Raw genomic sequence first — 72,089 nt, forward strand, 5'->3', positions numbered from 1 at the left:
TAGTATTGGTCTCAAGATTTTTCAAAAGTTTAGAAAGTTTTATTTTGCAGTTCTCATATTGTTTTTATTGTTTCATACTGTAGAAGAATGCCCTTTCTTGAAATAGCATTACTATCAAGGTATGTGTTAGTCACATTAAATTGTAAGTGATTTCTTTTGTTTTATGATTTTAACTGCTTTTAGTAGTTCATAGGTTCATACTAGGCTATCTGCCCTAGGGCATTTATAAGCCTAGCCAGAATGTGTTTGGCTTTCGCCACCCATTTTAAATTTATTTTGCTATGCCCTTTTTTGAGGTTAGTATACTGTGCCTCTGTCTAACAGTGACACAGAAGTGATACTCGGGGTAAACCTACGATCTCCCATCCACTCATCAAGATTCCTCTTGAAGAGAGTCAATGAGGGGACTCTGCCTAACCTGGACTGAGATTTTATTCCAGAGTGAAGGGAGCCTCTGGGTTATGAATCTGTCCCTCCAGCATGTCCTATTTATTTCAGTGCTGAGGTTCAAGTCTCTCGAGGGCGTAGCTTGATGAGATTTGGATTTTCTGAGGTGTAGCATGTCCATCAATTCCGGGTTGGACATGGCTTTATAAGTCAGGCACAGATCGCCTCTGAACAGGCGGTATGCCACTGAGTAGAGCTGGAGTTTCTTTAACCGGGCAGCATATGGCATCTGTTTGAGCCCTTTGATCCTCTTGGTGATGTACTTTTGGGGTCTTTGCAGTTGCTGTAGGTGTCTGGTAAGGTACATCCCAAAAGGGGCATTGTACTCAATTATGGGCCTGAAGAGGGATGAGTAAAGAGGCACGATGACCTCCCCTGATCTAGATGTGAATCCCTTCATGATTAGGTGGGCTATATAAAATGTTTTTCTAACCACTTTGGCCACATGGTTGTCAAATGAGAGACTGCTGTCAACTTGGGTCCTCAGGTCCCTAATTACTTCTTCTGTACTTAATGGATTACCACCTATGTGGTAATTTGTGGGCACTTTGTTTTTGCCAAAGGGGATGACTATACACTTTTTGGCATTTAGCTTGAGGCCATGGTTCTGGCACCAGTTGTCTGTTTCTATGAGGCCCTTTTGGAGGATGCTTGTGTCGGCTGGAGAGTCGATTATGGCGCCCAGTTTGCAGTCATCTGCGAACTTGGTCAGCCACAGTCCTTCCGTGTTGGCCTGTACCTCCGAGAAACATATACTGAACAAGAGAGGTCCCAGGACTGAGCCTTGTGGGACACCACTTGTAACTGGTTTGGAATCTGACATGGCTCCAGCAATTCTAACTATGTGGGTTCTGTCCTTGAGCCAGTTTGCAATCCATCTAGTGACATAGGGGTTTATATTTAAGCTGGTGAGCTTATCTATAATGCCCAAGTGGGGTATTGTATCGAAGGCTTTTGCGAGGTCCAGGTAGGCTGTGTGGACCACCTTCCCCTCGTCAATGGCCTTGGTGACTGTTTCAAAGAAATCAACCAGGTTTAAGAGGCAGGATCTGCCCTTAAAGCTGAACTGGGTAGGATCCAGTGTCTGTAGGTCTCCAATATCTTTATTTATGAGGTCCATGATGATCCTTTCCATAGCTTTGCAAACCAAGCTAGTCAGGCTTATGGGGCGATAGTTTCCAGGATCCGTTGAGGCACCACCTTTATGGAGAGGGACCACTGTTGCTGTACGCCACTCTTTGGGCACATATCCTGTAGTAAGGCTGAAATTGAACAGTAGTTTTATGTTTGAGTTTAGCTCTTCTTGGAGTTCATGTAGGACACAGCCTGAGACACCGTCTGGTCCCATTGATGCTGTGTTTTTTGCTTTGGAGAGGGCGGCTCTTACCTGAGCATCTGAGATGTCAGGGGGGCAGCACTCTGCTGGGATAGATATTTGCCCTTTTGGTGGGGGGGGAGTTTGTGCTGAACCTGTCAGCTAGGATGTTGGCAATGTGTGTGGGTTCAGTGTATTTTTTGCCATTTTGGACTAATTCTGTTATCGAATGTCTAATAGCACAGTTCTGGATATTTAATAGTATAATGTCTGTAGAATTTAACTGATCAGAGAATGATTAAATGATTAAGTTTATACTTGTAGTACTTAAGTGCCCAATAAAATGTAGCTGTTTTATCTAATAACTGCTTTTATATTTCCATTTAAGGATGCATGCAGGTCTATGTCTACAGCTGGGTATCCCGCTGAAATAAAAAGTCCTTTTAATTTCATGAAATACAAAAGTCCTGAGCAGCTTAATTAATGCTACTAAGATTTATTAACTTCTGCAGGATCACTCAGGTGCTGGAATAATTGGACTCTCATGACATGCAGTTGGGAGATGAGAAGTCATACACATTCACTGCCAATCTGTCTTATTTCCAGAAAATGCTGAACTTTGGCACCAAACAGGTACATGGGTTTAAGTAGTAGTAATAGTTGCAAATAACTTTAGGATCTTCATGATGCAGTTTGTGTGTCATCTGTCTTAGCTTCTGATATGGTGGGCAGCTCATCGATCTTTGCAGTCATCATTTGGCAGGTCCTTCATCAAGGTGTTGGCTGTATTCATATGAGCACAGGTTAATTGCTAGTTATTAAGATATGTGGTCCAGGAGATCATTGAGGAGCCTAGCCCAGTTTCCCAATTGCCTCAAAGCACTGTCTTGTTAAGTGACTTATTCAAGATCACAGCAGGCAAGGGAAGACTGAGGTAATCAACCCTGACCACAGGAAGCAGCTCATAACCTTCAGTGCTAACTGGCAGGCCAGTATAGTGCTTCAAGTTCATAACAACAGGAACTGGCTCAAAATTGCTTTGTTTGTGAAATCTTTGCAAATTAGATGCAAGTCTCAAGCAAAAGTGATGTATCACTAATCAAAGTGAATTTCACCTCTGAGGTGGGTTGATTTTTCTGATACTAAATCTTTGAACTCAGCTTTTCGATAGAATTTTAAAAGTCCCAAAGGCTAGATGTCCCTCTTCCTTCTTGTTCTTAATGTCTTGTTTAGAAACAAAAAATTGGGAATAATGATTGCAGTGGAATTGCAGTTTTTCAAAATGTTATACTTTACAAATGTTTTCTTATTGGCTGTAGAAGTGAGTACCCTGTTTTTTTTATTTTTTAACCTAGGCAAAGTTACTGACTCTTCTTTTTTTTAGCTGCTCCAGTTAGGAGTCACCACAGTGGATCATCGATCCACAGAACGAGTGGCAGTAGAGTTTTATGCTTTTGAGTTGCTAGCCCAGCACCCAACTTTCCTCAGAACACACACACACACACACACACACACACACACACACACACACACACACACACACACACACACACACACACACACACACACCTAGAGCCAATTTAGAATGTCCAATCCACCTGCAGCCTGTCTTGGGAATGTAGGGAGAAAAAAAGAGTAACTGGAAGATACCCACACCAACACAGGGAGAACATGCAGACTCTGCACAGAAGGTACCCCAGCCAAGCCGAGAATCAAACTGGCAAACCTCTTGCTGTGAGAGACAACATTAACCACTGCACCACTGTGCACTCTACATTTGGTTAAAAAATCTGTAGTATAAGTTGTATTATTCATTTGTCAGTTGCAGTTACATAAACTACATTATAATTTTAGAGAAGATACTCTGTACATTTCAGAAAGAGCAAAATATTTTTATCTCATTGAAGCTCACTTTAAGGAATTCTTTCTTGAATGTTTCTTTTGCATGTCCTGAAATAAATGTGAGGCATTTTAAGGCCGAGGTGCTGTGCTCTGACAGATTACTGTACACAGTAAACATCATTTTGTGGAAGAAGTATGATTTTATGGAGAGCTGGAAGATTCAACATTGTTCATAGGTAAGTACTAGGCTAGCTGATGTTGTGGACCATTACAAGCCCAGCCAATTGTCTCTGGTGAGATTTAAACACTGTAACTCTTACTTGTGAGGGAAACACCTTACCCATTATGACATAACCCCAGCTAATTGCTATGGAGATGCTGGGGACTGAACCTAGGACCTCGCTGAGCTACATCCGCTTCATACCTCTCAACTTCTTAGAGTTAGAAATCTAGACAGAAACACAAATAATGAGGGGCGGAGGGCAAAGGACCAAAAATAGGGACACTTTCTAAATATTGCTCTTACAACTTAAAAAGTTGATAAAAGTAAAGGTTTTGCATTGGCATGAATTTTTTAAAGTATATGAAGTCTGAAACTCACATGACTACCATTATTTTTTTACTTCAATCCTCAATGATTTGCCAGAAAACCACAGTTTTATGAAAAACCGACAAACTAGGAGGCAAAATTCTGGACATTATGCAAAAATCTGTATTGTTGAGAGGTATCCCCTTCCCTATGCATAAAGTACACAGGGAGTTGTGTCCACAGTTAAATGTATTCTTCTTAGTGGAAGTCAGCACAGCACATTTGACAATGAGGCATTACTTACTTGTCACTAGAACCCCCCCCCCCCACCAAGTTCCCCACAGTAAGAATTGAATCTCAGACCTCTCTAATTACACAATCTACAGAATACTGACTTTGTCACAAGTGCAACAGGAGAAGTCTAAAACTCAAACCCTGTACTCATGTGTATGAGGTAAACACTTTAACCATTATGCCAAACTCCAGTCCCAAAACTGTACTTTAGCAATACAGATCTACCACCCTTTTTTATGAAAAAGATTCCACACAACTGTTTTAGGCATTGAAATTATCTGTTTAATTCAAGTCAGCTTATTATTTTGAGTTGCCAAATAAACACATTGAGCATTTTTCCTCCTAATACATTAACCTTCGAATAAGATGTCACTTTAATCCAAGTACTTGTGTTCTGCCATATCTATATTGATCAAGCAAGAAATTAGTTATTGCACAAACATAAAAAAATATTTTCATAGTTGTGAGGAAAGAGATAAACTCATAAATAACCATGCAGCTGAAACATTAGCTAGTCTCTGAACTATGAATCTGGCAGATAGCCAACTCATTACATGCACTGAACAACCTATATTTTAAATTTTCTCTAGGGGAAAAAGGGAAACACACACAAAAATACTAATGTCTTCCTTATCTTTGGTCTTGATATACAGGGTACTAAACATCATAAAAATTTATTTTAGTCAGCTAAGCTAATAGTCACAGTCTTAGCACATCTGTTGTCTGTTAATTATTGTAAAACTCACCAGTCTAAAACTTCACATAGAATACAGACAACTGCAATAAAGCAAGAAACATAGTATATCTTTTTAAGTATTACTGTGTTGGAACTGGAATTTCACTTAAACAAAAAATATGAAGTTTAATTTTTGTGTTCAGAACTCATTAAAATCATTAACTGCACACCTGAAATAACTTTTATGACTCAGCAACGTTTATTGTAAAAAAGCTTTGTTTTTTTTTTTTTTCAAAAAAAACATACAGGTACATTTTATTGACAATATAACAACAATACAGAAAAAATATTTTCACATTCGTTGTGCAAATGTCTCTATTCATTATTTACGAAAGATAAAGAGCTAGTCTGTTCTTGGCTTTTGAAAATCTTTAATTGTAAAACTCAAGTCACAGGATTTAGCATTGCGAACAAAATAAATACAGTAATATACCTCTGCTGATATTAGATGCAGCTAGGCAGTTCTAGTTGTTATTGATAGCCAATATTCTTACTAAGAACTAAGACGTAAAACTATAAACTTGCCAGAACAGACAGGGCGAAAAGGAAAGAAATGAAAAATTACATACTTAGATTTTGGATGTGGTGCATTCATTTTCTTTTTACACAACATATACTCTTGCCAAAAATAGAGGGCACTTCAGTCTATGACACGATTTCAGTTAATCTGTATCAGTCAGCATAAAGCACTTCAGAGTCTTTAACAATCTGAATGCTGCTGGCAAAGTATTTTTATAATTTCTTGTTGTTGTTGTGTCTTTCGGCTTTTCCCGGTTAGGGGTCACCACAGCGACTGGTAGCTGATTTTTACATGCCGAGTTACCAGCCCTGACGCGCAACCTTCAACGAAGGTACGCCCATTCACGCATGTCTCCATGCAGAAGACGCTCTAGCTAAGAATCGAACCGGACAGAGTCTTACTGTGAGGCGACAACGCTACCGCAGCACCACCACCGCTTTATAATTTCTTGTAACTTTAACAAATAATATAGCCTGAGGTTTTTGGTGGTTACTTTCTTCTTTTTCAACCATAATCCATCCGAGTCACTACGCCATTTTCTTGAGTAATACATTAATTTATCAATACCTTACCTAATAAATCAGAGCAAGATATTTTTTAGACTTTACAGCAGAAATGTATTCCACCATATACATGTATGGGGAGGCAGGATTTTAGGTCTAAGACCACTTGGAAAGGAATGCAGCACATTTTACTACTTTCTGTTATCTTAACCAATAATCCATAATATATATGCACTCAAAAAGTCGAAGATCACATTTTCCTTCACATGAATGTCTCATTAAACTTCACATTTTAACATATACTCAGTCCTTTGTAAATATGGATTTGCCCATTTTTGCATATGTTTCTGAATCTTACTATAGCAGTCTGTTTAGTATGTCTTTATTCTACCTTCTGTGCCAGCAACAAAATATATAACATCAATGCATCTATTTTAGTGGAAAAGTAAAGGAAAACATTTAAATGCATACAGTATTTGTACCTTAAAATGTACTTTTCATTCAGTTTAGTCAAAACAATTTGCCTAATAGAAACACTTTCAATTCTTTATGTATTATGAAATTTAAAGCAATTATAAAAATAAGATAATTGTATCACATGACTCATTTTACCACTACAGCTTCTATCTATAACACTATTTTGTGCATTTTTTTTCATGTTTACAATCTTATGTTGAAAACTTATTTCTGAACACTTTTATCTGGAAAAATGCTCATTCTGTCCAGTCTGTCCTCATATTTTTAAACTACTGTCTTTATTAGTATTGTTAATCCTGCAACATATTTACATTAACACTCAAAAAATTGCCTTCCATTGCTTGCCATCTTTGTTACGTTTTAGTTTTATATGATGATATATTTATCTTATGATCAATTGTACTTAATATCAGCTTTATCAAACCTCGCCAGAGCACAATTCTAAATAAGACATGAACACTCATTTCAGCTAACAATTATTACACTAACCTTTAAATAAATAATTTTGTAATCCACTTTACATTGTTATTATATTTGGGATGTAATCTGATACATCCAATTTCTCTGCTCCTCTTTATTACGTCTGCCATTTATTGCATGCATGTTTTATTATACCAACTATATACATGTGTGTGTGTGTGTGTGTGTGTGTGTGTGTGTGTGTGTGTGTGTGTGTGTGTGTGTGTGTGTGTGTGTGTGTGTGTATGTACTTTTCACACAGCATATCATTGTTACTTTTCCTGATATTGTAACAATACTCTTTATTTTACCCGAGTACCCAAAGTACTATCTGCACCTCACTTCTGAAAGCCCTTTTGCAGCAAACAGACAATCTTGCCGGTTTCATTTCTATATGGCAATATATGCTGTACAACCACCCTAATCATCCCATTACAACCTAATCTCAGTCCACTTTATGTCTCATCCAAAAACACTTCTTGCGGGTTTTGGACTAATGTCAATATGCCCTTCCAGTTTTCAGTTACATTCTGCTGTTACCTTACAATTAAAGACAAACGAAGGTTGGTATCTATTCCATTCATCTCATCATTACTTAAGCAGATACTTATAATATTCATTTTCTACCAGCCATCATCATGCATCTGCTTCAGTTGTGTTATCACCTCTACCAGCCATTAGCAGCAGCACCGATGGGGGTCAAGGTGATTCAGCATTCCTTTTATCTGCCACCATTAAGACATTAGCATCATAAACGTATCACTCTGTCTATAAAGAAGTGTTAAGCATAACTGATAAGTACTTCTGAACCACTGATCCAAATCATCCCAGATACAAAAATTCCTCATATGTCTTTCCAACCTAGCAAGACTAAACAGAAGTACCTAAAGATCTAATGCTACCAAGATGCAGTATTCTTAACATTGGCCAAATCATATAAACTTCAATAAATAGAACACTTTCTAAATAAAATGAGAGTTATGTTCTCACCATAACTATGTATCTGTGTTGTCCATTTTCATTCTTCCTCAGTGAATGGGTCTCATAGCCAACCCCTGGTTCTGACTCGGCCACTTTATCTAGATTATAGTATCTGACTCTTAACCTCCTCCCTTTGCCCTTAATGCCCCTGACCACTGCATTACCTCAGATCTAGTTTGCTGCTACTATACAACCCTCCAAATATAAAACATAACCATAATACTGCAGAAAGAAATGAATAGTAACACAACAGGGGCTCAAACAGGAACTGTGGTTCCTTACAATAAAACTTCATCAGGTCACTCCCAAAAACATGGATGGAGGAAAGTGGGGGGAAGTTGAAAAAGAATGAAAATAGACAACACAGATGCATAGTTATGGTGAGTACATAACTTTATCATTTTCATTCTTTCCTCAGTGAATGGGACACACTCCCCAGCTATGGTAAAATTGGATGGCCCTCATGGAAGGATGTTCCCGAGAACTGCAAACTGAATGCAACCCTGTTTCTGGAGATGATATCCAGCTTGTAATGAGCAATTAAGGTATAAGCATTAGACCAAGTTAGACCAAGTGGCAGCTGCACAAATATTATTAATAGAAGCTCTGGCCCAAAAAGCATTTGATGTAGCCATAGACTTAGATGAGTGTGCTTTTAGTTGCCTTGACAAGGTTAATTCTCTTGAAGAATAAATATAAGAAATACAATCTGTTATCCATTTGGCTAGTGTAGTTTTTGAGACTGGTCTTTCAGTTTGTTACTGGAAAAGGAAACAAACAATTAGTCAGTTTCTCTAAATCTGTTAGTCCTAATAAGATAAAAATTAAGTTGCATGTGTACATCTAACAGGTGAAGTATGTGTTCTCCTTTATTGTTTAATTTAGGAAAGAAAACTGGCAAGTTGATCACTTGATTGATGTTTTTTTCAGAGGCGACTTTGGGTAAAAAGGAAGGATGGTACATATGGTAATCCTATCTTGATGGAAAATCAAATAAGGCAATTTTGAAGAAAGTGCTTGGAGGAAGCATTATTTACAATGTGGTAGTTAGAGGTGGCCACCAGCTGAACTTTGATGGTGGAGAAACTTGCACCACTTTGAAAAATAGAGGCAAGAAAATCTAAAACAGCAGGGGTTGGAGCAGTGAAAGGATCAAGCTCTCTCTGCTTAGCCCCAAAAGAAAACCTTTTTCCTTTACTTTTATAAATCTTCCTTGTAGAAGGCTTCTGTGAAGAAAAGAAAATTTGGTGAACAGGAGAGGAAAGCCTGGAATGTCTAGCCATCATTGGAACTGGAGAAACCATGTGGTCAATTTGAGGCCTGCAAGGACTGGATAAATCATCCTTGATGGATGTGATAGGAGGCCTGGACTGGGGGCCAGTGTCCAAGGGGGATATAGTAGGTGAGACCATAGGAAGGGGAAACACAGTCAGAGGCCATAAGGGGGCAATGAGGATTACTTTGCTCTTCAACCAGAGTGCTTTCTGAAGGAATTTAGGAATTAGAGGTCAGGGAGGATAAGCGTATAGAAGATGAGAGAGCCAAACATGGACTAGAGCATCTCTCGGTGATTGTTACCGAGTGGAAATTAAGGCAAAAGACCTGCTGCATTTGTTGAGGGGAGAGATGAACAGAATGCAGCAATGTTGACCCCATTCATGGAAGATCATGTTTGCCACTGACTGATTGAGAGACCACTCATGAGGCTTCAGGATAGTTCTGCTGAGTTTGTCTCTGCTCGAACATTGGGTTCCCCAGTATGTGCATCACTTCAAGAAAGCATTTGGAGGAGATTGTCACTGCCAGACTCTCATTCCTTTTCGGCAAAGGCGGTAAGATCTGATTCTCCCTTGTTTGTTGATATACCAAACTACTGACATTTCATTCATTTGGAAAGCATTTCCCCTAGAGGACTGAAGTATTGCATTGTTAAAAGGACTGCTCTCATCTTTAAGACATTTATGTGCAGTTTGGTCTCTTCTGGGGACCACGTGCTTTGAACAGTCCATCCTAAGAAAAGTCCCCACCCTACAGTTGGGAGGCATCCCTGGTCAATATGGTGGCTGGGGGAGGAAAGACAAATGGACGTCCCTGACTAATTTTGTCAGATTGAATTCACCAGAGTAGGTAGTCTTTGCAGACTTGAGACAGTTTTACCTGATGTTGTAAAGATTGTCAAAGAATGGACCACCATACTGCTAGAGTCTACTGGAGGATTTGCATGTAAAAATGAGTGGTAGGTATCAAAGTAATTGTGGCAGCCATCGAGCCTAGAGCTTCAAGAACCATTTTTACTGAGGGGAGAGGACTGAGAAAGAATCTGTCTGACATACAATTTCAAGGTAAGAACTCTGTTTTGTGGCATAAGAGTGAGATGCCACTCAATGCTAGAAGTCTAAACCTCAAAATGCACTCTCTCGAGGCACTCCTAAAAATGGAGAACATCGATATCTGTGCAGTAACTGAGACCTAGCTCAAGGCTCCAGGGAGCACCCCTGCAATACCAAGCTATAACTCTTACCACACTTTTCAGCCACCAAACCAGGACGGAAACACTAAAGGTGGAGGAGTGTCAATATTCACCAAGGATATTCACACCATCAGGCTAGTTGCCCAACACAATGCATCTGAAATTCTCCAGGTGCAACTAACACTAGGTAAGACTGCAATCCAAATTGTAGCTTGCTACAGATCCCCGACCATACCCCAAGATTCTCACTACACCCCTCTAAACATACTGAAAAATATTAAGATAGAACCAAACACCCTAATACTGGGTGAGTTTAACTACCCTGCCATTAACTGGGAAAACTAGTCATGTACCAACACCTTTGCCCAACGATTCTTGGAATTCATAAATTCCAACGCCCTGGATCAACTAATCCATAGTCCCACCAGGGGCTCCAATATCCTAGACCTGGTCATTACCAACATGGGAAATCGATGCTCCACACCTATGGTCAACCCCCTCGTTAGTCAGGTCTGACCATAAGCTAATCATCCTTAACATCCATATCCCATCCCCACCCCCCAGTAAGGAAACCTCCATAAAAAACTTCTCCAAAGCCAACTTCATGCTACTCAAGTCAGAAGTGACAAACTTCATGACACCCATGCAGACGGGAACTGAAAGTTCAACTGCTGAATCCCACACTAAGGCACTGTACGAGCACATCCACTCATGCATGAATCGTGCCATCCCAAATAGAACCAAGATGCTTTCATCCAAAAAAAAAAGGAAGCCAATCTGGTGGTTCCCTGCCATAAACAAACTTTACAACAAAAGGAAAAAAAATGTTGCAGAAATTAGGAAAATCCCAGGATGCAAAAAACTCCCTTACCAGCCTCAGTAAGAAACTGAGATCCTTCATAAAATCCTCCAAAGCTAGTTATGAAAATAAAATTTCCAAAGATTCCAAAAACAACCACAAGCATTCTATAACTATGTTAAGAATCTAAATGGCAATGCTCAGATCTGCTCTGAGCTAAAACAGAATGGCATTAAATATACTGATCCCAAGGATATTCCCAATATCCTGGCAGATCGATTTAGTGCCAACTTCACCACCCTCTCACCCCCTACATGGCTCATCTCAATACCGGAAGATTGCCAAATTCCGGTAATAACGGCCACACAGGTAAAAAACGCACTCTCAGAGCTAAGAATACAGCATCCATGGGACCAGATGACATCCTGGGCTGTGTACTATATGAAATACAATATGAACTGGCACCTCACCTAAGTGTCATGTTTAATCATAGCCTCACCTCAGGTTTCGTGCCCACTGAGTGGCACAGAGCTACAGTTATCCCACTCCACAAGGGGGGATCCACCTTGGATCACGGAAACTACCATCCCATCAGTCTGATGAGCCTTATCTGCAAGGCCATAGAGCGTATTATCATGGAACTTATAAACAAAGACATTGGCAACCTTCAAACACTGGACCCCACTCAGTTTGGGTTCGTGAAGGGCCGATCTTGTCTCCTGTACCTGACTGACTTCTTCAAATCAGTCTCCAGAGCCATGGACAAGGGTAAGGTGGTCCACACAGCCTATCTCGATCTTGCCAAGGCCTTTGACACCATCCCCCACTCTGGCATCATAGTTAAACTTACTAAGCTGGGCATTAATCCCTACGTCACCCAATGGGATGCTAACTGGCTTACTGATAGAACCCACACTGTAAAAGTAGCCAACTCCAAATCCAGCTCCAGACAAGTGACAAGTGGAGTACCTCAGGGTTCAGTTCTGGGACCGCTCTTGTTTGTCATCTACTTCTCTGAAGTACAGGCCAACACTAAGGGACTCTGGCTAACAAAGTTCACAGATGACTGCAAACTGGGAGCCATTACTGAATCCCCAAATGATGTGGATACTCTACAAAAGGGCCTTACAGAAACAGATGTTTGGTGCCAGAGCCATGGGCTCAAGCTCAATGCTAAGAAATGTATAGTTATCCCCTTTGGGAAAAAAAATGTACCCGTGAATTACCATATAGGTGGCAGTACACTAAACACTGAAAGCGTGATAAGAGACTTAGGGACACAGGTGGACAGTGGTCTCACCTTCGATAACCATATTGCCACAACAGTCAGAAAATCCTTCTATGTAGCACACCTCATCACTAAGGGCTTTTCATCCAGGAAAAAAGGAGATCATTGTCCCACTGTACTCATCCCTCAGTAGAGCCATTATAGAATACAATGCCCCGTTTGGTATGTACCTCTCAAGACATCTGCAACAACTGGAAAGGCCGCAGAAATACCTCACTAAAAGAATCACAGGCCTAAAGCAGATGCCCTATGCTGACCACCTTAAAAAACTCCATCTATACTCTGTCGCATATAGTCTACTCAGAGGCGATCTCTGCTTAACATACAAGGCCATGTCAAACCCAGAGCTGTTGGACATGTTACACTTAAAGAAATCCCAATCCCTCAGAGCCACACGCTCCAGGGATCTAAACCTTGTCATCACAATAAACAAAACATGCTGGAGGGATAGGTTCCTGAACCAGAGACTCCCCAGACTCTGGAACAGATTGCCCATACATGTCAAGCTGAGTGCCTCTTTGGCCCTCTTCAAAAGGAACCTTGACAATTGGATGGGAGAAAGGAAATTCATCCCAGGGATTACGTCAGTCACCCTGCTAGACAGGGGTCCAGGGAAGTAAATAGTGTGGGAAGAAATAGCCAGGGAATTGTTATGGCTAGGCTTGTATAGGCCCTAGGGCTGATAGCCTTGTACCAACCTATGAACCTATGGCTGACTGTATATAGATGAGCCCCTATAAACTCCAAGACTCTCACTGGTTGAAGATGAGATATTAAATGATTGATCATGATCCCTAGGACTTGAGGTAATTACAGTAAGCAATCTCTGGGTTTTACTAGGAGATGCCAAGTTGGTGCAGTGATGAGCCAGGTATCCAGATAAGCAAATACTCTGAATCCGTGCAGCCTGAGATGAGCTGCAACCACTGCCATACATTTGGTGAACACCCCAGGGGCTGTGGTGAAACTGAAGGGCAGGGCTCTGAACTGATAGTGACTGACTCCCAGCCGAAAGCATAAGTATCTTCGAGAGCACCTATTCATTTTGATGTGATAGTACATGTCCTGAAGATCTATAGAGCACATATAGTCATCGTTCTGTAACAGCGGCAGAATGCACTTAATGAATCTTCACTAAAGTACGGATCCTCTTTGGTCTGGTAGGAGCTCTTGGATGACCTTTTTGTCTGACAGCTTTTGAATTTTTAGAGCTGCTAACTCCCACTGATTGGGTGGAACATCAGGGAGATGTTTTCTTTTCATTGAGGGAAGTTGCAAAAAGGGAAAGAAATATCCTCTGGATACGATCTCTTGCACCCATGTATCTTTTGTGATGGCTGTCCAGGCTTTTGGGTGCAAGGATAAGTGCCCCCGACTGTCTCCAGAGAAGAACAGCAGGGCAATCCTTCAGGAGCACTGAAAGGGTCTATCTGAGAATGAATCTTGGAACCCTTAGTTTTACAGACCCCCTCTGTTATGTGGAAAGTGTCTTCCGTTATTATTCCCCCTCTGCCTCTGGGAGAAAAATCTCTGAATGAGTCCTGAAAAGGTCCTTGAGATTTCTGGAACCACATTTTCTTACCACCACGTTGATTCCCAGAAAAAGGTCTCTGCAGGGTAGAAAAATGGATTCCCACAGCAAACAAGTTCTTTCCATCTTGCTCACTGTGGGAAAGTGTCTCTAACAATGGACCCAACAAAGAAGATCCATCAAAGGAAGCATTGATGAATGACTCTTTAAAAGGCTACACAAAATCATACAATCACATCCAGGCACGTCTCCTGATGGCTATGCCTGAACCTGCTGCCCCTGAGGAACCTTCACCAGAATGAGAGATTAACCTCATGGATGCATTACATACAGATTGTAGGGTGGTCAGTTGGGAAGAATAAGTCTTCTCTTCCTCCATCGACATGGATCCAGGGGTAGAGTTAGAGAGTTCCTTAAGTCCCTCTGTAATCTAGTGGTGTGCCCAATAGTTTAGTGACCATAAGGCCAAGGTCTCTGAGGCATAAACTCGCTTCCTGTATCTGTCCATTGCCTAGATTCTCTATTGGAGGATGGACAGAAGAGCTCTGCTTGGCCAGCTCATTTTTGGTGGCTGACACAAAAAACATGGCATCTACAGGGATTCCTTTACACCAGTACTGTCTGTCTTTTGGTCCTCCAAGAATCTTATCCAGAAGTCTTGCAATTGGTTCTACAGTGTCCAGTTCCTTCCATGCCTAGCGAGAGACACTCTATAAGCTCATCCACTGAAGGGGTAACCCAAGACATAGATGGGCCGGACGCGAAGGCTTCTATGAACACCAAGTCCTCCTGGGAAGGGGTTTCAGAAGACCAACCACATTTTTGGCATAGGATTTCTACAATGTCTCTGAAGGAGATGCCTTCTGGTGTAAATCTAGCGGACCTTTCACCTTCATCGAAATCAGTGTCTTCTGTCAAAGATTCCTGAAGGGAAACTCAGTGCCTCCTTTTACACAACCTCTTTCAATCTTATGCTGGATCCATGTGATTTTTAGAAACCACTGAGATCTTTATCATATATAACCTGGCTAGGGGAATCATGAGACTAATGGACCCCTAGGATCCTGTGAAATTTTCTTGTAAAAGTCTGAGATTGATTGGAGAAGCTCAGGAATAAGTCCAGATAAACAATTAACATCTCTGTATCACAAAGGCCTTTTTAAGAGAAGCATTTACAAGACAGCCCAGAAGCAAAATCATATGAGGCAGAGTCAAGGAGGATTTTGCAATATTTATCTGCAAGCCCAGGCTGGTTCAAAGAGACATAACCCAAATGAATGACTGCTGACATATGGATAAAGATACTGCAAAGATAAGAAAATCATCTAAATAAGGAAATGTAAATGTCATTTAGTCTGCAATGAACTCTGACTCGAGAAAGGCATTTTGTGAACACCCTTGCAGTTATAGATAAACCAAAGGGTAATGCACAGTACTGAAAAGGTGACTTAGAAACAGAGAACCTTAGAAATTCCCTGAAGCCTGTAGCTATGTGAATGTGTAGCATTTAAATCTATTGTTACCAAGTAACTTATTTGAGGAATATGGGGTAACAGGTTCTGTAAGGTCAATATTTTGAATTTTGGTACTTTCACATACAGATTTAGAAATTTAAGATCTAGAACTGGTTTCCAAGAAGTCTCTTTTTTTCTTACCAGAAACATTATAGAATAGATGACTTTGTCCACTTACAGGCACCAGTTCTATAACTCCTTGGGTTAGCATTTGCTGGAGAATCTGTGGAAAATACTCTGTTTGGTTTGGAGGGTGGGAAAGAATATCCATGAACGGTTATTTTTTTATCCAGCACCATCAATAACCCTCCTGCACCACTTTCAGCACCCAAGAATCTGAAACCATCTTATGCCAATGGGGAGTGTTGAGTGCCAGTTTGTGGGACAGATTTGTAGAGATATTGGCTAGAGGAAAAGGAAGGGGGAAGAATGTTGGCATGGTCATTCTGTACTGCTGGTGTGTCCTATCTTCCTAAATGACTCCTGTTAATATTTTTATTTCCCTCCAAACATCTATTTTTAGCACTTTAATTGCTAGAAAAGGACTGGTTTTGCTTATTTGTGTTTGTTTTTGTGTGTATGTATGAAAGAGGGAGACCTATAAGATCTGGATTGGGATACATAAAAAGATATTAGAAACTCGCCAAAGCAATTTCCCCCTTTCATGATATTGTCTGAGAAGCTGGATAGTATAAGAGACAAACAATACCTCCTTAGCTAAATCAAAATATAAAGTTTCAGAACTTACCTAATCACCAAACCTTTGGTTACATATTCAAGCATATATGGTCAACATTGTAGCAGTGGACCTAGACACAGTACCTGCACAATCATACACACTCTTCAAAGCATGTAGGGATGCCAGGGTCATGGTAGAAACAGTCTGGTTCAAAAAAGAGCTTTCTTCTGTAGGAAGAATGGTAATCAATTCCCTCAGATTGTCCACATTACAAAGCATAAACTTCCACATATATACCTAGTAATTCAGAATTCTGAAGGCTAAAGTTGAAGCAGAAAATATTTAGTTATGTACTCATCATAACGACAGATGTATGTGGTCCATCTCACCTACATTCATTACTGACGGGCTCGGAGCCGAGAATCAGCTCCAACTTGGCCGCTATAACTAGCACGAAGTCTCTAATTGGCTGGGCTAAGCCTATATCCCAGGATGCATCACTCCCAAACCCCCAGATCTTGTTTGCCACAAAAACATCATTACACATGCATAACCCCACCGAACAACATGGCAAGAGGAGAGAAAAAATAATATCCTCAGAAGGGTCTAAGAATATAATTTCCTCCAAGTCCACCAGAAAGGGGGAAGGTGGGTGGGTATGTAAGAATGTAGGCAAGATGGACCACATACATCTATCGTTATGGTGAGTACATAACTAAATTATGTAATGTGATCCTATCTCGCCTACATTCATTACTGACGGGACAGCGTCCCTAGCACCTAAATCCTGGGAGGCTCATGAGAAAACACTCCTGAGCACCATGGAACCAAAGGAAGCCCGGCCTCTAGAAGCCACGTCCAACTTATAATGAGAAATAAAGGTATGTGGAGAAGTCCAGGTGGCTGCCGCATAGATTTCATCCAAAGAGAACCTAGCATGAAAAGCCACTGAGGTAGCCATAGCCCTGGTAGAATGCGCCTTAACTGGGAAAGGTAGATCTTTACCTGCCGATGTGTAAATAAATGAGATACAGTCCTTAATCCACCTTGCAATAGTGCCTTTGGTCATAGGGCTACCATTCTTATTGTCTGAAAAGGACACAAACAACTGATCTGATTTCCTCTCTTGTGTTGTCCTGTGCAAGTAAAACCTCAGTTGTCTATGTACATCCAACTGGTGAAATTTGAATTCTGCCCTGTTTGAAAAGCTTGGGAAAAACACTGGTAACTCAATGGATTGGTGAATACAGAAGGCAGAAGAAACCTTAGGAAGAAAGGAAGGGTTGAGTCTCAAGGATACTCTATCCTTATGAAAAATCAAATATGGAGGTTTGACAGAAAGGGCTTGAAGCTCTGATACTCTTTTGACTGAAGTAATGGCCACCAGAAAGGCTGTCTTCCAAGACAAATATTTTAATTCACAAGTGGCTGCAGGCTCAAAGGGAGAAGAAGGTATGGCTCTAAGCACTAAGTTTAAATCCCATGGCAAGACTGGCTGAGAAACTGGGGGACGAAGTAACCAGGCTCCTTTTAGGAAGGCTTTACACAGTTTATGGGCCATGAGGGAAGGCTCACCTGAAACGTGAAAATTAGAAATAGCCACCAGCTGAACCTTAATAGTGGAGGCAGCGGAACCTTGTCTGAAAAGAGTAGCTAAAAAATCCAAAACTGCCATCACAGGGGCTGTGAAGGGATCTAGGTTATGCAACTGGGCCCAGATAGCAAATCTTTTCCATTTACTGGAATATATCTTCTTAGTGGATGGCTTGTGGGAAGAAGATAGGATATGTACCACTTCCGGTGTCAAGGAAAGCTGTCTGACTAAGGACGGAAGTGGAGAAGCCAGGCAGTGAGCTTGAGGGTTTTCAGGGATGGGTGGAACTGCCCTGACAGATGAGTCAATAGGTCTGGAATTGGGTTCAGAATCCAAGGACCGTCCATAGTATATCTCCGGAGAAAGGGGAACCAAACTTGACGGGGCCAGTGTGGTGTGATCAGGATCATTTTGCTTCCCAAGGAAGTTGCCTTCTGAATCACTCTTGGCAGCAGAGGAAACGGAGGGAAGGCGTAGAGCAGACCGGGGGGGCCAATCATGGACTAGAGCGTCCCTGGGTGACTCCCCCTGAGGGTGGATCAGAGTGAAGTAATTGCTGGACTTGGCATTGAGGGGACTGGCAAATAGATCGCAGCAAGGTAGACCCCACCTGGAGAAGATCTGAGCAGCAACTCGATCGTTCAGGGACCACTTGTGAGGCATCAGAATAGCTCTGCTTAGCCTGTCTGCTATCACATTGGACTTCCCCGGAATGTGCGTTGCCACTAGAAAACGTTGGGAAGACACCGCCCAATTCCACACTCTCATGGCCTCTCTGCAAAGGGGATAGGACTTGATTCCCCCCTGTTTGTTCAGGTACCACATGACTGACATGTTGTCGAAAAGAATTGAGATAGTCCCCTTGGGAAGAGAGCTGTGAAGTGCCTGCAATGCTAGTAGCACCGCTCTCATCTCCAGAACATTTATATGCAAGTGTACCTCGTGTTCCTACCACGTGCCTTGGACCGTTCTGCCCAGATAATGCCCCCCACCCTGTCTGGGAGGCATCCGTGGTCACTGTGGCAGTAGGGGGCGGGGGTTCGGGGATCTCCCTTTGCTCTGATTGGGTGAATGAAGCCACCAACACAGGTCCCGTCGGCATCACTCCGTTATAAGAATCGGGTCAGACAGAGAGAGCTCTTGAAAGGACCACTGGACTGAAAGAAGCCACTGGAGTGTCCGCATATGTTGCCTGGCCAGGGGTACTAGTAGGATGGTTGCCGCCATGGAACCTAGTAACTGAAGAACAAGTCTGGCTTGTACCTTTTTCAGAGGTAATAAGGCCAAAACTTGAGCCTGTAGCACTTTTATTCTTTCTGTAGGAAGGAAAGCCCGCATTTCTACGGAATCTAGCTCTGCGCCAATAAATGCAACACGTTGTGATGGCAGCAAAACAGATTTTTGCCAGTTGAAAGTAATCCCTAGGAGTTGATCCAAGTTGATGGTGGCCTCCATGGCTCGAATAAGTAGATGCCTGGTGGGGGCGATGAGAAGCCAGTCTAGGTAAGGAAACACCTGGAATCCTAGACGTCTCAGGTGAGCAGTCACCACTGCCAGACATTTGGTAAACACCCTGGGGGCTGTGGTGAGACCAAAGGGCAGTGCTCAGAATTGGAAATGAATGGCTCCCAGACGGAAGTGTAAGTGATTGCTGGAGGCCTTGTTTATCTTGATGTGATAATAGGCATCCTTGAGATCGATGGAGCACATCCATACTCTTTTTCCCAACAATGGGAAAATGGTTTGAAGAGTGACCATTCGGAACTTGGACTTCCTGACGAAGCAGTTTAAATGGCTGAGATCCAGGATGGGTCGCAAGTCCCCTGTTCTTTTGGGCACCAAAAATAACCTTGAGTAAGTTCCTGATCCGATCTGGTCTGAGGGGACTGGTTGGATGACTCCTTTTTCCAGCAGCTTTGAGACTTCTAACGCTGCTTGGTCCCTTTGACTGGGTGAAACGTCTAGGACTCTCTTGGGTGGCAGAGGGGCTGAGATAAAGGGAATGGTGTAACCTCCGGCAATAATTCGAAGCACCCAACGATCCTGAGTGCTGTTTTTCCAGGCTTGCAGATGCTTTGAGAAATTACCCCCGACTGGCTCCGGAGAGGCACAGACGGGCAGTCCCTCAGGGATGTTGGTAGGAGGAACCATGAAAGGACTCACGGTGTTCTGAGTTGTGGGGGGGGCCTCCCCCGCCCTTAGGGCGATGTCTTCCAGTGTAATTCCCCCCTCCTCTGCCTCTGGAGGGGGGGTCACCATGATGGTCAGGATAAGACTTCTGAGACTTCCTGAACCACATCTTTACTCCCCTCTGTGCCTTGGGATAAAGTCTAGACTAAGGCATGAATCACTGTCAACATCTCATTTAAGTTTATGTGTTTTGTCATGTCCTGAGGACCACGTAAGGCTTGCACTTAAACTCACATGAACACTGCTTCTGGCGCAAAATCTGAAGAGCCCATCCGAATAGATGGGACTGGGGTCTGAAGAGAGAAAGGGAGTCCTAGATTTAGAGACAGTCCAGTCCACCACTTTACTTCCCATTTGACAAATCCCAACACTGGTACACAGAAAGTCAAGGGATGAAGGTGCTGGGTTCAACAGTTCTTCAAGTACCATTGAATTTTTCTTATGTGTAGTTTGGCTAGTAGTATCATAAGGATCACCGAAGCCATGAGGCCTAGAATTCTGAAGAAATCTCTAGCTGAGGCCACGTCTAGACGACAGAAATCCAAGAAAATGCCTTGATAACTCAGAGTATTGTCTTCCAATGCCAGCAAGACAGGGAGGATAGCCACATAAATGGGCATCTTATCCTCTATAAGGTCATGTACCCTGCCTAGCTCTAGCATAGTTCTCAACTCCTTCCAAGCACAAACCACTAAATCTAGCAATCTTCTGCAGAAAAGTGAACACTTGTTTGGACTTGAGCTCAGGATCTCCTTCCGAAGAATCAGAGTAATTGGAATAAGTGTCAACTAAGAAATCACGTGAGGGAGCACAGACACCATAATTAGCTAACTGCAGAACACTCTTAACCAAGGAAACCACAATAACTTTTATAACAGCTATAATCTGATTATCAGCTGTATGATGAAGCTTCTGTTTCTTCTTCTTGTGAACTTCACTACTAGATAAAACATCTGGGGACAGAGTATTAAGTCTGGCAAATGTTTTTTTTTACCACAGACTACTCCTACATCTAAAGGGTTTGGTTATCCCATACCTGCACCAGGTACTGGAGCAGGTCTAGAGGATACATATAAACCTTGTTCCAGAGTGGCTGTCAAGGTTACACCAAAGGGCAACAGGGCAGATGTAAGTGGCTGCAGGTTGAGCAGTGGCTCTGACAGAATCTTTAACTGTAGGCGGAGGCATGTTTTTATTTTGTTTTTTATTTTTAGGTGCCACTTGATTTTATGGGTGGTACCAGAGTTAAGATCCATCAAGCCAGGGGACAGAACATGCCAGAATAATAACCTGACAGTATTGGACGATCTATCAGAATAAGCAGTTAAAGTTTCTAGTAATAAGCATGTTCCCTCACAACTAAATTTTGCCAAACTGTGCTATTATCACAAAAACAAAACAAACTAAAATATGTTGAAAATTCTTTTACAATTAATGGAAGTTAAAGAAGTTCCACTACACAAAGTCCAAACACCAAAGCAGCTAATGTGCCAAAAAAAGAAGTTATGTACTCACCATAATGTTCCACCTGTGTTGCTGATTTTCATTCTTCCTCAACCTGTGGGTTTGGACCCAATCCCTTGGATCTGACTCGGCCATTACTATAGCTCATGTAAAAACATGGAACAAACTTCAGGAACCACACAAAGGAAACCAACGGCCTGTAAACTCCCAAAGGAAATCCAACAGCAAACTCAGCTGGAGTACACCCAAAGTAAGCAGCTATACAAGCAGATAAATCCAATAAGCAAAAAACTGAAAGCTGAAAACTGGAAAAACTCTGGCAAAACTTCTTTATTTAAGCCTTAAAAATATAGCTTTTTGTCAGTCCACAGACTAACTTCTTCAGAAACAATGTATCCAAAAAAAGTTTCAACAGTACTCTTGCCTTTAAAAACTCTGAGTAATGACATCACTTCCTCAAATTGACTTAAAGGGATAGCACACCCTCTTTCCATCACTATGATCATCACACTCAAGTATTCATACAATAATATAATTCCACTTAAAAATTAGATGAATGGAATTAAAAATACAATAATAAAAGAATATATATATAAAAAATAAATAAAAATAATATTATAATGAAGTCAAATATGAACATTATAATTATAAATGTACATATTCTAACTAAAAACCTGATGCAGCAAATACAAATTCCCAAACTGCATAAAATTCACTGCTCCATTTCTATGTGACACTCCTATTTACCAAGTGTGATGGGGTTCAACATCTAAAAAAATTTTTATAAAAATTATATAACATTTATGTAAAATTTTTATAAAATTTTATTCATGTAAACATGCATAAATATAAACTCATTAAAATACCCCATATTGAATTTAACTACCTCTCCAGGCTCTTTAACTTTAAAATGCATGAAATGGACAACATGCCATTGAGACCTGGGGAAGCAAATGCTCCGAGTCTCAATTGCCAAAGCAATTCCTTCCTTTCTAATAATAATGAATCCTTCCCTTTTCCATGTCTGGTATTTATATGATCAATAGCCATAAAGCCAAATCCATGCTCAGGATGCTCTTGAATGTGTTTAGCTAGGGCATTTTCTTCCTTGTTCTTTTTTATAGCATAATCATGTTCATATATGCGTTGGCACAGTTACCTGTCCGTTTTCCCCACAAAGAAACACGGACAGGAAAGACATACCGCCACATATACAACATGAGAACTTTTACAGTTATATCTTCCTTTTACTGTATAGATGTTGTTCCGGATAGAAAACTGTCGCCCCGTTTTGACAAATCTGCAATATCTACATGAATTGCATGTATACATACCAGCCCTTATATTTGTACCTCCCGACTGGCCTTCCATAATGTTCTTTAGGCCAGGGCCCTTCCTATATGTAAACTGAACTAGGGGACCCAATTGCTGCAGCCCGTCAAACTCACTGATAGCTACTGCTCAAAATCTTTTTATAATAGAGCTGATTTCTGGGGCATCCAAACTATATGTCATTACATACCTCATGGACTGATTAACGGACTGAGGATTCACATCTGTCCCATTATCTACATTCAGTGACCCCTGATGGAAATTCAATAGCGGTTGGTAAAATCCAACCCTTCTCTTCTGCTGTACCTCCATTATTAGCTCTACCAACATGGGGGTCGGGTAGCATCTATTAGAAAACAATTCTTTGATGTTTTCCATTTCTACCACAAAATCATCATCTAAGGTCACCATTCTAGCCGCTCGGACTAACTGTCCTTTCACGATGGCACGTTTTTGGTGATATGGATGATTACTCTCGAAATGAAGGTAGCTATTGGACCATGTCGGCTTTCGATAAATCTTGGCTACCATGCACCAATTTTCAGGTGATTTTATTAACTCCACATCTAAATAAGACACCCTCATTTCATGATACTCCCAGGTGAATTTCAAAAACTCAGTGGAATTGTTGAACTCCTTCACCAAACTGTCCGCTACCTCCCTATTTCCTTCCTTCCATAATGATAAAATATATCATCCAAAAATCAAAGAGGATTTGCTAAAAAGGTCTTAACAAAAATTCTCTGAGCCCCAAAACTCTCCCCCCCATTACCCCATTGGGTTTTTTGAGATAATACATTAAAGTAAAAATTCAATGAAAAATTTTGTTAAAACCCTCCCCAAAAACTTCTTTTTTCGCCTTGGATAATTTCCCTTTTTCACCTGTTTTGGGGGTAAGAGTCTCAACCAATTTTTGGAAACATGGACATTGAATTATTCCAAAAAACCATGAAACCCGAATTTCCTTAGTTTATTATTTTTAATTGGTATACCACCTTTCTGCTCAAAGTTTGTCCCCTTTTCCATTTCTCATTTGGGGGAAAGGACATCCCTTTGGGGAAATTTCCAAAACCCTTATTTAATCCAATTTAAAAATTAAAAACCCTTTTTTTTAACCCACTGAAGTCTTCAAAGTCATTATCCATTTTCCTTAATATTAAGGGAAAAAAAGGGCCTAACCCCCAAGACAAAATTTCCAATTCCCATTTTCCCCCAAAAACAATATGATTTGGGTGAACCCGAATGAAAGGTTTTTGGGTTTCAAAAATTTCCCCCCTTTTTCCTATTTTATTAAATGGCCCCCAATCCATAGACGCAAAATTTTCCCTTAAAATTTCCCAAAAGGGACATGTAGTAGGGGGGAAATCTGGGAAGTGAAAGGGGGGAAGTTATATGTTTAAATCCTCTTAATTTTAAAAAATTCAAAACCAAAAATGACCGAAGTTGTCTTTTCACCGAAGGTGTTTGTTTCCCCAACCCTGGAGGCAAAAAGGGGAAATTTTATTTAAAACCTTTTAATTCGGGTTTTCTATCATTCGCCAAGTTTAGGGCTTCTTAGGTTTTGTTTTTGATTGCTTCTCCATATGGTCGGGGCGGGCCCCCCCGAAAAAAGCCTATCCCATCATTCAAATTGGGGTTTTCCCTACTCTTTTTGCCTTAGTCTCCCGCAATTTTTTGGTTTTGTGTTACTGGGCCCCCCCCCCCAAAACTTAAGTCGGGGGTTGGGAATCACTAAAAAAGGCCCTAGATTTTGGGGGTTTTAGTACCCCCCCTTTAATGCCCTTTTTGCTCTTGAAATTTTTTGGCACAGTTAATTTGGCAAGTGGGCAATTTTAAAATCCTTTAAAAAACTTAAACTTGAAAAAAAGTGTTATGAAAATTTTTTTGTTAAACTTCATTGTTCAACTTTGAAATGGGCAATAAGTTTAATTAAATTTTGTCAACAATTCCCCAAACAGGAATTGATCCCGCCCAGAGAGGAAGGGGTCAACCTTTGAGTTACCTTTTAAACACCCCGTTAAGCTTTTTAATTTTAATTTTTTGGCAAACCAATAATTTCCCCAAAGGCACCACGGTTTTGATTCGACTGGCCCCAACACAAAGGAAAAAAAAAAGGCAAACCCTGTAAAGGTTCCCCAATGTCATTCTGTAAAGCTTCAATTACATTTTTTTCCCCTTGGCAAACCTTATTATATAAAAGCTTAAGTTCCTTAATACGTCCCTGAGACCCCCAAAGAGCAAAAAACAAAAAATTTTTGAAAACAAATTTTCCCGGCAACCCTTTGGGGGCCCAAAAAACCAACGGGGAAAAATCCAAATCAAAAACTAATAAATACCCAAATTACCCGTTCGCGATTAATCCAAAAGCAAAACCCCCGAACCTGAAACTAAGAAAAACCGGGAAAAACTTAAACCCAAAAAAAAAACCCTGTAAAACCCAAAAAATCCCAGAAACCCCTGGATCAAAAGTAACAGTATCGCAAAAATCCCTAAGGGAAAAAAAAAAAACTAAAATGGAAAAGGAAAAACTCTCAAAAATGCTTTATTTTTGTTAAAATATATATTTTTTTAAAGATAATTTTTAAAAAAATTATAAAAAATTTTAAATAGGTTTTAAAAAATTTATAATGAATCATTTTAAATTATTAAAGGGGACAATCTTTCCAACTTTATCACAATCAAATTCAAAATAAAAAATTCCCCTTTTAAAAATGGAATTAAAAAAAAAATTAAAAGTAATTAAAAAAAAAATAAAAATAAAATTAAATAAGTAAATTAAAATTTATAAAAGTAAATTCTAATAAAACCCATAAAATACCCCAAATGATAAAAAACCTCCGTTTTTTATTATCTTATTTACCCAAATGGGGTTAACTTAAAAAATTTTTATAAAAAATTTAAAACATTTTTTTTTTATAAAATTTTTTCTTCATGTTATAAAAATTAAAATACCCCCTAAAAATCCTCTCCCGGCTCTTTAATTTAAAAACTAAAAGGCAAATCCTTGGCCCAAAACAAATCCTTGGGTTTAATTGCCGCAATTCCTTCCTTTCAAAATAAGAACCCCCCCATTCTTATTTTTAACAAACCTAAAAAAATCCTCTAAAGTTTGAAAGTGTTTGTAGGGGCTTTTGCTTTTTTAACAAATCTGTTCTAATGGTTGGGAAGTTTCCGCCTTTTACTAAAAAAGGCAAAAAAATTCCCCTTTCCCGGCTTTTAATTAACTTCCCACATGTGGCGGTAAAAAATGTTGCCCCTTTTTCAAATCTAAAATTTAAAGAAATTCTGCATCCACCCCATATTTTACCTCCCATGGCCTTAAAAGCTTTTTGGACCCTTCCATATTAAATCAGGGGGCCCTTTTGATCAAATACGTGTACCCCCAAACTTTTTTTGACTATTTTGGGGGGGCCAAAAATTGTTTTACCTCATGGGGAAAAATGAGGTTTCATTTCCCAATCACATTAGTACCCCTGTGGAAAAAATGCTTTAAAATAACCCCCCTTTTTTTGTATATTATTACTCTCCAAATGGGGGTCTGCCTCTTTGAAAACTTCTTTTATTTTTCCCTTTTAAAAAATCCATCTAATCACCCTTCTATCTGGACTCGTTTTCAATCAGTTTTTGGGAATGGTGATTCCTCAAATGGGTACTTTCCATTTTTCATAAATTTTACCCTCAAATTTTTGGGGATTTTATTAAACCCCTCTAAAAGAAACCTACAATCTCCCAGGGGTTTCAAAACCATGGAATTTTTCCCTTACCAAAAGCCCTTCCCTATTTTTCCATAATGTAAAAATTCAAAAAACCCCGTTAAAGGCCCTCTCCTAAAAAATTCTTAAAAAAATTGCCCCCACTCCAAAAACCAAAAAGGGAATGTCCCCAAAGGGACCCCCGGGACCCCTTTTTTTGTGAAAATTTCTGATTAAGTAAAAATTCAAAAAAAAATTTTCAAAAGCCTTTACCTTAAAATTCCCCTTTTGGGGGTTGGTAATTTCCCTTTTTCAACCTGCTGGGGATAAGAGTCAATCAACCAATCTATGGTTGAAAGACATCCCTGGATTAGGGTTAAAACACCCTTCCGAAAAGCCATGAATTTAAACCTCTTGGGTTTATGATTTTTTAAATGGGTTTAACCTTGGTCTGTAAATGTCCCCTTCCCCAAACCCTTTTCCCGGGGATAGGACATCCCTTTGGGGAAATTTCCAAAACCCTTATTTTCCAATCCATATTTTTAAAAAACCCCCTTTTTTTATAAACCCCCTGAAGTCTTCAAAGTCATTATCCATTTTCCATTTATTAAGGGAAAAAAAACCTAACTCCCAAGCAAAAATTTCCAATTCCCATTTTCCCCCAAAAACAATATGATTTTTGGGGGGATAGAATAAGGTCTTTTGGGGTTTTTAAAAATCCCACTCTTCTTTCTATGGACTTAAACCCTAACTCCAAAAACGGGTTTCCACCAACATTCTTCAAAAGTCAATATTTGGGGGTTTAAAAGGGGGGTAAAAGTTAAGTTCCTAGTTTCCCCAAATAAACTCAAATTAATTTTTAAAGAAAAAATTTAAAACCCTTGTTGAATTTCTTTTCTAGGCCGGGCAGCCCTAAAATCCCCAATCCTCACTAAAAAAAAAATTTTATTTAAAACCTTTTTTTCAGGGTTTTCGTCAAAACAAACCCTAAGAGGGCTTTTGGGTTTTTTTTTTGAGTTTTTTCCCGATATGGTCGGGGCGGGCCCCCCCAAAAAAGTCCCTCACATTTTAAAAAAAAGGGCTGTTTTTTTACTCTTTTTGCCAAAATTTTCTCATTGGTTCGTTTTTTTTTTTTGCATAGGGTCCCTTCCCTAAGTCCAATGTTCCCTAATGATTATCTTGTGAGATTTGGGGGTTTACCCATTCTTTTTAGCCTTTATGCCCTTCAAATTTTTTTTCACATGTTTCGGCCCAAACCAACTTTTAAAAATCCTTGTTTAAATTAGAAAAAAAAGCTTTGTAAATTTTTTTGTTCAAATTTATTTAAAATTTTATGGCTTTAATAAATAATTCGAACCCATGTTTGTCGAACAATTCCACCAAATCTTTATGGAACTGTGACCCCTCTGCCAGCCCCGTAGGGTACTGCCAGGACCTCAGCCCCTTGGGTACAACCTTTGCATGTTCACACTTTTTGAAGTACGCCACCTCAAGTTGAAGCTTTCTTAATTTAAATAATTTTTGGTCAAACACAGATAATCTCTCCCCCAAAGGCACCACAGGTATAATTGATTCGACTGGCCCCAAGTCACAGTTAGAGAAAGAAAAAGGACGATCCAACCACTGTGAAAGCGTGTACCCCAACTGTACATCTCTGTCACATGCATTCATATTCACATTTGTTCTCCAATCTGGCAAAGCCATTATTGATGACTGAAAAGACTTACCAGCTTGGCCTGGTGGAATACTGTCAGACACTGACCCCGACCCACAAACTGATGCAAAAGTCAAAGATTCTTGTAAAACAGACTTTGGCTCAGTGTCATGTAACTGTTGGGATGCTGCCAATACATAATCCACACGTTGGGACAAACTCTCAACTTTATCAGTTAGAAGGCTAATAAGTACTGTCAAATTACCAGTCTCTGCTGTATTGGAGATGCCAGAGGAAGCAACCGCCGATGAATCCATGACCAACTCAAGTAAAAACACGGAACAAACTTCAGGAACCACGCAAAGGAAACCAACGGCCTGTAAACTCCCAAAGGAAATCCAACAGCAAACTCAGCTGGAGTACACCCAAAGTAAGCAGCTATACAAGCAGATAAATTCAATAAGCGAAAAACTGAAAGCTGAAAACTGGAAAACTGGAAAAACTCTGGCAAAACTGCTTTATTTAAGCCTTAAAAATATAGCTTTTCGTCAGTCCACAGACTAACTTCTTCAGAAACAATGTATCCAAAAAAAGTTTCAACAGTACTCTTGGCTTTAAAAATTCGGAGTAATGACATAACTTTCTCAAATTGACTTAAAGGGATAGCACACCCTCTTTCCATCACTATGATCATCACACTCAAGTATTCATACAATAATATAATTCCACTTAAAAATTAGATGAATGGAATTAAAAATACAATAATAAAAGAATATATATAAAAAAAATAAATAAAAAATAATATTATAATGAAGTCAAATATGAACATTATAATTATAAATGTACATATTCTAACTAAAAACCTGATGCAGCAAATACAAATTCCCAAACTGCATAAAATTCACTGCTCCGTTTCTATATGTGACTCTCCTATTTACCAAGTGTGATGGGGTTCAACATCTAAAAACATTTTTATAAAAATTATATAACATTTATGTAAAATTTTTATAAAATTTTATTCATGTAAACATGCATAAATATAAACTCATTAAAATACCCCATATTGAATTTAACTACCTCTCCAGGCTCTTTAACTTTAAAATGCATGAAATGGACAACATGCCATTGAGACCTGGAGAAGCAAATGCTCTGAGTCTCAATTGCCAAAGCAATTCCTTCCTTTCTAATAATAATGAATCCTTCCCTTTTCCATGTCTGGTATTTATATGATCAATAGCCATAAAGCCAAATCCATGCTCAGGATGCTCTTGAATGTGTTTAGCTAGGGCATTTTCTTCCTTGTTCTTTTTTATAGCATAATCATGTTCATATATGCGTTGGCACAGTTACCTGTCCGTTTTCCCCACATAGAAACACGGACAGGAAAGACATACTGCCACATATACAACATGAAAACTTTTACAGTTATATCTTCCTTTTACTGTATAGATGTTGTTCCGGATAGAAAACTGTTGCCCCGTTTTGACAAATCTGCAATATCTACATGAATTGCATGTATACATACCAGCCCTTATATTTGTACCTCCCGAATGGCCTTCCAAAATGTTCTTTATGCCAGGGCCCTTCCTATATGTAAACTGAACTAGGGGACCCAATTGCTGCAGCCCGTCAAACTCACTGATAGTGACTGCCCAAAATCTTTTTATAATAGAGCTGATTTCTGGGGCATCCAAACTATATGTCATTACATACCTCATGGACTGATTAACGGACTGAGGATTCTCATCTGTCCCATTATCTACATTCAGTGACCCCTGATGGAAATTCAATAGCGGTTGGTAAAATCCAACCCTTCTCTTCTGCTGTACCTCCATTATTAGCTCTACCAACATGGGGGTCGGGTAGCCTCTATTAGAAAACAATTCTTTGATGTTTTCCATTTCTACCACAAAATCATCATCTAAGGTCACCATTCTAGCCACTTGGACTAACTGTCCTTTCACAATGGCACGTTTTTGGTGATATGGATGATTACTCTCGAAATGAAGGTAGCTATTGGACCATGTCGGCTTTCGATAAATCTTGGCTACCATGCACCCATTTTCAGGTGATTTTATTAACTCCACATCTAAATAAGACACCCTCATTTCATGATACTCCCAGGTGAATTTCAAAAACTCAGTGGAATTGTTGAACTCCTTCACCAAACTGTCCGCTACCTCCCTATTTCCTTCCATAATGATAAAAATATCATCCAAAAACCTCGTATACAGATGGACCCTCTCTGCTAAAAATGGATGCTTGAACACAAAATTGCTCTCCCACGATGCCAAAACCAAATTGGCAACGGTCCCCCCACATGGTGACCCCATTGGGACCCCTTTTATCTGATAATAATATTTCTGATTAGACAGAAAAGATGAATATGGAAAATCAGCCCAATTTGTTTAATAATGATGAAGATGAGGCAATTTTTCAGGGGGTGGCCTCGACCCAAAAGCCATCACCGGAGAAGAAACAATCGAAAAACAACACTCGGATGAAGAAGACCTAGACATTACCCGGTCTGATTATGATCAGCCTAAAATCCTGTTTAACTCTAAGAAGGACTTTAAAATATATAACTTTTCTTCTTTTCAGCCTCTGATGGAGTTGGTGGACTTATTAGCTAAAGGCATGTCCTTCGTGCCTAGTAAAAGAGCAGACTTGACAGAGTCATTATTAGATTTGAAGTTGTTCATTAGGAAATGTAATTTGAGTTTGATGTTGGGAAACATAGGTACCACATTAACTCCCTTTCACATTCCCAGTACTTTCAACCCCCCCATACATCCATCACTGTCACTCTTTGAGAGAATGTGTGAAGTGGAAATTTGCCGCTCTATGGAGTTGAGGGCCACTTCTAAGTACAACATCACGAAAGAAGAGTGGGAGTTATTGAAACTCCTGAAAGACTCTTCAGTTCGGGTGATGCAGCCGGACAAAGGGGGTGGGCTAGTATTGATGGAATTGGTGGATTATAATGAGAGAATTGAGACAATTTTGTCTTCGGAGAGTTATGTGCTTATTTCCTTGAATGAGTTGAATGGACATTTAACTAGGATCCAGATGTACTTTGAAGACATGTACATGAATGGGTCTATAAACAAGAGTGTTTTTAATTATATAACTATGGCATCTCCGAGAATACCAGTGGTTTTTGGAAATCCTAAAATCCACAAGGATGTCCATGATCCACCAATGAGACAACTGGTTAGTGCGAATGGGAGCATAACTTATGCAGCAGCCAAGGTGGTGGATACCATATTGAAAAAATACGTCAAACTCGAGCAGATATCTAAGGATTCATGGTCTTTTCTGGCAAGGGTGAATTCTTATACCCTGAATCCAGGTGATGTCTTTCTAACCATAGATGTGGTTGACTTGTACTCTTCCATACCCCATGACATTGCGTTAGAATGGGTAGAGGAAAGGTTATGGGCAAGGGGCGCCCCAAAAGAGGAGATCTTAATGGTGAGAGAGCTTTTAGACATAATTCTCACTTACAATTTTGTGACATTCAATCAGAAATATTATCATCAGATAAAAGGGGTCCCAATGGGTCACCATGTGGGGGGAGTGTTGCCAGTTTGGTTTTGGCATCGTGGGAGAGCAATTTTGTGTTCAAGCATCCATTTTTAGCAGAGAGGGTCCATCTGTATACGAGGTTTTTGGATGATATTTTTATCGTTATGGAAGGAAATAGGGAGGTAGCGGACAGTTTGGTGAAGGAGTTCAACAATTCCACTGAGTTTTTGAAATTCACCTGGGAGTATCATGAAATGAGGGTGTCTTATTTAGATGTGGAGTTAATAAAATCACCTGAAAATGGGTGCATGGTAGCCAAGATTTATCGAAAGCTGACATGGTCCAATAGCTACCTTCATTTCGAGAGTAATCATCCATATCACCAAAAACATGCCATCGTGAAATGACAGTTAGTCCGAGCAGCTAGAATGGTGACCTTAGATGATGATTTTGTGGCAGAAATGGAAAACATCAAAGAATTGTTTTCTAATAGAGGCTACCCGACCCCCATGTTGGTAGAGCTAATAATGGAGGTACAGCAGAAGAGAAGGGTTGGATTTTACCAACCGCTATTGAATTTCCATCAGGGGTCACTGAATGTAGATAATGGGACAGATGAGAATCCTCAGTCCGTTAATCAGTCCATGAGGTATGTAATGACATATAGTTTGGATGCCCCAGAAATCAGCTCTATTATAAAAAGATTTTGGGCAGTCGCTATCAGTGAGTTTGACGGGCTGCAGCAATTGGGTCCCCTAGTTCTGTTTACATATAGGAAGGGCCCTGGCCTAAAGAATATTTTGGAAGGCCAGTCGGGAGGTATAAATATAAGGGCTGGTATGTATACATGCAATTCATGTAGATATTGCAGATTTGTCAAAATGGGGCGACAGTTTTCTATCCGGAACAACATCTATACAGTAAAAGGAAGATATAACTGTAAAAGTTCTCATGTTGTATATGTGGCAGTATGTCTTTCCTGTCCGTGTTTCTATGTGGGGAAAACGGACAGGAAACTGTGCCAACGCATATATGAACATGATTATGCTATAAAAAAGAACAAGGAAGAAAATGCCCTAGCTAAACACATTCAAGAGCATCGTGAGCATGGATTTGGCTTTATGGCTATTGATCATATAAATACCAGACATGGAAAAGGGAAAGATTCATTATTATTAGAAAGGAAGGAATTGCTTTGGCAATTGAGACTCAGAGCATTTGCTTCTCCAGGTCTCAGTGGCATGTTGTCCATTTCATGCATTTTAAAGTTAAAGAGCCTGGAGAGGTAGTTAAATTCAATATGGGGTATTTTAATGAGTTTATATTTATGCATGTTTACATGAATAAACTTTTATAAAAATTTTACATAAATGTTATATAATTTTTATAAAATTTTTTTTAGATGTTGAACCTCATCACACTTGGTAAATAGGAGAGTCACATATAGAAACGGAGCAGTGAATTTTATGCAGTTTGGGAATTTGTATTTGCTGCATCAGGTTTTTAGTTAGAATATGTACATTTATAATTATACTGTTCATATTTGACTTCATTATAATATTATTTTTTATTTATTTTTTATATATATATTCTTTTATTATTGTATTTTTAATTCCATTCATCTAATTTTTAAGACGAATTATATTATTGTATGAATACTTGAGTGTGATGATCATAGTGATGGAAAGAGGGTGTGCTATCCCTTTAAGTCAATTTGAGGAAGTGATATCATTACTCAGAGTTTTTAAAGCCAAGAGTACTGTTGAAACTTTTTTTGGATACATTGTTTCTGAAGAAGTTAGTCTGTGGACTGACGAAAAGCTATATTTTTAAGGCTTAAATAAAACAGTTTTGCCAGAGTTTTTCCAGTTTTCCAGTTTTCAGCTTTCAGTTTTTCGCTTATTGGATTTATCTGCTTGTATAGCTGCTTACTTTGGGTGTACTCCAGCTGAGTTTGCTGTTGGATTTCCTTTGGGAGTTTACAGGCCGTTGGTTTCCTTTGTGTGATTACTGTAGCTCATGGTAACTAAAAACTCTTGAGTCTAACCCTTACCCAGCATGCATCAGTCCTAAGCATCTCAGATCTTGTTTGCTAATAGAAGTAGATGAAAAGTCATAAGGCCTTATAAGTCAGAGAGACTATATCTGGAGCCCGTAGTGGGGATGTGACCTCCTAAAATCCACTCGCTCTTCCAGGAGTTAATTTGCAGGGGGTTGGTGGGTGGGGAGTTGAGAAAGAATGAAAATCAACAACAACACAGATGGAATGTTATGGTAAGTACATAACTTCTTTATCTGATGTTGTCAATTTTCAATCTATCCTCAACCTGTGGGACAAGGTCCCCAGCTACCTTAGATCCCGAGACGACTGATGGAAGGATATTCCTAAGCACCATTGAACCAAATGATGCTCTTCCCCTGGAGACCAGATCTGATTTGTAATGAGTAACAAAGGTATGGTGAGTAGCCCAAGTTGCTGCTGCACAAATGTCATTTATGGATGAACTGGACTGAAATACAGATGAGGTAGCCATAGCTCTAGTTGAATGAGCTTGTACACATTTTGGTAGAGTAATATCTGACTTATTATATGTGAACCATTTGGCCAAAGTTACCTTTGCCACATGTTTTCCCAATTTTACATGTGTAAAGGAGACAAATAATTGGTCAGGATTTTCTAATATTCTTTGTCCTGTTAAGGTAAAAATGTAGTTGTCTGTGGACATATAACAAATGTAGACAATATTCACCTTTATTAGAACATTTTTGGGAAGAACACAGGTAAATTAATTTATTGGTTTATATTAGACTCGGAAACCATCTTAGGTAAGAAAATAGAAGTTATGTTCTTACCATAACGTTCCATGTTAGTTGTCTTCTTCTCGCCTTCTTCTTGCTGGATGGGTTCGGAGCCGACCTCGGCCCGACTGCCACTCTAAAAGCTCGAGAGTTGGTTCCACCGGCTCGAGGCTCCCCTTATATCCCACAATGCTAGGCGAGAGTTACCTCAGATCTCGTTTGTAAGCTAACCCCAGCTTATAATAGTAACAGAATAACTCTAAACAGAGTCCACCTCTAACAACAGGAAGAAAGAAGGGTGACCTACATCCTGATCCAGGAAATATGCACAACAGCATATGCCTACGAAAGAGGTGGTAGAAAGAGAGGTCACGATCACAACTCCTATAGGTCTGTCCAGGCCAGGGGGAAGGAGGGTGGGACGCAAGAAGAAGGCGAGAAGAAGACAACTAACATGGAACGTTATGGTAAGAACATAACTTCTATATGTTAAGTTGTCTATCTCGCCTTCATTCTTGCTGGATGGGACCGCGTCCCTAGCACCTTGTCCCGGGTGGCCTAACGGAACAGACTCCTGAGAACAGTGGAACCAAAATTAGCTCTATGCCTAGAAGCTAAATCCAACTTATAATGAGAAATAAAAGTGTGAGGAGTAGCCCAAGTAGCCGCTGCACAAATGGTGTCAATAGGCAGTCTGTCTTGGAAGGCTAAAGAAGTAGCCAAAGCTCTGGTGGAATGGGCTTTAGGTTTATTAGGCAATTTTGTTGTCTAATTTCATATACCAGGGAAATCAAAGATGTTAGCCATCTGGATAATGATACCTTTGAAACTGAAAGTCCCTTTCTGCTTTCTGCATAGGAGACAAATAGCTGATCAGATTTTCTGAATTGTTTTGTTCTATCCAAGTAGTACCTCAATTGACGATGAACATCCAGGCAGTGTAATTTTTGTTCAGACCTATTGGAATACTCTGGAAAAAAGACAGGGAGGTCAATGCTTTGGTTTAGATTTGATGTCGAGACCACCTTAGGCAAAAAGGACGGGTTAGTTCGTAAGGATACTCTGTCCTTATGAAACAAAAGATAAGGAGGACGACAACTGAGTGCTTGAAGCTCTGAAACTCTTCTAGCTGATGTAATAGCTACCAGAAAAAGAGTTTTCCATGATAAAAATTTTAACAGGAAGCTGCAGGTTCGAAAGGGGGAAGAATCAAAGAAGCAAGAACTAAATTTAGGTCCCAAGGAGAAGGAGGATTTCTTATAGGAGGTCTGAGAAGAAAAACTCCTTTCAAAAAGGCTTTGCAGAGTTTGTGGGACATTAGGGCAGATTCAGAAATACCCACATGAAAGTTAGAAATAGCTGCCAATTGAACTTTAAGTGTAGAGGGAGATGAACCTGCATGGAAGAGTTCAGCTAGAAAATCAAGGACCAGTTGTATGGAAGCGGTGAAAGGATCTATGTCCTTTCCTTGTGCCCAATATGAGAAGCGTTTCCACTTACTCAAATAAATCTTTCGAGTGGAAGATTTATGGGAAGCTATCAATATATCTCTAACAGAGTGAGATAATTGAGGAAGCCTGGCTAAGGTTGGAACTGGAGGAACCAAGCAGTGAGGTTCAGAGAGGGGAGGGAGCGATGAAACTGACCCGACTGATGGATCAAAAGATCTGGAACTAGGTCCAGATTCCACGGTCGCTCCAAGAGAAAACGATGTAGAAAGGGGAACCACACTTGTCGAGGCCAGTAAGGAGCAATGAGGATCAAAGAGGCCTTCTGAGCGATAGCTTTCTGAATTACTTGAGAGATCAGTGGGAAAGGAGGAAATGCATACAGAAGTCCCCGGGGCCAAACCTGGACTAGAGCGTCTCTGCTGGGTTGGCCTGGTAAAGGGAATAGAGTGAAAAATTCTCTGCACTTGCTGTTTTGGGGAGTAGCAAAAAGATTGCAGCAAGGCTGACCCCACTTGAGAAAAATTTCTCTCACTACAGAGTCTTTCAGAGACCACTCGTGAGGCATGAGAATAGCTCTGCTCAACTTGTCCGCAATATGATTGGACTTCCCGGGGATGTGCGTTGCTATCAGAAAACGCTGAGAAGAAATCGCCCATTGCCACAGTCTGAGTGCTTCTCGACACAGGGGATATGATCTGGTTCCGCCTTGTTTGTTGATGTACCACACTACAGACATATTGTCTGTCTGGGTTGCAATTGTTCCCAAGGGAAGAGAGTCTTGAAGGGCTTGCAACGCTAATAGCACTGCTCTCATCTCCAGAACATTTATGTGCAAGTGGCATTCGTCTGGTTGCCAAGTGCCCTGGACTGTCCTGCCCTGATAATGCCCCCCCCACCCGATCAGGGAGGCATCCGTTGTCAGTGTAGCAACCGGAGGAGGTGGAACAAAAGGTCTTCCCGACAGGAGATGGGGGGAAGACATCCACCACATGAGATGCTTTTTGCACGCCTGCGTGATCACAATGGTGTGAGACATTGGAAGCTCCTGGTATGACCATTGAGTATAAAGCATCCACTGAAGGATCCGCATGTGGTATCTGGCTAATGGGAGGAGAGGTATGGCAGCTGCCATAATTCCCAATACCTTTAGAACTAACCTGGCTTTGATTCTGTTGTTGTTGAGAAGGAGTGATACCAGTTTGTGAATGTCTGATATCCTTTGATGTGTTAGCCTTGCAGACATGTTTATCGTATCTAGATTTGCGCCTATGTAGGTAATAGTACGACAAGGCGACAAAACAGACTTTTCGCAATTTATTGAAATACCCAGCTTTTGACAAACGCGAAAAGTGTAATCTCTGGCCATCAGAAGGAGATGCTTGGTGGGAGCTGTGAGGAGCCAGTCGTCCAAATATGGAAACACCTGGAATCCTTGTCGTCTCAGGTGAGAAGCTACCACTGCCATGCATTTGGTAAACACCCGGGGCGCAGTGGTGAGACCAAAGGGCAGGGCCCTGAACTGAAAATGACTGGTTCCCAGCCTGAAGCGGAGGAATCTTCTGGAGCCGCCTGTTCATTTTATGTGATAGTACGCATCCCGAAGGTCTATAGAGCACATCCAGTTTCCTTTGCCCAAAAGGGGAAGGATGGATTGCAGCGTGACCATCCGAAATCTTGTTTTCTTGACTGATTTGTTCAAGACACTGAGATCCAATATCGGTCTCCAGTCCCCTGTTTTCTTTGGAACTAAAAAGAACCTTGAGTAGATTCCGGATCCTTGTTGGTCTGCTGGCACTGGCTGAATTGCTCTTTTTGCAAGCAGTTTTGAAATTTCCAAAGCTGCTAGATCTTTTTGAGCGGGTGGAACATCTGGAAGGGATTTTTTTGACTGATTTGGAAAGCGAAAAAAGGGGATAGAATAGCCTTCAGAAATGATGGACTGTACCCATTTGTCTTGAGTCAGGGATAGCCAGGCTTCTGGGTACAGTGACAATCTTCCCCCGACTGCCTCCGAAGATGGGCAGTCGGGCAACACCTCAGGGATGCTGAAAGGGCTTATCAGGGAAGGCTTCCCGATTGCCCTGGTTCTGCGGACCCCCCCTGCCCCTAGGGCGACGTCTACCATTGTTATTCCCACCTCTGCCTCTGGTGGGAAAACGACTCTGTGCGTCAGGCGAAGTCCCTTGCGATTGTTTACGGAACCACATCTTTCCACCCTTCTGGCCTTTGGGGTAAGGCCTGGAAGGAGTAGAAAAATGGACTCCGACGGCAGAAAGGGTCTTGCCATCAGTCTCGCACCTAGTCAGGGTTTCTTTCACTTGAGGACCAAAGAGAGATGATCCATCAAAAGGGGAGTTCGTGAAAGACGTCTTGAAAGGGTCCGCAAAATTGCATAGCCGCATCCAGGCATGCCTACGTAAGGCTACACCTGTCCCTGCGGCTCTGCTCGCTCCATCAGCCGCGTAAGAAAGAAGGCGCATGGAGGAGTTGGTTATGGAATTAAGGGTATTCAGCTGCGTGTTCATCTTGTCTTGGAACCCCGCAGCTGTAGGATCCTTTAACATTTCACTCGCTTCCTTGATCAAGTCCCTTTGAAGACGAGTAAAATGGCACAGGTAGTTCAGCAAACGCATGGTAAATGTCGCTGAGGAGAACATCCGCTTCCCGTACCTATCCATGGACCTGGATTCCTTGTTAGGTGGATGGACAGGTACTGAAGGATCAGCTAGTTCCTTCTTTGTGGCAGCAGCTACCACCATAGCATCCACAGAAACTCCTTTTGTTAAAAATTGTTTGTCTGCTGGAGCTGTTATGAACTTAGAGGGTCTCCTGGGGGTGGGGTCCACTGAATCAGGAGCCGTCCATGCCTTCTTAGCAACCACCTGCATGAGGGGGTCGAAGGGGGGGACACCCAGGAGGTGGAAGGACGAGAGCCAAACGCCTCAAGATACACAGATTCGTCCTCCGAAGGGTTGAGGGCTGGCCAATTTCCCCTCTGTTTCGGGATCTCCAGAATGTCTGCAAAAGAGACATCTTCAGAAGGGGAACGGGGGGAACCCTCAGAATCATCCAAATCTGTGTCTGACGTGATGGACTCAGGTGAGTCAATGTGTTTCCTCTTACACTTCCTCTTCCGAGGGGGCTCTTCTGCCAAATCAGGAGAGGCCTCGGAAGAGGATGAAATCCCCACAGGGGGCTCCTGAGGAGCTGGCTCTCTGCGGTCCGGGATGAGGGAGTGAGTCGACTTAGCCTGAGGCACCATAGAGGGAGGGGCGGAAGGAGCCGACTGTGGAGTAGAGCCAGGCTCTAACACACTCCGCATGACCTCGAATGCACCCCTGTCAGGCAGAGCCAGAGGTCCCCGCTCCGAGAAGCTAAGAACCCCCCTCGGCACTGACAGTGATGGCTCCGAGGCCAATGTCGGAGTCGAACTCACCAGCGCCGAAGCCCCGAGAGGGAGAGGGGGGTTGGACAAGGGTCCGATGCCACTCACCCCCTCGGAGCCGACGAGGGAAGTCCGGCGCCGAGATTCTTCCAAGGAAGAAAACGGAGCCGACGACGGAGCCGAAGACAATTGTATCGGCTCCGACGCAATCACAGTCTCGGTTCCGACACGACCCGGCTCCGAGCTCAAGAGAGTCGAAGGAGGAATATGTTGATGGACCGGGGCAGGCATCGACTGATGAGTCGGGCTCTGAAGCATCTGGGCCAGTGCCTCGGACTTAAGTAGTCGACTCACTACCCTCTGAAGGTCATGATCCGACAGCCTCGATGACCTAGAGGAGTGAGACCTTTGGCTCCGTTCAGACAGCAGGGGAGATCCTGGAGCCGAATGAACGGAGCCAAGAGATGGTGACCTGGACCTCTTCCTAGTTGTCGGCTCCGAAGGTCTGGTCAGAGCCGACACGGGAACTTCTATTACCTCGGCTCCGGCCGGAGCCGAGGGGACCACAGAAACTGTGGACTGAGACTTATCGGCTCCAGCCGGAGCCGATGAAGGCAAAGGTTGAGAAACCTTAGGTCTCAGCTCAGTTGCCGGAGCCGAAGACCTAGATGCCTTAGAGGGCTTCCCTGTTGAAACAGACAGGGAATCCTCTGGCTTGAGTAAGCCTCTAAGAATTAATTTATTCTTTCTTTCCTGCAGGACCCTGGGGCTGAAGCCATGGCACACAGCACAGGAGTCCTGCAGGTGCAAAGGCCCCAGACAATAGACACAAGAAGTGTGAGCGTCTGTCAGAGACATTTTCTGACAGCACGCATCACACTTCTTGAATCCGAGACCTTTGCTTCTTTAGACATTTTGTCTGAACAGGTGTACACAAACACGCACACAAACACACTAGTTATACCCTGTCAGGTTAATACAATAAAAGTAGTAGTAGTACTAGTAATTTAAACTACAATAAAACACACACACTCCACTAGGGAAGGAAAGGCCTATAGGCCCAAGGGAAGAACCAAAGGTTCTTGGGGAAAAGAAACGGAAATTTTTTTGGGTAGGGAATAAAAGTTTTCTAACCTACTCTAAACTAAGTAAAAATATTAAATTAAAGGGGTTTTTAAGACTAATTTCACAAGAAAATAGTACTCACCAGGAACCGGTAGAAACAACCAACCTCGAAGCTGTAGCGGCAAATGAGATCTGAGGTAACTCTCGCCTAGCATTGTGGGATATAAGGGGAGCCTCGAGCCGGTGGAACCAACTCTCGAGCTTTTAGAGCGGCCGAGTCGGAGCCGAGGTCGGCTCTGAACCCATCCAGCAAGAATGAAGGCGAGATAGACAACTTAACATGAGAGATTTGTCATCAAGGTGACTATCTAATTATGGTGGTTGGCATGATAAGGCTTGAATTTCTAAAATTCTCCCTGCTGAAGTAACAGCCACTAGAAAAATCGCTTTCCAAGACAAGAATTTTAGTTCACACCTGGCTGCCAGTTCAAATGGTGGTTGAGTAATAGTTTGCAACACCAGATTCAAGTCCCAAGGAGGAGTAAGGTCTTTAAAGAGAAGAGCTCCTCTCAAAAAGGCTTTAAAAGTTAGTGAGAAACAAGCGAAGAGTCTTGCTATCCAATATGATAATTGGATATGGCTGCCAACTGTACTTTAATAGTGGAAGCAAAGGCACCGTCTTTGAAAATTAAGGGTAAGAAGTCAAGTATGCTATGAATAGACGCTGAAAAGGGGTCTACATTATTCTGACATGCCCAATAAACAAATCTTATCCATTTACTAGTATACAGTTTTCATGTAGACAGTTTATGAAAGGATAAAACTATATGTCGGACAGGAGAGGACAGCATAGGTTGTCTGGCTATTAATGGAAATGGAGAAACCAAGCTGTCAGTCTAAGGCTTGAAATGTCTAGGTGAATCATGCCCATCGGGTGAAACAGGAGGTCTGGAGTTAGATCCAGTATCCAAGGTTGTTGAAGTACGTGAGGCCATAGGAAAAGAAACCAGATCTGTCGAGGCCACTAAGGTGCAATGAGGATTACTTTGCTCTTCAACCTGGCAGTTTTCTGAAGGAATTTTTGGACTAATGGAGTTGGAGGAAAGACATAAAGGTGACAGTTGTGAAGAAGCGCATCCCTCAGTGATTCTCCCTGTGGGTGTATTAGGGCAATGTAGTCGATGCACTTGTTGTTTAGGGAAGAGGTGAAAAAACTGCAGCAAGGCTGACCCCATTAGCAAAAAATCCTTTCCACACTGTCTTATTCAGGGACCACTTCTGAGGCAGAAGGATACAACTGCTCAACTTATCTGCTATCACACTGGATTTCCCCAGAATATGCATTGTTATAAGAAAGCGGTTGGATGAGATTGCCCATTGCCACACTCTGAGGGCTTCTTGACACAAAGGGTAGAACCTGGTTCCTCCTTGTTTGTTGTTGTACCAGACTACTGACATGTCTGTTTGAATTGCAATTGTTCCCAAAGGGAGAGTATCTTGGAAAGCCTACAATGCTAAAAGCGCTACTCTCACCTCTAGAGCATTGATATGCAGATTGACCTCTTCAGGAGACCAAGTGCCTTGGACTGTTCTCCCTAGAAAATGCCTCCCCACCCTAACTGGGAAGCATCTGTTGTCACTGTGGCCTTGGGCTGAGGGGGAATAAATGCATGACCTTGTCAGATTTGATCTGACTGTATCCACCATCTGAGATCCCTTTTGCATATGTTGGTGATTGATATTGGAGTTGACATTGGTTGGTGAAGTATAGACCATTATGTTGCAAACAGCTACTGTAAATTCCACATGTCAAATCTGGCCAATGGAGCTAGAGTTATTGAAGCTGCCATGGATCCCAGAGCCTGAAGGACCAAGCGTGCTGAAATTTTGGAGCTGCAAATTATTTTCGTTACTTGTGATCTTATTGTGTCCAGTCTTGATGGGGGAAGAGAGGCTATCATTGTCTTTGTGTTTAAGATTGCTCCTATAAATTCTAATGTCTGAGTTGATTCTAGGTGAGATTTTTTCGTAGTTTATGGTTATCCCCAAATAGTAACATGTCTGAAGAATCTGGAATCTTGTCTCCAATAGTTTTTGCTTGGTCAGGATGGAAATGAGCCAGTCATCTAGATATGGAAACAGTCAGAATCCCTACAGTCTCAGTTGAGCTGCTACCACTGCCATACACTAGGTGAACACTCTGGGAGCTGTGGTGAGACCAAAGGGCAGGACTCTGAAGTGATAATGAATGGCTCCCAGCTGGAAGCAAAGGAACCTTCTGGATCGCCTGTTCATCTTTATATGGTAGTACGCACCCTGAAGGTCTATAGAGCACATCCAGTCATCCTGTTCCAGAAAAGGAAGAATGGATTGAACCATGACCATCCAGAATTTGGTGCATTGAACTGATTTGTTCAAAGAGCCGAGATCCAAAATTGGTCTCCAGTCCCCTGTGTTCTATGACACTAAAAGAATCTTGAGTAAGTTCTGGATTCTCTCTGGTCTGGTTGGACCCCTTGGAAGACTCTTTTTTTCCAGCAGCTGTTGAATTTGCAGTGCTCCTTGTTCCCTCTGACTGGGTAGAACATCAGGGATTTTTCTGTGAATGGGAGTAGGGAGGAAAAATGGTATAATATAACCTCTGGAAATGATCCTCTGCACCCATGTATCAGATGTTATTTGTAGCCAAGCTCTCTGTTGCAGGGACAATAGAGCCTCGATTGTTTCCACAGGAAGACAACCAGGCCTCCTTTCAGGAGCGCTAGAATGACCTCCCAAAAAATGAATCTCTGGATTCCTGGTTTTGTGAACCACCTCTGCCACGAGGGTGGCATCTACCATTAGAGAACCCCCTCTGCCCCTGGGGAACTACCTCCACGTGTCCTGAAAAGGTCCCTGGGACTTTTTGAACCACATTTTTCCACTACTACTATGATTCTTGGAAAAGGATCTCTGAGGAGTGGTAAAATGTATGCCTACAGCAGACAAGATCTTTCCATCTTTCTCACACCTAGATAAAGTGTCTTTTACCTTAGAGCCAAACAAGAATGTACCATCAAATAGAGCGTTGTTGAAGGAAGACTTGAAGGGCTCCACAAAATCACACAAGCTCATCCAGGAGTGTCTCCTTATGGAAATGCCTGAACCTGCAGCTCTCATCATCCCTTCAACTACATGAGAAATGAGCCTCATGGATAAATTGGATAAAGATTGTAAGGTAGCCAACTAAGAACAGATAGATGCCTGAACTTCTTCAAAAATGAACCCTGCAAGGGTATCTGAAAGTTCTTTGATCAAGTCCCTCTGCAGTCTCGTAAAATATGCTAGATAATTCAAAGACCATAAAGCAAAGGTCAATGAAGCATAAACTCACTTCCTGAATCTATCCCTCACCCGAGACTCCTTGTTGGAAGGATGGATAGAGGAACTCTCCTTGGCAAGTTTCTTGCTGCCGCAATGACCATAGCATCAACAGGCAAACATTTAGACCAAACCTGCTTATCATCTGGAGCTGTTATAATTTTGTCTGGTCTCCGGGAAATCGGTTCAATGGTATCGGGTGCCTACCATACTCACAAACAGATCAACTCAATGAGCTCATCAGCAGGTGGCATTACCCAGGACATAGACGGACAAGTACCAAAAGCCTCCAGGTATACCGACTCCTTGGGTGAAGGATTTCTGGACTTCCAGTCACCTCTCTGTTTTAAGATTTCTAGGATGTCTCCAAAGGAGACATCATCAGGAGAAGACCTTGGGGATCCATCACCAACATTGATGTTGATGTCTTCAGTGAGGGATTCTTGCAAGGAATCCAAGTGCTTCCTCTTGCATTTCTTCTTCTTCTTCTTCCTAGAGATCTCATCAGTGGAATTCTCTGGACAGGTGTTGGACGAAGAAGAGGCACCCTGTTGGGAAGCCTGGGGTTTTGCTACTCACAATCCTCATGAAGAGAAGGGTTGAGGCTCCGTGCGCAGACAGGGCTGAGAACTCAAGGGGCTAGGAACCATCTGAATGTCTGTAACAGACATGGCTCTCTCCAAGACCTCACAAGCTGACCTTCCCAGAGAGGAATAGGACTCTGGTTCAGAAAGAACAGACCTCTGAACTATAGTCATTCCCTGTTCCAAAGAGAGTCTCCCCAAAGTCAAATCCTCTGCCGAGCTCATCTATGCTAAGGCTCTGAGCTGTAGTGAAGGCTCTGAAAATGTTGGAGTTGACTCTAAGGGCACAGAACTGAACAGAAAACTACAGCGCAAAGAGGTCTCCAGTTTCGAATAGACAGAAGAACTCAGAAAAACTCTCAAAGTCGAAGATAATAACGTCAGATCAGAGGATGATGGTGCTGGCAAGACTCAGATCCAAGGACCCTGAAGCTTCTGAAGAAGTCAGAAGAGGATGCAAGGTTGGAATACTGGTAATAAGTGGCTCTTGACCCAAAGGGGTAGGGGGAGAAGGATCCGGTGTATGTTCCTGCACCCAGAGAATCTTCCTCACCAGTCTCTCCACATTGTCTTCTGTGATGCTCTTGGAAGGATGAGAGGCAACTATGAAGAAGGTTTCAGTCTATCTAAAAAGGAAGAAGGCACTCTAGATGGAGCCAGATCTATACAGGGTGAGTACCTAGTCTTTGTCAAGACTGCGCTGATTCAAAGAAAAGAATTTTGGTTCCAAAGGTTTTGGTGCTGAAGGAGACTTGTCCAATGAAGTTTTCGGGTCCAACATAGATGTCAACTCCAAAGCATGTCTAGATTTAGGTTTCGGTGTCAAATGATCAGTCAGCACTGTGGATACAAGTCTGCTTTTACTTGTATCCAATAGAGAAGAAGGAACACAGGTTTTTGCTTCTTTGTTGTCGTAGCTGAAGAAGTCGGCACCGACGCAGGTCTTTTCTTCACCTTCTTGGCAGCTTTTGAGGAGGTTGAAGAAGAAGGGCTGGAAATATCAGATTTGCACTTTTTTAGTTTTTCTGAAGGGGGAAGCTCCAGATAAGGCCTTGCTAAAGAAGGAAGGTAACAGCCTCTTTAAAACGAGTTTGCTCTTTCATTCAGCCAAGGCTCTATGACAAAAAGCATGACACACACAACAATCTTCTTGAAGGTGAAGTGGGCCCAAATAATATAAACAGAGATAATGAGAATCAGAACAGGATATTTTATGACCACACTTCTGACATTTTTTAAAACCAGGCGGTCCTTTATCCTTGTTAGCCATATTTCTTTCACACAAAAACAAACAAGTAGAACTATAGGAAAGAAGCAGATTTTTTTTTTTTTGTAAAGGCAAGGAGAGAGTGAAAAAGAATATCAACAATGATATAACGGAAAGCTACTAGCCACCCCCACTAGAATCCATAAGCCTAGCAGTAAAGAAAGCACCCTAGATTGGATCCTTATAAATAGCCACCATGACACATACAAACCAGGTACCCTTCCAGATGACATTAGTGACCACTCTCTAACCTATATAATTAAACAAAAAACCCATAGTCTCACTCCATATCTTTTCAAAACCTCACGCAAAAAAAAAACACTTAAATCCAGAGAACTTCCAAAATGAACTTAAGGCATGTGATTGGTCACCTCTATATCATCTTCAGCTGGATGAAGCAGTATCTTACTTCAATACAAAATTCCTACAAATCCTTGACTAACATGCCCCCTCTCGCTCTACCCGTATTAGGACTAAAGTCGCTCCATGGCTTACTAAAGTAACTAGGCAAAAGATCCTCCTACGTAATAAAATATGGGCCAAATGGAGAGCTTCTAAAAACCCAGCTGACCATCTTTACTTTAAACAATTAAGAAACTCTACCAAAAAGGAAATTCTACTCGACAAAAGGAACTACTACCTTCACCATTGTGACATTGTGGCATTGTAAAACTCCCACCCCATCAGGTATTACCCAGAATAACTCTAAACAAATTGCTGATGCCTTCAACAACTACTTCATCAAAGCTATTCAAAATCTAGCAAATACGCTACCCCCGTTAGCTCTAGCCTATCAGATAGCATAAATAGCTCAGCTCCTTCTTTTCATTTACAACCAGTACCAACATCACTAATCTTCTCCCTCCTTCAAAAACTCAAACTATGCATCCCCTCAGCTGACGGTCTACTAGCTGAATACCTACAAATAGCATCTAAAGTCATTGCCTATCCTATATCCATCCTTATAAACAGAACAATCACAGAAGGAACAGTTCCCTCCATTTGGAAAGCCTCACACATTATCCCTCTGCATAAGGTTGGCTCTACTACTGAGATTTCTAACTTTCGACCAATAGTCTTACTCTCTCCATTAGCTAAAATAATGGAGAAATGTATCCACCAACAGCTACTCTTCCACCTTCTCTCTCATAATTTACTTGCTAACTGTCAGCATGATTTTAGACCTTACCATAGTACAACCACTGCCTTGCTATCCTTTTCTGACTGCATAAACAAAAATCACAATAATAACTCTCTTTCCTCTGCACTATTTATTGACCTGTCAAAAGCCTTTGACATGGTCAACCATCACCTACTTATTGACAAACTAACAGCCCTATCACTTGACCCCCAGGCAGTACTATGGTTTAAATCCTATTTAGATAACAGACAACAAGCTGTTCTCTGGGATAATAATTTATCAGCACCCCTCCCTGTTAATATTGGAGTACCTCAAGGCTCTATATTAGGTCCCCTTCTCTTTTCTATCTTTATTAATGATTTTAAAGCTAACACTCCACAAGCCACCTGTATACAATATGCAGATGATTCAACTTTAATCTGTTCTGCCAATTCAATTTCCTCACTCCAGACCCTCACTCAAACAGTATTTAATAATGTTGAAGATTGGTTTATGCAACATTGCCTCCTACTGAACCCCAAAAAAATGAAACTGTTGCTTTTCACTCCTACCCAAAAGTCTCCACAATGTCACTTCACAGTAACCTCTAACAATGGAACTACGATATCCCCAGACACTACAACTCAACTCTTAGGAATCACAATAGACCACTCCTTAACTATGATGATCATATTAATACTACTATAAAGTCAGTCAACAAAAAACTAGGCTCACTTTATAGAATCAAAACCTTCCTCACATCATTGGCCAGAACTACCATTGCCCAAACCCACCTTATCTCTACCCTGTTTTATGCCTCTGCTATTTATACCAACCTATCTAAAAACAACCAGAGCAAACTTGCAACCAGCTATAATAACATTGCCAGATTCGCCACAGGTGCCCCTTTTAGAACCCATCACTGTCACAACCTTAAACAGCTGGGATGGTTAGAACTGCAAAACCAACTTCGTTATCAACAACTTACTATCACCCAAAAGATTTTCTACCACCCTATGAATACTCCAAATCCTCTCTAGTCTAATTACTCCATACAAAAATTTGGAAACACTACGCTCAGCTAATTGCACTACTAAATGTAACAACAAGGCTGGAGACACACTATTCTCTAACACCGTGGGAAAAACCTGGAACCAACTTCTTCTCTCTCTTCTACACTGCTCTTCAAAAAATATCTCAAGGAATACCTCATAACACACTAGCTATGCCCCTGCTCTAACCCTGACTAACATCTCATTCCCTATCTCCCACTCCCATTACTCATCCCCTCTATTCTGTCCTACAATGTCTATTTGGTTTTACTAAAAATGCCGACCACTACCCACGTATTAAAGGAGACTTCCTCTCAGCTCTATTAAATGAGTTACTTACTCTAGAAGTACTCACATTCTACTTTGCTGTAAGTAAGCATAAGTATGTATGACTGTTCCCAGGCCTCTGATGTAAAATATCTAATCTTGCTTATTTTTATTCTTTTTCGTATTATATGTTATCTGAAGTTTTTTTTCTCTTGCCAACTCTGTACACTTTTTATCTCTAATCTAAATTAATTTAATGTCACTTCCTGCTATTGCATATATTGTATGATATGATACTATTTACATTTATTGTATGTTATGATACTATTGCATATATCGGAGCATTTCTCCCCGGGCCTCAAACTGAAAATGGACATATATCCAGTTAGACTAGCCCTGTCAACAAATGTAAAATAAATAAATAAATAAATTAGAGTACCAAAGTATAGAACAACAGAAAATAAAGTCACTTATGATTACAAGAGACTTAGTCGCTATGTAAGGAAAATAATGGTAATCGATAAAATAGGTGAAAGGTAAAGATTCTGGAAAGAAAGTGGCAAATTACAAAAAAAAAATTACAACTTACCTGCTTGAGAGCACTGTGTAACCACATCTAACTTGCAAAGCGGCAAACAAGATCTGAGGTCCTTAGGATTGATGCATGCTGGGTAAGGCTTAGACTCTAGTGTTTTTGGTTACCAAGAGCTATAGTGACTGCAGAGTCTGTACACACAGGCTGAGGATAGAATGAAAATTGACAAACATCAGATCAAGTGTTAAAAATTAGCTCTACACATTATTTACATTACTCTAGCATAAAATAATATTTAACAGCAATTTAAGCTATATTTTCTAGTCCGAGAGAGAAAAACCTTCACAGGGCATTCAAATAATTTAATTCATGGTAAAACTGCAACATAATCATACATACAGTAAATAATTAATAAATACTGAAAAAATGTAGATAGATAAACTGGATGGCATTGGATTTTGAGAGCATTATGTCGGTCTCTCTCAATATTTTTCCATGACATTGCCTTCTGCTAAGGAAAGACTAGCAAGTGTGCAGTTGTCTGTATCTGTTCTTTCTAAAGTTACCACATTCCACTCAGATTCATAGGTTGGTACTAGGCTATTGGCCCTAGGGCCTATACAAGCCTAGCCAAACAATTCCCCAGATATTTCTTCCCACAATATTTACTTCCCTGGACCCCCGTCTAGCAGGGTGACTGACATGATCCCTAGGGTGGATTTCCTATCTCCCATCCAATCGTTAAGGTTCCTTTTGAAGAGGGCCAAGGAGGCGGTCTGCTTGACATGTATGGGCAGTCTATACATGTATGGGCAGTCTATTCAAAAGTATGGGGAGTCTCTGGGTCATTAACCTATCCCTCCAGCATGTTTTGTTCATTGTGAGCATGTGGCTCTGAGGGACTGGGATTTCATTAAGTGGAGCATGTCCAACAGCTCCGTGTTTGACATGGCCTTGTATGTTAAGCAGAGATCGTCTCTGAGAAGACAATATGCCACAGAGTATAGCTGGAGTTTTTTAGACGGTCAGCAAAGGGCATCTGCTTTAGGCCTGTGATTCTTTTAGTGAGGTATTTCTGTGGCCTTTCCAGCTGTTGCAGATGGCTTGTGAGTTACATACCAAACAAGGTGTTGTACTCTTTAATGGGTCTAATGAGGGATGAGTACACTGGGACAATGACCTCCTTTCTTCTGGATGAAAAGCCTATAGTGATGAGGTGTGCCACATAGAAGGATTTCCTGACTGTTGTGGCAATGTGGTTATCGAAGGTGAGACCACTGTCCACCTGTGTCCCTAAGACTCTCATCACACTTTTGGTGTTTAGTGTACTGCCACCTATGTGGTAATTCATGGGTACATGGTTTTCCCAAAGGGGATAACTATACATTTCTTGGCATTAAGCTTGAGCCTATGGCTCTGGCACCAAGCATCTGTTTCTGTAAGGCCCTTTTGTAGAATATCCACATCATTTGGGGATTCAATAATGGCTCCCAGTTTGCAGTCATCTGCGAACTTTGTTAGCCACAGTCCCTTAGTGTTGGCCTGTACTTCAGAGAAGTAGATGTCAAACAAGAGCGGTCCCAGGACTGAACCATGAGGTACTCCACTTGTCTGGAGCTGGAGCTGGATTTGGAGTCGGCTACTTTTACAGTGTGGGTTCTGTCAGTAAGCCAGTTGGCAACCCATCGAGTGATGTAGCTACTTTTACAGTGTGGGTTCTGTCAGTAAGCCAGTTGGCAACCCATTGAGTGATGTAGGGATTTATGCCCAGCTTAGTAAGTGTATCTATTATTCCAGAGTGGGGGATGATGTTGAAGGCCTTGGCGAGGTCCAGATAGGCTGTGTGGACCACCTTACCCTCGTCTACAGCTCTGGAGACTGATTCGAAGAAGTCAATCAGGTTCAGGAGACAAGATCGGCCCTTCACGAACCCAAACTGTGTGGGGTCCAGTGTTTGAATGTTGCCAATGTCTTTGTTTATAAATTCCATGATAATGCGTTCCATGCCCTTGCAGATCAGGCTCATCAGACTGATGGGATGGTAGTTCCCGGGATCCAAGGTGGATTCGCCTGTTGTGGAGTGGGATAACTGTAGCTGTGTGCCACTCAGTGGGCATGAAGCCTGAGGTGAGGCTATGATTAAACATGACACTTAGGTGAGGTGCCAGTTCATTTTGTAGTTCATGTAGTACACAGCCCGGGATGTCATCTGGTCCCATGGATGCTGTATTCTTAGCTTTGGAGAGTGCGGTTTCTACCTGTGTGGCCTTGATTACTGGAATTTGGCAATCTTTTGGTACTGAGATGGGCCCTTTAGGGGGTGAGAGGGGGGTGATGTTGGCACTAAATCGATCTGCCAGGATATTGTCAATATCCTTGGGATGAGTATATTTAATGCCATTTTGTTGTAGCTCAGAGCAGAGCTGAGCATTGCCATTTAGATTCTTGACATAATTATAAAATGCCTTGTGGTTGTCTTTGGAATCTTTGGCAATTTTATTTTTGTAACTAACTTTGGAGGATTTTATAAGGGGATCTCAGCTTCTTACTGACATCTTTCCACTGTTGAGGGATCCATTAAAGAGTTCTACAATTTAAGATGACAACAGCCCTGTCATATTCTTTACAAATTCTTGGAGGTATGCCATCGTCTTTGCCTGGTCTTCCTTCAGTTCCAGTCACTTTCTTTACTGTATTCCTCATTATCCTACTATTGCTGGTATTCCAACTTTTTGTCTTCCATCTGACTCTGTCCCTTTTGTTTATGAAGGCTTGAACAAATCTTTTATCAGTATGCTTCCAGCAATTACCTTAATCATATATGAGCTTATGGAGTGTGGTCTTATTTTTTCCTTTGTCTCATGTACTACAAAAGTCTTTCTCCCATTTTTGAACCTTGTAGCAGGTTCCTTCTCACTGGTTTCAGTTTTTTTGTTATTTAATATATTGCCTCTTCCTATCTTCCTAGCCATTTTCTTTCCTTACTGAATATCTGAAAGGCATTCTTTTTATATGTTACAACATTCTTTAACTCTCTGGTAAACTACAGTAGTTTTCTCTTTCTTTTGTGCTTGTTTTTCATATTGAGACACATTTCTATTTCTGCGGGACTATTCCTCTTAATCTTATCCTACACTGGGTTGGTTCCTTCATTTAGTTCCTTGCTGCCTACCAGCTCCACAAACAATGCTTATATCTTACTACGGTCAATTGTCCTATAATCCCAGACCTTCAATTTGCTCTTTTGCCTGGTATTCCTGTCCCATCCTGAGTATATACATTTTAGTGTGCTCAATATTTGCTGGTGTTACTCATGTCTCCAGGTCTCATATGGTTGTGCTCCTTAGAAGGGTGCATCATCTACAATTTTGCTGTTCTTAGTTAATTTTTGCACCAGATATTTATAGCCAGCTTGATCCAGTGATTCAGATGTTGACCACTACAGACCTGGATGCTGAAACACTTTAGTCTTCTTTTAAGAAGATGAAATCCCTTATCAGCATGACTTTCTTCCTGCTCCTTCAGTCTTGACTGATGTTGTCATTCTTACCTTTATTTGAGTTGAGTGGCCAGTTCATATCTAATGATCAATATTCCCTTTTTCTCATTCTACTCTGATGACTAGGATACTTTTTTCAGCATGCTTCCTGATCTCCTTCTGTTTGTCCCTGTGCCATTTCTTATACTAACCCATATCTCAGCTCTTGCTTAAGGTAGACTGTTTCTTCTCCACTCCTTTTGTCCATCCTGTTATCCCTGAGCAGTTAAAATCCTAATATAACCACATCTCAGTCCCATTTATGACTTGCCCTAGTTTAATTTATCTCTTTGTCCATCTCACTTTCAAGTATTTAATCCTATGGCCAGAATTTTCTTTCCTAGGCTTCTGGCATTGCATAGCATTACATTACATTTTCTGTCTTTTCAGCTTACTTCTTTCCTTGCTATCCTCTCTCTGTTCCTACCTAAGGTCTTTTCTGTCTTTGGCCTTTCCCCATCCCATATAATTTAAATATATAGTAGATCTGACACATCATTCCACTCCAGACTTAAAAAAGACTGTCCCACCATATGTTAGGAGGAACTTGTCTGTGGCATAGAGTTTTCTGCATGCTATGCCCCTCCAATCTTCCTAATATCTGCCTCCAGCCTTGCCCATTCCTTCAGCCAGAAGTTAAACTTCGAAATTCCATTCTTCGTAAGTGCACTGGGAGTGGGTACTGGAATCACTTCCAAAACCTTTACCAGGCATCCCATCTCCTGGCAAGTTTTGCTATCTCTTTCTCTCCAGAGCTGTCTCAACCATCTCCCTGGATAGGTCATCTGTACCTGTGCTCATAGTCTCACTTCCAGTTAAGCTGTACCCAGCCTGCATTCAGGTACACATTTTACTGCAACTAAATTCACTTATTGCATTAACATTATTTGTGATCTAGTCACCACACATAAGGATACCATCTGGGTCTCCTTATGAGTTTCAAAATCATAGGCATCAGTGCTCACATGCTGTCTCTCCCAGCAGTTAGTTTTGCTATACAGTCCATGCTCCCTTTTTTCATTAAGCTTGGTATACCCGTTGTTCTAGGATCTTTGGTCCTTTTGCTCCTACTGTCACCTTTTTACTTGCTCTTACCTAAATCCACTTGGCTGTTTCCCCAAGCAGTTTGGACCCTCTAATCTCTTCACTCTACCTGAGATCCAACTCTTCCCTCCTCTCAACCTATCTTCCTCCTTCGTTGGGTTTGTTCTACTTCCACTTTTATTACTTGATCTTTCATTTCTCCTGCACAGATATTCTTCTTAGCCTGCTCCCTCTTGGGCATTCTTCCACCTCATATCTAACTTGCTTTGGGGTTCTTAATCAGGAACTCCTGCTCTGCCCCTTTACAACATATAGCCTTCCACCACTAAATCCACCTAGACTCTGCTATCAGTTCTCCCTTCTTTCACTGTGATACCATGGCTTGAACTCCCTCATCATTTTCTTCATCTCCATCAACCTGAAAATAATAAAATCCTTAAAGCCACTGCATTCCCATAAGACCTTCAGTTACACAAACTGTATCTGGTATCCTCAGATAGATGCAAATGTTGGAGGTGTAATGGGGAAGAAACATGTAACTGGGAACATAATGTTCTCGGAGTGTAATGAGCTGGCAGACTACGAGAACTATACCAAAAAACTGAAAAAACAAATGTTTTCTTCATATCTAGATGTTTCCTACATTATACCACCACTCTGGGACTATTTATTCTTTTTTTATACAATTCCACAGTCCACAATCTGCCCACATGGGGTGCAGCACCTTGATGTGATTTTGATTTTTTAGTCCACCTCTTGGTATCCCAAAAAGCAGTGTTTGGCTTTAAAATATTATCTCACACAGATGTATTAGCTCCAAAGTTCCTGTCACTCCATTAACTTTGAATGCCTTTTCAGGAACACACTGTTTTCTTTCAGTCGGTCAGGTTTAATTTCAAACCAAAAACACACAATTGCACACTTAAATCCAATAACAATAAAATGGCCACACAATAAAGTCCGAGGGGTGCTCTCTTTATTCAACTTCCTCCTTAACTCAACAAAATGCATACAGCATTTTCGTCTTAATCCCAAAGACTTCATCAGATGAATGAAACAAAGTGAGCAGTCCTCTTTAAATACCCCTCCCCCTAATCAAGTCATCCAATAAACATTTTATTAATTAAATCAATTCTGTAATTAGATTAATTCAATTCTAAATAAATATATTTCATTTAATGTTGAAATTAAAATTACTCTAAAATCCTAATCTTATAGTTTTACTAGGCCATGGCATATGAGAATAAATAAAAATAGAATTAAAAACATTTATGATATATTTATACTTTTTTCTTGCACCAGTGTTTGGTTGAAAATACTGACAAACACATATAGTGAAATACACTAAATAGTAGGATGTTAAAATCTAACAAATAATACGCAGTAGATGATATAAGACAAATGTAGGTTGTTGATGGGCTGGACCACATCCTGTTCACCTCTCTATTGGCTACCAAGACTTATAATTTGGCTGCTCTTAATTTTAAAACCAGGAAATTAAAAAGGCGCATCTATGAACATTTGAATGATATTAAGAAAAAATATGAGACCAATGCCCTATTTAGACATCACACCACCTGTCCATTAGCAAAGTATGTTTTTTATGTCATAGAAAAAAATAGAACTGGACCCACGGGGAAGGCCTTGGGAGACCACTATAGAGTTTAGAGAACTATTTTGGCAATTAAAACGGGAAGCCAATAATGGCCCATGTCTGAATGATCATCTCTCTTTGGCACCAGTTTTAAAACTAAGAGCAGCCAAATTATAAGTCTTGGTAGCCAATAGAGAGGTGAACAGGATGTGGTCCAGCACATCAACAACCTACATTTGTCTTATATCATCTACTATGTATTATTTGTTAGATTTTAACATCCTACTATTTAGTGTATTTCACTATACGTGTTTGTCAATATTTTCAACCAAACACTGGTGCAACAAAAAAACATAAATATATCATAAATGTTTTTAATTCTATTTATTCTCATATGCCATGCCCTAGTAAAAGTATATGATTAGGATTTTAGAGTAATTTTAATTTCAACATTAAATGAAATATATTTATTTAGAATTGAATTAATCTAATTACAGAATTGATTTAATTAATAAAATGTTTATTGGATGACTTGATTAGGGGGAGAGGTATTTAAAGAGGACTGCTCACTTTGTTTCATTCATCTGATGAAGTCTTTGGGATTAAGACGAAAACGCTGTATGCATTTTGTTGCGTTAAGGAGGAAGTCGAATAAAGAGAGCACCCCTCGGACTTTATTGTGTGGCCGTTTTATTGGTATCGGATTTGTGTGCAATTGTGAGTTTTTGGTTTGAAGTACTGTTGGGCACACTTCTCTGCTGTTATTTTATCAGGTTTAATTTCCATTTACTGCTGTTCAATGACCACTTAAAAGACAAACAGGGATAATCTCCCATCAGGAATATTGGGCAAGCAAATGAGTGCAAAGTGCAAATTAAGGAAATATTTTTTTTTTTTTTTTGAGCTGGGATATATGATCTGAATTTCATAAAGATAGTAAGGCATTACTCAGTTTAATTCTGGGGGCTGCTAAAAAGGTAATTACTAGAAAATACAAATCAAAGTCTAAACAAACAGTACTCAAAGTACTGAATATTGTAAGAAATAAAGGAACTGGAAGTTTGATCTTCAGAAAAGAGTAGGAGCAAACTACAAAGAAAAATGGAATTTGTGGAAACAATATGCGCAGAATAATGCTTTGGAGGAGTGGAGTTTTAAGAGAAGGCAGGAATTGAGCAATTTATGTAATATTGGATTAATGATAATTGTACAAAACCATGTATGTGATGTATAATGTTTGTAACTGTGAATATGTTTACATGGTTTGTTTTCTTATAAGTAGGTGTTTGCCTGTGTCATAAGTAATAATTCAATCATGACATTAAAAAAAACAAATGCATCTGATACATCTAATACAGCTCAGCCTAGTTCCTCCTCCCAAGCCTATCATCTCACTAATTTGTAATTGCATAAGATTTAAGTGGTGTTGGCCAGCTATGCTTCTGCTTGCACTCTTACCAATTTGGTCTTTCTGCTTTTTGATGCTGTAACTTGAGTTCTCCTTTTATTTATAATTATGTTAATATTTCTCTGATTTTTCCCACCCTCTCTGTGTCAAAAGATTTTACATATTCAGTGTTCATTCTGTTTGTGTTCAGAGTGACAAGGAACTGAAAATCATGTCAGTTCTAATTGTGAGGTAATAAACTGCCTATCCTAATGCAATATTTGGCTAATAAGGACTAATTTGTAGTAATTGCCACCAAACTTGCCCTATTAGCATCACTAGCAGGGGTTTCTCAATTCCTAGACAAAATATTTGAAAGTAATAGACTCAAAAGTAACAAAATCATACGTAGTAGGCTATTTCTGTGTGTGCATGTAGCCTCATTGCACTCATTCCTGTGTTATTAGAACTATGCATGTATGCAGCTGTGGTTCTATTTTATTAATAGGAGGAATATCTGCCTGCAATGGCAGTGAGACCAGTCTATCCAGTATCCTTATTACTTGGGATATTCAGAAGAAGGATTTAAGCAGCTAAGGGTAATTTTCCTTCTCTGGCTGAAGGGCAGAAGTCATGGGATTGCTTATTTGCTATCTGCCAGAGGCCAAAAGCAGCTGATGCACACCAGTTGTCTAAGTTGAAAGTGCATATATAACCATGCTTGCAAATATGATACAATGCGCCAGAGATGCCAGTGATCAACTAAGCCTTTAAAATCCACTGACCACTGTAGGTATGATGGTACCAGCTATTTACTGTCCAGATTCAGTCATTCTCTCTCTAAAAAGGGTATATCTGAAGGAGATGCAAGCCTGTGAGTCAGCGAAGACTGAGGAACAAAGGATCTTGATTAAAAGTAATTATGTAGTCTCAGTAATAGCGATAACTTTTCCTGTTCCTACAGTGCCCTCTTGTTTTACAAATCAGAGATGAAGCATGGCCCCTGGATTCAGCCATGATTGCTCTGTATATACTACTTTTCTATATGCAGTTAAAGAAAAATTGAGAGATAGTTCATTATTCTGAATGAAACACTGAAGACCAGATGCAATTTATTACTCTTTGGGTATTAGATCTTTACACTTCGGTAGCTGATGGATTTCAAAACTAAACACATTTCTTTTAAATAGAACTGATGCATCTAGGGCAAAATACAGAAGACAATTCAGTAGATGTTTTACAGTATTGTGTAGGTGTTTCTTATGTTCCATCACTCCTGGGAAATAATATAAGATGTCATATGATGAAATATGCATTTCAGATTATGTCTAATGAAAGTCTGATGATTTTATGTGTAATCCTCTGATCAAAACTAAGTTTAAGCAGGGGAAGCAAGTACTAATTGCAAAGGTGCAGCACCTTGGAGTATTCCCCCTTCTGTGAAGCACAGCAGTCTTGGCGTTAGCAGCTAGGGTGCAGGAACACAGTCCCCCATATCAGAAGGAACAAGGACAAAACTCTTCTCCCTACAAAATACTTAAAATATAACAGCAACTTTTAGAGTTCAATAGTATTAGGATTCAGTTTCTAGTCTCACCCTCCTGACAGCTTGAGCATTTCAGTAATGTATGTTGAAGTTTAAGCTTACGATGTATTTTATTTTTGTAGCCTATTCAGTATCAAGAAATCATATATCTGTTGTTGACTAGAATCTGGATTATATATACTGTATGTATATATATATATATATATATATATATATATATATATAGTTTTTTGAACCAATAAAGTTGAATAATTTTCCTTAAAAAATGGAACACCATGTTTTGGTGATAAATATTTGAAGGACTTGAACTTTGAACATGGAGGGGAAAAAAGAAAAATAATAAGAAATGCAGGTACACTGACAAGGTCTGATATAAAATGCTGGTATGAAACTAATATTGTGAAAATAATGGATCAATTTTTGGCACTGCAATTGAGAATAAAGGCAGAAGAAGACTTCTCCTCTTTGGAGTTTTATAGACTACAGTCTTTTGTCTAATGAGAAACATCCTGAGTGCAAAAGAACACAATATAAAAAATGTACATGGAAGTGGAAGCTTGATAAAAATCATTTTAATGCTAAACCAAGTGCGAGACTGCAAAGATTCAAATCCGATTCTCATACAAGGAGGCTTAAGAAATTTATTATTAGGTATGTGGCTAAGCTGAGAAACTTGGCCAAGAACTGAATTATAGTGAGATGTTTCAACAAATGTTGAGCAAGAATATGTGTTAAGAAAAGATGATCACATTCAAATGATACTCATTAGAAGCTAAGAACCTTAAGGAATGGTTTAGCAGTGGAAACATCCAATGGGTAGGTAGGAAACAACCCATGTAGCCTAAAGGCTACTGCAACAGTGAGGAATAAGAAATCTACTGATACAGGGAAATGCAGCTTACACAAATGTACTATGCTCATCACTGCCACTCCTGCATTAGCCTTTAGGCTGCATGGGTTGTCTATGAAAGCCTATCCAACCTGGGAAGAGGAAGGATATGGACCCAAGATCACCTGGAGATTGGACCAAGCAAAGCTATACCTGAACCTTGAAGAGGAATCCAGTTTGTATTGCTTTGTAAATGTATATACAGAAGACCATGTAGCTGCCTCAAGAATGCTTCTAGAGTCATCTATTTCAGTATGCCATCAAAGAAGACAAGTCTCTAATAGAATAGGCCTTAAAGCTGCTTGGAATCGATTTGCCGTTTTAGGAATATTAAAAGACAATAATCGAGGAGAACCACCTGGAAAATGTGTGTGTAGACACAGGGTAGCCCTTTTTTGCCTAATGATAAAAAATAAATGGTTGATCAGATTTTCTAAAGGGCGTAGCTCTGTCAAGGTAGTGTATGAGATGTCTATGGATATCCAGAGTATCCAGAATCCTTTCTCCCTAGTTTTTAGGTTCTGGATAGAAAACTGTGAGACTGATTACCTGATTCAAAGTAAATCCTGAAATCACTTTTTGCATGAATGAATGTTTTGTTCTTACAGTGATCCTATCTCAGTGGAAAATCAGAGAGGGGTCATCCACCGTGAGAGCTTGCAACTCAGATACTCAGCTTGTAGATGTCAGAGCAATGATTAAAACAGTTTTCCAAATCAAGAACCTTAAATCAGCTTGATGGACTGGTTCACAAGTTGACATTGTCAAATTCTCCAGCACAAAGTTGCAATCCCAAGGAAGACCAACCTGTTTGCAAGATGGTCTCTCAGATGTAAACCTCTTTTCAGAAACTGTTTCACAACACGGAGAGAAGAAAGAGGAAGATCCATGGGTAGACATGCTGAAATGACCACATGACGAACCTTAATTGATAAATAACAGAAGACAGAGGAAAGTAACTCGTACAAATATTAAAGCACCAGTGGTGCAAAATCCTTGATGGGCTTCCTGGTTATTGGTTACACACCAACTAGAAAATTGCACCCCACTTACCAATATAGGATTTTAGTAGTACACGTTTTTGCTTCTCTTAACTACTTGCTGCACATCTTTATGAAATAAGTGCCTAAAAGGAGTTAGAACTGAATCATCCAGACAGTCATGGGTGATTGATACTGGGGTGTAACAAACTCCCCCTTTCTTATGTGAGTAGATACAGTCTGTGAGGAAGTTTCTGGTAAATGCCCTTCACAAATTCCATAAGAAGGGAGAACCAATATTGCCTGGGCCAAAAAGGGGTCACCAAAATGATTTTTATTTATTTTATTTTATTTTACATTTTATTTTACATTTGTTGACCGGGCTAGTCTGGCTGGATACATGTCCATTTTCAGCAGAGGCCCGAGGAGAAAAGCTCCACTAAATACTAAGTACATTACAAATAATCATTACTGTTTAGAAATATCAAAAATTAGAAGTCATAACAACACACAGAATGCAAGATACTTTCAAAGAGAAGCAAGTTTACAATAAGCAGTTCATTACATATTAGCAATTATACATAAAATGTACATAGTTAGATTAGAACAGTAAAAGGAGGAGAAATCAGACAGGTAGTGATGAGAAGAGTGAAGGAGAAATATAGTATGAGAAAAAGGTTAGTCAGGTGTACTGCAGGAACAAAGCCAATGATTGAGGTAGTACAGTTTAATTTTCTGTTTGAATTGTGGTAGGGATGTAGTCAAAGTTATGTCACTAGGTAAGAGATATACTTTTGAATCTTCAGAATTACCTTGGATAATACTGGAAAGGATGGAAACGCATAAAGGAACACTACCTTCCAAGGGAATGAAATGCATCTGTTTCCTAGATTACAACAGAGAACCTCAGAAACTTCCTGAAGATAGTGGCTATGGGAATGTGGTAATAAGTATCTTTCAAGACTAGTGTTGCCAAGTAATTCATGAGTGAATGAGGGTTAACAGGTCCAAAAAGGTCAACATTTTGAATTTTGGTAAGTTCACACAGAGATTTAGAAATGAAAGATCTAGCATTGGTCTCCAAGAGGCCTCTCTCTTTGGTACCACAAACATCCTGGAACACAAGCTTTGTCCATGTGACTTGTAGACATTGGTTCTATGACTCTTAGGTGTGCAGAAACCGGAGAATTAATACCTCCTTATCTGAAGCAGAATCTAAGATTTTCAGACTTTACCTATAAGCAAACTTTTGGTTATGTAAACAAGCATATGTTCTCAGCACCATAGTAGTTGCCATTCGCACAGTATTTGCACAATCATACACACTCTTCAAACCATGTCTGGATTCCTGGGACATGGTAGAAGCATTTTAGTTAATAAAAAAGACTTTTTTGCTGTAGGAACAGCAGTAGGCAATTCCCTCAGACTTCCCATATGACAAAGCATAGATTTCCACAAATATGCCTGGTAATTCAGAATTCTAAAGACTAAAGTGGAAGAAGAAAACATTTGCGTACCTATGCAGTCCAACATCTTGTCTTCCTTGTCACAAGGAGAAGGATCTGTTGTAAGGATCAACCTGTTGCCAGCATGAGACACCTTAGAAATGACTGCTGTATTAGATCTAAGGTAAAAGAAAAGAAATTTGTTAGCCTGTGGTACCTTATACAGTTTACCTGTTTTTTTAGGGACTGGTGATTGGGTATCATGATGATTGCAGCCAGAATTCAACACACCCTCCAAGGGTGGCAGTATAGGAGGAAAGGGACAGGACTAAGGTGTATCCATTTATAACATATGATGGCATCTCCTCAGTATGTGGGGAACATCTACCTATTCCCATATAAACACCGGATTTGAAAAAAAAAACTCCTCCACAGGAGGATAAAAATTAATATTTTCCTTACAACTGGAGAGCTGAGCCTGGGAAGCTGTAGAAGAAGAAGCCCTATCTCTGTTAAAGCCAGAATCTTCAGGCCCTTTTTGATCAGGAATTATTTTACAAGCGTGCCCACCTATAATGACTTCTGTGTACCAGTATCCACTGCCTGCAATGCCTGCCTTGCCAAACCCGACTTTTTAACAGTAATTACTTCTTCAGAAGAACAATGTTTAATCTTTTGTTTTTATCTTAATAGTAGTTCCAGTGGAAGAAGACTGACTAGAAGGAACATCTGCCTGGTCTAATGGTCTCTTATCCCAGTTACCACAGAAGTATTTCCCAAAGCATCTCCTAGATCTACAGAAGATGATTCTCCCATGTCAATATTGAACACTGGAACAGCTGATGAGGATTTGACTGACCCCCCCCCCCCCAGTTTTTGATGGCCAAAAGGATTACAATAGAGGATGCCAGAAAAGTAAATGGTGGTCTGAGGAACAATCAATAGCCACTGCACCTTAATCCTCTGTTGGCGGATGCATAGATTGAGTCCACGACAAAGGCAAGAATTGCCTTGGTAAGTGATGTTTTTCTTTTTAGATACAGTGGGAGAATAACCAGCCAGAGCAATGTAAGTATCCTGCTTTATGAGGGGAAGAGGATCCACAAATGGTAAGAGTTGCAGGAGAAAGTCAGCATGAAAAGTAAGTTGTCACTGACGGTTCACAAGCAGCACACTTGTTCTCCAGTCCTTCTATCATAAAAAAGCAAAAGTAGAACACAAAATTCAAAAAAATGAACCAACACTTGAACAAAAAATAAAACACAAATCTGCTAGTGAAATGACCAAACAAGCCAGAAAGCCAAAATTTAGCGCTTTCATCCACAATTTAATACGTGAACTTCCTCAGAAACATTACATTATAATCATCAGTTCCTTAAATAATTCACAATACAGGAAATGACATCACATCCATCAAAATTATAAGAACAATATTTTCTAATAATGATGTAAAAATAAAAAAATGAATGAAATAAAATGCATATACTTATAAACACAATATGTTAAATAATAAATATACTATACAAATGTGTGCACAGGTGCATAATACAGACACTTACACACACACACACACATACAAAAATGTCTGTGTTTACACACACAAATATATATATATATATATATATATATATATATATATATATGTATATATACATATAGATGGAAAAAAAATGTATATACACACATGCACATGCATGTGTGTACAAATGCCTACCTGTACATTAAACAGCACTTTAAATTAATATACTCATTAAGGCCAGGCGACCTGTCGGCCCCCAGCACAAGTTGCCACAATGCCTCCTTACATTCTAAGATATTATTGAAATCTCCCCCAAACTCACTAGTGTTGGTTTTTTCCAAAACTGAAAATTGAAATTTCTTAAAGTCCCTACAAATTAAAGAATGTTTGGCCAAGGAATTAAACTTATCTTTGTTCTTTATAGCCAAATTGTGCTCATAGATTCTTCTTTTAAGAACTCTTTTAGTTTTACCTATATAATAATGCTCACATGACACACAATTGGCAATATAAACAACATACTCAGAATTATAATTATAGTAACCTTTGGCCCAAATGGTGTAATTAAGGGACTTTATAAATACACTGGTACTGTTACTGATGAATCTACATTGCCTACAATTATTGCATGCATAACTACCCCTCTTAATACTAGCTGCTCTTGTCAGGTCCTGATGTCTGTTGTAATCAGTCTCAAGCATAGATTTTAAATTTGTCATCCTTTGATAGGTGAAAGTGGGTTTCACCTCTAAAGTGCCAACCAAATATTTGTTACCTAATACCACTTTCCAATTGTTAATGATGATGTCCCTAATGAACCACATTTCATTAACAATGGGTAAAGGGAATGCAATATTGTAACTACTATGGGTGTCTGAAAGAGTAGATCCAGAATTTAAACCTATCTGACTAGACAGAAGAATAGGTTTAGCAACACCCTTCCTCAGCAAAATGACCTCTTGTTCTATTTTTTGAATCCAATCTATATCATAACCTCTATTCATTAATAATAACCGTAAAAATCCAATTTCACTTAGAAATGTGTTGTCATCGGTGGTGAGCTTACTCAAACAAATTATTTGGCCCTTCACCACACCTTTTTTCATATGTATAGGGTGTAAACTATCCTTGTGTAGGTACTGGTTAGCAAAAACTTCTTTTCTGTATATTTGACTATTGAATGTGTTGTTAACTTTGTCTACACTGAGTAAAACATCAAGGAATGGAATACTATCCCCAAATCCACTCATTTTGAAAACCAAAAAATCTGTACTGTGATTCAAATCTACCACCAAGTCAGAAAATTCTTCAAGAGTACCAGTCCACAAGAACAGTAAATCATCTATAAATCTGAAATATGCAAGTGCCTTATTAAAATGTGGGTGTTTAACCAAAAATTTAAGCTCCCAGTTTGCCATAACCAAGTTAGCAAACGCTGGTGCCACCCTCGCTCCCATTGCTACTCCTGAAGTCTGTTTATAAATGTGTTTACCAAATCTGAAAAAAATTGTTGTCTAAAACTATCTCCATAAGACCACAAATGGTGTTAACCATAACTTTGTCAACTTCAGAAAATAAGTTGAGGTATTCCCTAAGATATTCTAATCCTTCTGTTTGCTTGATGGCAGTGTACAAAGACTTAACGTCAAGTGTAGCAAAACTCACAGAACTAGATGAGATGTCTAAATGCCGTAATTCTTCCAGTAAATGCCAGGAATCTCGAATGTAAAATTTAGATCTCTGCACAATAGGATTCAAAATATAATCAAGACAAATAGATATGTTCTCTGTTTTAGAATGTTTTGCTGAAATAATAGGTCTAAAGGGTGGATTATACTGATCAACATGTAATTTCGGAATACCAAACAAAGTGGCCAATTTAGGATGTTCAACAAAAATATATTCATAACTCTGGTGATCTAACTCACCTTGGCTGAACATATCAAACAATGTGTCAACTCGCTGAAAACTTTTCTTTACATCAGTCACACTAACCACTTTGTATGTATCACTGTCACGTAACATATCCAACATAGAATCATTATATTGGATAGTGTCCATGACCATGATTTTACCCCCTTTATCAGCCTTCATTTTTCTAATATCTGAATTCCTACATAACTCATGCAAAGCTCCCTTTTCAGGTGAACTGAGATTGTCATCACTAGATTGACCTGTCATCCTTCGAAATTCATTTTCACATCGATTTTGAAACATTTGGAGAGTAGTGTGCAATGGGGGATTAAAAGTGCTAGCTTTTTTTAGGCCCTCTAGTAGAGGGGGTGTGAGATGTAACCAACACATCATGCATTATGTAATGCAGATTCAATTTTCTTAAATATAATCTGAAATCTATTAACAATTTAGTGATGTTAACTCTGTTGTTAGGTATAAATGAAAAACCTTTTTTTTAAAACATTAACAGCTTCAATGGATAAAACACTAGGTAAATTAATAACATTGATGCTAAAGTCATCAGCTTGCCTGTTTGTATTCACTTGTATTTCTTCTGATTGGGGTATCTCCCCTTCCATTTGTTGTGAGATGTATTGTTCCACTTCTGAGTCTGTTTGTTTGCTGATACACCCAAAGGAAAAGGGCCTTGATTTTGTCCCTGCTTCCCATTAACCAACATTTGAGCATAATTTGCCTTGGGTAGATTATTAAAATGTTGTTTAGTGTGATTAGAAGTAGCAACAACTTCTCCACTAGATACACTGGTGTGTCCAATGTCCCTTTACCCATTGTTAATGAAATGTGGTTCATTAGGGACATCATCATTAACAACTGGAAAGTGGTATTAGGGAACAAAGATTTGGTTGGCACTTTAGGGGTGAAACCCACTTTCACCTATCAAAGGGTGACAAATTTAAAATCTATGCTTGAGACTGATTACAACAGACATCAGGACCTGACAAGAGCAGCTAGTATTAAGAGGGGTAGTTATGCATGCAATAATTGTAGGCAATGTAGATTCATCAGTAACAGTACCAGTGTATTTATAAAGTCCCTTAATTACACCATTTGGGCCAAAGGTTACTATAATTGTAATTCTGAGTATGTTGTTTATATTGCCAATTGTGTGTCATGTGAGCATTATTATATAGGTAAAACTAAAAGAGTTCTTAAAAGAAGAATCTATGAGCACAATTTGGCTATAAAGAACATAGATAAGTTTAATTCCTTGGCCAAACATTCTTTAATTTGTAGGGACTTTAAGAAATTTCAATTTTCAGTTTTGGAAAAAATCAACACTAGTGAGTTTGGGGGAGATTTCAATAATGTCTTAGAATGTAAGGAGACATTGTGGTAACTTGTAATGTATAGGTAGGCATTTGTGCACACATGCATGTGCATGTGTGTATATACATTTTTTTTCAATCTATATGTATATATACACATATATATATATATATATATATATATATATATATATATATGTGTGTGTAAACACAGACATTTTTGTGTGTGTAAGTGTTTGTATTATGCGCCTGTGCACACAATGTTTGTATAATATATTTATGATTTAACATATTGTGTTTATAAGTATATGTATTTTATTTCATTCATTTTTTTTTATTTTTACATCATTAGAAAATATTGTTCTTATAATTTTGATGGATGTGATGTCATTTCCTGTATTGTGAATTATTTAAGGAACTGGTGATTATAATGTAATGTTTCTGAGGAAGTTCACGTATTAAATTGTGGATGAAAGAGCTAAATTTTTGGCTTTCTGGCTTGTTTGGTCATTTCACTAGCAGATTTGTGTTTTATTTTTAGAACACAAAATTCCCTGTCAGTACTGTTGCTCGTCTGGTCAGGATAAAACAAATGAACATTTGTGGGTTCAGTTCAAGCAGCTTTATTACACACAAACACATCAGAAATGAGGTGTTGTACTTAAATTTAAATAAACTTTTAATCAAACTGACTACCATACTCATACATGTCAGCACTCTGGCTGTTCTCACAAAATGGCACTGCTGCCTGCACATCCTCAGCATTTATATGCACATGCTATATCTGGAAATACTTCTTAAAAATACATACACATGCTCTGACCTATATTCTCCCTCTTTGAGAAATAGTCCATATATGAAATGACAGTATTCAATGACATACAATTTACAGAAATGATCTTTCGACATGCATTTATATAAAACTAATTATTTGACATGCAATCATACAAAATCAGACATATATAAAACAATTACAGTATGTCCAAGTTGCTGTGTATTTTACTCTCAGTCTAGAAATACGACCTGACCATGTAACATACAAGTCGGAACTGGATCTAGCAACGGGGACTGTCTCCAAGGAATGTTCAACTTTGGGGACATCTGGGACATCATCAGGAATTGGAATGGATACTGTGACATGTTTTTTGGTATGAACATTGCCTGGGTTGCTCTGAGATCTAAAGTCTGTATCACAGGTACTATGATGCAATATCATTTATGACAGAGGAAGAAGATGTCTGCGGTTTCTCCTGTACTCTATACCCTCAGATTCCACTAAGTAGGATCTCAGCTTGGTACATATACCTTTCACTTGACCAGTTCGATCAAAGCCTTTCGCCATTTGCATCCTCACTGTCTCTCCTTTTTCTAACGGACGAAGAAGTCTGCTCATTTTATCATAGCTGGACTTCTGAGAAGAACACTTCTTAAAAAATGTGGGCTTTGCTCTGTTGTTTTTTAACATTAGGAGCCAACAAACGAACTGATAGGCAAGGTTGTTCTGGTTTACCTAGATAGATGTCTCTGAGCAGGCAAGCCTTGTTGGTTGTCATGGGGTATATTTCAGAGATTGAGTAAATTCAAGAAGATATTGGTATTGTCATACTTTGACCTTTCTAGTAATTGCTTTGTACTCTGTACTGCACATTCAGCAAGGCCATTTGACTGAAGATATTCAGGACTGCTAGTAACATGGATTGACTGGTAAACAGAGAACCATTGTCAGAAATAACTTTGTGTGGACTACCATGGACTGAAAAATTATGTTTCATCATAGTAATAACAGCACTGGATGTTGGGTTATGTAGCAATTTGATCTCAAACCAGTTCAAATAAGAATCTACCAACAATAAGTAATGGTGACCGTTCCACTCAAATATGTCATTTGCTACTGTTGGCCAAGGTAGTTCAGGAATTTGGCTTAGCTGAAGTGGCTCTTTTCGCAAATATGGCTTAGTACTGCTGCACAAAGAAAGTACAGTTGTGTACCTACCATAAATGTAGATGTTCAAGTGTATTCACTGTTGCAGTCATTACAATTGGGGTTATCCTGCTGGCAGGCTACCCGCAGTTGGCCTGAGTTCCAAAGTCTAGGTCCGGCGTCGGTTGCTGTCGCCTCTTCCCTGACGTTAGTGCACCAGGGGTATATAAGATGCAGCCGACACCATTTTCTACAGTTTTTCTTGCCCCAGATGTCAGGTGCCCCTAAAATGGTAGGCTAAATTATGCCAATAAGCATGCATGCACAAAAAACAACTTTTCCTTCATCTGCAAGCAAATACACCACATAGGTTGTATAGAGTAGAAAAGTACAGTTAGATCCCAGCAAAGAAGAAAGGGGGATGGTGGGAGGGTAACCTGGACTGCAACAGTGAATACATTCGAACATCTACATTTATGGTAGGTACACAGCTGTACTTTGTTCATCATGTTTCACTGTTGCAGTCATTACAATTGGGTTGAATCCCAAAGCTAAAGCTGGAAGGCTGGAGCTAAATAGGATTAGGAGAGGCTATAAGGCCCTGCAGAACTGCAGTGGCAAAGCCTGCTCTGGATTTAGAGTAGAGAGGTAAGTGATAGTGTGCTTTGTAAAGGTATGAACTGAACTCCAAAGTTGTAGCCTCTAAGATGTCTTTGGTTGGTACTCCTCTGAGGAAGGCTGCTGAATTGGCTGCTGCTCTGGTTGAATGTGGTCTAATGCCCTTAGGCACTGATTTGCCATGCTGAAACAGAAATAGCAGAAACGAATGCAATGGCCTATCCACTTTGAAATAGCCTGTTTTGAGATAGGCTTTCCTTGTGATGCTGCATCATATGCCACTAGAAGTTGATCAGTCTTTCTGAAAGCTTTAGTTCTGTCCAAGTAGAAGCATAGCTGTCTGTGAATGTCCAAAGAATGCAGAATTTTCTCACTCTTATTCTGTGGGTTTGGATAAAAAGTAGACAGATGAATTGTTTGGTTACGGGCCACACTGGACACTACCTTAGGCATAAATGTAGGGTTCGTCCTCAGCAAAACCCTATCAGGATGGAAAATGATAAAAGGTTCCACAGCCATGAGTGCCTGTAACTCTGAGACTCTTCTAGCGGAGGTTATTGCTAGGAGCAGAGCTGTTTTCCAGGATAATAATTTTATGTCAGCTGCAGAGGCTGGCTCAAATGGAGGCAGTGTGAGATTTTCCAAGACATAGTTGAGGTCCCATGCAGGTATTGGTGCTCTCCTTGGAGGTCTTATGTTTTTGGCCCCTCTGAGGTACTGCCTCAGTAACGGATGAGAAAAAATAGGTGGTTCTGTATTTTAATGAGCTGAAATGGCAGAGGCATGAATTTTAATTGATGAAAAGAAAAGGCCTTTATCCAGCATCTCAGTTAAGTATTGCAAAATCTGAGGAATATTTGGAACAATCGTGTCAATGCCTTGTGCTTGGTTCCAAGCACAGAATCTCTTCCATTTGTCTGCATAAGATTTTCTGGTACTAGGCCTCCTGGCCTCCAAAATAACATCCATCACTGCTTTAGAAAGAGGTGTGTCTTGAGAGGCTATAGTATCTGCCATGCCGTCAGGTTTAAGGTTTTGAGTTGGCTGTGCAGTATCTGGCTGTCTTGTTGGGTCAATAAGTGAGGAATTTGAGGTAATGTCCAGGCTGGGCAGTGAGACAAGCTCTTTAGGATTAGGTACCAGTGCTTGCGGGGCCAGTCTGGGGCAATCAGTATAATTTTTGGTTTCTCTTGTCAGACCTTTAGGAGTACCTTGGGGAGGAGAGGCAGAGGAGGAAAGGCATATACTGTTAGATTTTCCAGCTGAAAGATAGAGCATCCACTTTCCATGCTTGCTTGTGATAAGTCCGTGTGCAGAATCTTTGTAGGTGGTAGTTGTGAGGGGAGGCAAATAGGTCTATGTCCGGGCATCCCCAGGTCCTTGTTATCATGCTGAATACTTGTGGATCCAATTTCCACTCGTGGGGATCCATTAGATTTCTGCTTAGTTCGTCTTCCAGAGTATTTTTCCTTCCTGGCAGGAATTGAGCTTGCAGATGTACTTGGTAAGTCAATGCTGTGTGCCACAAGTTCATGGCTGGCATGCAGAGGGGGGTAGGAATGTGTGCCTCCCTGCTTGTTTATGTACCACGACTGTAGTATTGTCCGTCTTTATTAGTAGTTGTCCTGGATGAAGTTGATCCTTGAAGGCTGTTAGGACATTCTGAACAGCTAGCATCTCTTTTTGATTGATATGTAGATGCATTTGACTTGCGGACCATGTGCCTTGAATACATCTTCCTGCCATATGGGCCCCCCAGGCGTAATCTGATGCATCTGTTGTCAATGTCTGCCTGGCTGTGGGTAAGGTGAATGGCTGTCCTGTGTTGTGGTGACAGGCTTTTGCCCACCATCAAAACTCCTGTTGCAGGCAGGGAATAAGGGTAATTATGGTTTCCAGACTGTGGCAATGTTGAGTCCAAACACTTTCTAGATACCATTGAAGTTTCCTCATATGCAGTTTTGCATATGGAATTAGCAGAATGCAGGATGCCATGAAACCCAAGGCCTGCAGAATTTTTCTTGCAAATAACTGGGTCTTTGTTGCCAACATTTCAAAGTAAGTAGTCAGTTGTCTGTATTTGTCTGGCATGAGATAAGCCATCTGGGCAGTTGTAGTTAAGCTTGCACCCAGGAATATTATCTCTTGAGAGGGTGCAAGTTTTGATTTCTTCTCATTTACTGTGTACCCTAGACTTGTCAGTAATCTTTTCACAAACGCCAGATGCTGTAGTAGAATGTCCTTGTTCTCCCCTTGAATAAGGCAGTCGTCCAAGTAAGGATATATTTGTATTCCTCTTTGTCTGCAAAATGTAATTACGGGTGCCAGGCACTTTGTGAAGACCCTGGGCACAGTAGATAAGCCAAAGGGCAGTGCAGAGAATTAGTAGTGCATTGAGCCAGCTTTGAATCTGAGGTATTTTCTGCATGTTTGTCTGATTGGGACCTGCAGGTATGCCTCTTTTAGATCTAAAGTCACAAGCTAAGCCTTCTTGTTCAACATCGGTAGAAGCTGCTGTAGAGTCAACATTTTGAATTTTGGAATATCCAGATATGTGTTTAGAATAGATAGGTCCAGTATTGGTCTCCAGGCTTTGTCTTTTCTGGGTACCAAGAACAGTCTTGAATAGAATCTGTGACTCTGCTCTTGTTCTGGTACTTGTTGAATAGCCCTCATGTCCATGAGGGATGAAACTTGTTTTTGTGCCTCTGCCCACTGATTGTGTGGCAGGTCTGGCATACCATTTTGCCTTGGCAGGGTGTGAAAGTGGAACCTGTAGCCTTGTGAAACTATATTTAGAACCCATTTGTCCTGGGTGATCATGTGCCAATTTTGTGAAAAAAGTGCTAGCTTTCTCCCCAAAGGGGCTGCCAAAAGATAAGTGTTTGGTGCTGGTAGTGGAAAGTCATTGAGACTGTTTCCTGTATGGCTGTGATTTTTCCTCTCCGCTCTTGGAGGTAGAAGCACCCCATTGTTTAGGCCTGTATGAGCCTTAGGGCTGTAATCTGCCTTTGGGGCATCTGTATCTGCCCATTTGTGGTTTATCTGACTCCGGAAAGGACCAATTATTTGTAGACCAGTTCCTGCTAAATCTGGGAGGCTGTACCTGCAAGAAATCCTTGACTGTTTGCACAGATTTAGCCTTGTCCTCCATTTTCTTCAACACCTCTTCTGCTTTACCACCAAACAAGGTATCATGCTGTAAAGGAGCATCTAATAGTTTTGCTTTAACATGATTCGGCAAATTTTGTTCTTTTAACCAAGCATGCCTCCTAATGACAGAACCTGTAACAGCGGTCCTGCAGGAGGCCTCAAGAGAATCAAAACCACATTGCAAAGTATGCTTTCCAACTTGTTCAGCTGCATGCAATAAATCCTGCATTTCTTTATTGTCTGCACATTCTGTATTTGCTGGCATTTTCTGTTTAAGCAATGATATAAGATATTGCTGATACTTAAGCATATGAAATTGGCAATTTAAAGCTCTTACAGCCAAGGTAGCAGAGGTATAAATCTTTTTGCCCCATCTGTCTAGGGCCCAAGAATCCCTATCATAGGGAATAGGGTTTTTTGCAGTAGAAGCCTTGACTCCTTTGGGACCCTGAGAGATGGTTTCTGGGTCAGCTGCAGGGTTCTTGTAGAA

Source organism: Protopterus annectens, chromosome 2.part0 (assembly GCF_019279795.1).
Source record: "Protopterus annectens isolate FY-2018-M chromosome 2.part0, PAN1.0, whole genome shotgun sequence".
Lineage (NCBI taxonomy): Eukaryota > Metazoa > Chordata > Ceratodontiformes > Protopteridae > Protopterus > Protopterus annectens.